Source organism: Pseudophryne corroboree, unplaced genomic scaffold (assembly GCF_028390025.1).
Source record: "Pseudophryne corroboree isolate aPseCor3 unplaced genomic scaffold, aPseCor3.hap2 scaffold_542, whole genome shotgun sequence".
Lineage (NCBI taxonomy): Eukaryota > Metazoa > Chordata > Amphibia > Anura > Myobatrachidae > Pseudophryne > Pseudophryne corroboree.
Genome location: NW_026970143.1, coordinates 293455 through 363801, shown reverse-complemented (window position 1 = coordinate 363801; position 70347 = coordinate 293455). Strand labels below are relative to the sequence as shown.

General features: G+C 38.1%; 29 non-coding genes and 2 pseudogenes across 29 annotated transcripts; all 31 read right to left on the bottom strand.

Annotated features, from left to right (window-relative positions):
- Positions 1–28829: 28829 nt before the first annotated feature.
- Positions 28830–28992, bottom strand: LOC135032382 (U1 spliceosomal RNA). Its single transcript, XR_010227922.1, has one exon. It is a non-coding gene; the product is annotated as a U1 spliceosomal RNA (small nuclear RNA).
- Positions 28993–29144: 152 nt separating this feature from the next.
- Positions 29145–29308, bottom strand: LOC135032355 (U1 spliceosomal RNA). The gene has a single exon (XR_010227896.1). It is a non-coding gene; the product is annotated as a U1 spliceosomal RNA (small nuclear RNA).
- A 671-nt stretch (positions 29309–29979) lies between these two features.
- On the bottom strand, positions 29980–30142 carry LOC135032371 (U1 spliceosomal RNA). Its single transcript, XR_010227912.1, has one exon. It is a non-coding gene; the product is annotated as a U1 spliceosomal RNA (small nuclear RNA).
- A 152-nt stretch (positions 30143–30294) lies between these two features.
- On the bottom strand, positions 30295–30458 carry LOC135032364 (U1 spliceosomal RNA). The gene has a single exon (XR_010227905.1). It is a non-coding gene; the product is annotated as a U1 spliceosomal RNA (small nuclear RNA).
- Positions 30459–31129: 671 nt separating this feature from the next.
- LOC135032375 (U1 spliceosomal RNA) lies at positions 31130–31292 on the bottom strand. The gene has a single exon (XR_010227916.1). It is a non-coding gene; the product is annotated as a U1 spliceosomal RNA (small nuclear RNA).
- A 152-nt stretch (positions 31293–31444) lies between these two features.
- On the bottom strand, positions 31445–31608 carry LOC135032359 (U1 spliceosomal RNA). The gene has a single exon (XR_010227900.1). It is a non-coding gene; the product is annotated as a U1 spliceosomal RNA (small nuclear RNA).
- Positions 31609–32279: 671 nt separating this feature from the next.
- LOC135032374 (U1 spliceosomal RNA) lies at positions 32280–32442 on the bottom strand. The gene has a single exon (XR_010227915.1). It is a non-coding gene; the product is annotated as a U1 spliceosomal RNA (small nuclear RNA).
- A 152-nt stretch (positions 32443–32594) lies between these two features.
- On the bottom strand, positions 32595–32758 carry LOC135032353 (U1 spliceosomal RNA). Its single transcript, XR_010227894.1, has one exon. It is a non-coding gene; the product is annotated as a U1 spliceosomal RNA (small nuclear RNA).
- Positions 32759–33429: 671 nt separating this feature from the next.
- LOC135032378 (U1 spliceosomal RNA) lies at positions 33430–33592 on the bottom strand. Its single transcript, XR_010227919.1, has one exon. It is a non-coding gene; the product is annotated as a U1 spliceosomal RNA (small nuclear RNA).
- A 152-nt stretch (positions 33593–33744) lies between these two features.
- Positions 33745–33908, bottom strand: LOC135032365 (U1 spliceosomal RNA). The gene has a single exon (XR_010227906.1). It is a non-coding gene; the product is annotated as a U1 spliceosomal RNA (small nuclear RNA).
- A 671-nt stretch (positions 33909–34579) lies between these two features.
- On the bottom strand, positions 34580–34742 carry LOC135032370 (U1 spliceosomal RNA). The gene has a single exon (XR_010227911.1). It is a non-coding gene; the product is annotated as a U1 spliceosomal RNA (small nuclear RNA).
- Positions 34743–34894: 152 nt separating this feature from the next.
- LOC135032358 (U1 spliceosomal RNA) lies at positions 34895–35058 on the bottom strand. Its single transcript, XR_010227899.1, has one exon. It is a non-coding gene; the product is annotated as a U1 spliceosomal RNA (small nuclear RNA).
- Positions 35059–35729: 671 nt separating this feature from the next.
- On the bottom strand, positions 35730–35892 carry LOC135032372 (U1 spliceosomal RNA). Its single transcript, XR_010227913.1, has one exon. It is a non-coding gene; the product is annotated as a U1 spliceosomal RNA (small nuclear RNA).
- Positions 35893–36044: 152 nt separating this feature from the next.
- Positions 36045–36208, bottom strand: LOC135032360 (U1 spliceosomal RNA). The gene has a single exon (XR_010227901.1). It is a non-coding gene; the product is annotated as a U1 spliceosomal RNA (small nuclear RNA).
- Positions 36209–36879: 671 nt separating this feature from the next.
- Positions 36880–37042, bottom strand: LOC135032367 (U1 spliceosomal RNA). The gene has a single exon (XR_010227908.1). It is a non-coding gene; the product is annotated as a U1 spliceosomal RNA (small nuclear RNA).
- A 152-nt stretch (positions 37043–37194) lies between these two features.
- On the bottom strand, positions 37195–37358 carry LOC135032361 (U1 spliceosomal RNA). The gene has a single exon (XR_010227902.1). It is a non-coding gene; the product is annotated as a U1 spliceosomal RNA (small nuclear RNA).
- A 692-nt stretch (positions 37359–38050) lies between these two features.
- LOC135032347 (U1 spliceosomal RNA) lies at positions 38051–38192 on the bottom strand (annotated as a pseudogene).
- Positions 38193–38344: 152 nt separating this feature from the next.
- LOC135032363 (U1 spliceosomal RNA) lies at positions 38345–38508 on the bottom strand. Its single transcript, XR_010227904.1, has one exon. It is a non-coding gene; the product is annotated as a U1 spliceosomal RNA (small nuclear RNA).
- A 672-nt stretch (positions 38509–39180) lies between these two features.
- LOC135032377 (U1 spliceosomal RNA) lies at positions 39181–39343 on the bottom strand. The gene has a single exon (XR_010227918.1). It is a non-coding gene; the product is annotated as a U1 spliceosomal RNA (small nuclear RNA).
- A 152-nt stretch (positions 39344–39495) lies between these two features.
- LOC135032352 (U1 spliceosomal RNA) lies at positions 39496–39659 on the bottom strand. Its single transcript, XR_010227893.1, has one exon. It is a non-coding gene; the product is annotated as a U1 spliceosomal RNA (small nuclear RNA).
- A 671-nt stretch (positions 39660–40330) lies between these two features.
- LOC135032369 (U1 spliceosomal RNA) lies at positions 40331–40493 on the bottom strand. The gene has a single exon (XR_010227910.1). It is a non-coding gene; the product is annotated as a U1 spliceosomal RNA (small nuclear RNA).
- Positions 40494–40645: 152 nt separating this feature from the next.
- Positions 40646–40809, bottom strand: LOC135032351 (U1 spliceosomal RNA). Its single transcript, XR_010227892.1, has one exon. It is a non-coding gene; the product is annotated as a U1 spliceosomal RNA (small nuclear RNA).
- A 665-nt stretch (positions 40810–41474) lies between these two features.
- LOC135032376 (U1 spliceosomal RNA) lies at positions 41475–41637 on the bottom strand. Its single transcript, XR_010227917.1, has one exon. It is a non-coding gene; the product is annotated as a U1 spliceosomal RNA (small nuclear RNA).
- Positions 41638–41789: 152 nt separating this feature from the next.
- Positions 41790–41953, bottom strand: LOC135032350 (U1 spliceosomal RNA). The gene has a single exon (XR_010227891.1). It is a non-coding gene; the product is annotated as a U1 spliceosomal RNA (small nuclear RNA).
- Positions 41954–42645: 692 nt separating this feature from the next.
- Positions 42646–42787, bottom strand: LOC135032379 (U1 spliceosomal RNA; annotated as a pseudogene).
- A 152-nt stretch (positions 42788–42939) lies between these two features.
- On the bottom strand, positions 42940–43103 carry LOC135032366 (U1 spliceosomal RNA). Its single transcript, XR_010227907.1, has one exon. It is a non-coding gene; the product is annotated as a U1 spliceosomal RNA (small nuclear RNA).
- Positions 43104–47730: 4627 nt separating this feature from the next.
- Positions 47731–47804, bottom strand: TRNAN-AUU (transfer RNA asparagine (anticodon AUU)). The gene has a single exon. It is a non-coding gene; the product is annotated as a tRNA-Asn (tRNA).
- Positions 47805–57077: 9273 nt separating this feature from the next.
- TRNAN-AUU (transfer RNA asparagine (anticodon AUU)) lies at positions 57078–57151 on the bottom strand. The gene has a single exon. It is a non-coding gene; the product is annotated as a tRNA-Asn (tRNA).
- Positions 57152–58246: 1095 nt separating this feature from the next.
- Positions 58247–58320, bottom strand: TRNAN-AUU (transfer RNA asparagine (anticodon AUU)). Its single transcript has one exon. It is a non-coding gene; the product is annotated as a tRNA-Asn (tRNA).
- Positions 58321–60584: 2264 nt separating this feature from the next.
- On the bottom strand, positions 60585–60658 carry TRNAY-AUA (transfer RNA tyrosine (anticodon AUA)). The gene has a single exon. It is a non-coding gene; the product is annotated as a tRNA-Tyr (tRNA).
- Positions 60659–62919: 2261 nt separating this feature from the next.
- TRNAN-GUU (transfer RNA asparagine (anticodon GUU)) lies at positions 62920–62993 on the bottom strand. The gene has a single exon. It is a non-coding gene; the product is annotated as a tRNA-Asn (tRNA).
- Between the last annotated feature and the right edge of the window lie 7354 nt (positions 62994–70347).

Here is a 70347-nt window from a genome sequence, read left to right as displayed (position 1 = left end):
GATTAGAATAAATGCCGTGCAGCTGCCTTGCTGCACGGCCAGAGAGCAGGTGAATATCTTAATTTCCTAAAGCCTAGCAACGGGGAACGCGGTCCGCCAGTGGCGTCCCCGTTGCTAGGGTCCGTGCGGCTCAGCGCGCCCGGCGTCTAGCGTTGCTAGGGAGCCGGCGGCTGTACGTGCACGGCGTCTCTAGTTGCTAGGCGCCGGGCCGCGCAGACCATCAAGCGGACCCCGGCGCCTAACAGTATGACTCCCAAAAACAACAACCGCGTCATTGGGACCAACTGCGATTTTGGCAAGTTTAGGAGCCAACCATGTTGTTGAAGAACTGTCAGGGAGAGTGCAATGTTTTGCACCAACTGGTCCCTGGATCTCACCTTTATCAGGAAATCATCCAAGTACGGGATAATTGTGACTCCTTGCTTGCGAAGGAGAACCATAATTTCCGCCATCACCCTGGTGAAAATCCTCGGAGCCGTGGACAGACCAAACGGCAATGTCTGAAATTGGTAATGACAATCCTGAATTGCAAACCTTAGGTAGCTTGAGGCAGTGGCTAAATGGGAACATGTAAGTAGGCATCCTTTATGTCTACCAAAACCATGAAATCTCCGTCCTCCGGACTGGAGATCACTGCCCTGAGAAATTCCATCTTGAAATTTAATTTCTTTAGGAAGAAATTGAGGGATTTCAGATTTAAGATTGGTCTGACTGAGCCGTCCGGCTTCGGGACCACGAAGAGGCTTGAATAAAAACCTTCTCCCTGCTGACTAAGGCCAATTTGAACAATCGGTGAGGGGGAACGTCTTGAAACCCCAGTTTGTACCCTTGGGACACTATTTGTAAAACCCACGAGTCCAGGTCCGAATGAATCCAGAACTGACTGAAGAGTTTTAGACGTGCCCCCACTGGTGTGGGCTCCTGCAAGAAAGCCCCAGTGTCATGCAGTGGATTTGGCAGAAGCAGAGGACAATCTCTGGTCCTGCGATCTTGAAGAGGCTACAGACCTCTTCCTTTTCCTTCCTCTACCTGCAAAGAAAGGGGAATCTAAACTTCTTGCATATCTATTGGGCCAAAATGACTGCGGTAGATAATGATGCGTCTTCATCCGTTGACAGGGAACATAGGGCAAGAAGGTTGACTTACCATTGAAATGAGGATGCATCTTGCTGCCTTTCCAATGAAGCAAGTTTAATTTAGTAATAGGTGAAAAACCATCCTTACAAAGGTGTTAATCAGAGACTTGGCTTTGTGGACACTTTTCAGAGAACAAATTTGTTAGCATAAAAATAAAGCCAGAAAATGAAGAGCTGTTTAATCACTCAATTGGATTTTTCTGCCAGCATATTTTTTTTCTCTGCAACCCACTGCTAAATTGTGCTTCCTAGCTGTTTTTATAAAATCACTGAATCAAATCTAACTCTGATTACATCAGAGAAGGCCAGGTACCCTACACCATAACAGGGGGTTTGAAATTTTGACTTGTCTACTTAAAGATCACCAAAATCTGATAACAAGGTCAATTAGGTCCCTGGGTGGGATTGAACCACCAACCTTATGGTTAATAGCCGTACATACTAACTGATTGCGCCACAGAGACACTTTGCGAAAGACCATACTGACAAAGGCTAATAAGCATTCATCTAAAACGTTTCCTAGAAAAACTTTAAAAAGTCAATAATCTGGAGAGTTTTTGTAAGATGTTTCTTCCATCAACCAACGAAGAAACACATTGGTACTTTCCCATGATGAGTGAGTGCTTCAGGATCTCTTGCACTTACATGTGCAGCAGAGTACTGCAATGGAAGCATGCTGGGCCCATAACCCAGAGGTAGGCAGATTGAAACTATCCTCTGCTATTTGCATTTTTTTTTGTTAATTAAAGTAATCCAAAACTGGGATTGATATTTTGGCTCTTTTATTTTTACTTAAAGTACAATAACTTTTACCATTTTAATTTGTTTTAATAGTATATTGACAGTATTGTTTTCTTTCAAAAATCCACTTCATTTTCTTTACCCTATTATTAAAATGGTAATTGACAAAAACAAACTACATTGTCACCAGAAGAGCAATACAAAATGTACAAGTGATATATTAAAATCATCTTTCCAGCTTGAATTTCAATGATGCATTGGGGCAACGATTTTGTGAGAAACATCTTCACCCTTAAATAAAGATTTTCTTAATTCCTTACCTGTGTGCTAATTAGATATCACCTTGTTTTCACATTAAACAGACTTCCACATGAGAAAGCAGCAAGGATGCAGTGGCGTTAATGTTTCCTGGTGTCAACCTGTATTATTTCAGTAGACATTGAAATGAGGATGCATCTTGCTGCCTTTCCAATGAAGCAAGTTTAATTTAGTAATAGGTGAAAAACCATCCTTACAAAGGTGTTAATCAGAGACTTGGCTTTGTGGACACTTTTCAGAGAACAAATTTGTTAGCATAAAAATAAAGCCAGAAAATAAAGAGCTGTTTAATCACTCAATTGGATTTTTCTGCCAGCATATTTTTTTTCTCTGCAAACCACTGCTAAATTGTGCTTCCTAGCTGTTTTTATAAAATCACTGAATCAAATCTAACTCTGATTACATCAGAGAAGGCCAGGTACCCTACACCATAACAGGGGGTTTAAAATTTTGACTTGTCTACTTAAAGATCACCAAAATCTGATAACAAGGTCAATTAGGTCCCTGGGTGGGATTGAACCACCAACCTTTTGGTTAATAGCCGTACATACTAACTGATTGCGCCACAGAGACACTTTGCAAAAGTACATACTGACAAAGGCTAATAAGCATTCATCTAAAACGTTTCCTAGAAAAACTTTAAAAAGTCAATAATCTGGAGAGTTTTTGTAAGATGTTTCTTCCATCAACCAACGAAGAAACACATTGGTACTTTCCCATGATGAGTGAGTGCTTCAGGATCTCTTGCACTTACATGTGCAGCAGAGTACAGCAATGGAAGCATGCTGGGCCCATAACCCAGAGGTAGGCAGATTGAAACTATCCTCTGCTATATGCATTTTTTTGTTTGTTAATTAAAGTAATCCAAAACTGGGATTGATATTTTGGCTCTTTTATTTTTACTTAAAGTACAACAACTTTTACCATTTTAATTTATTTTAATAGTATATTGACAGTATTGTTTTCTTTCAAAAATCCACTTCATTTTCTTTACCCTATTATTAAAATGGTAATTGACAAAAACAAACTACATTGTCACCAGAAGAGCAATACAAAATGTACAAGTGATATATTAAAATCATATTTCCAGCTTGAATTTCAATGATGCATTGGGGCAACGATTTTGTGAGAAACATCTTCACCCTTAAATAAAGATTTTCTTAATTCCTTACCCGTGTGCTAATTAGATATCACCTTGTTTTCATATTAAACAGACTTCCACATGAGAAAGCAGCAAGGATGCAGTGGCGTTAATGTTTCCTGGTGTCAACTTGTATTATTTCAGTAGACATTGAAATGAGGATGCATCTTGCTGCCTTTCCAATGAAGCAAGTTTAATTTAGTAATAGGTGAAAAACCATCCTTACAAAGGTGTTAATCAGAGACTTGGCTTTGTGGACACTTTTCAGAGAACAAATTTGTTAGCATAAAAATAAAGCCAGAAAATGAAGAGCTGTTTAATCACTCAATTGGATTTTTCTGCCAGCATATTTTTTTTCTCTGCAACCCACTGCTAAATTGTGCTTCCTAGCTGTTTTTATAAAATCACTGAATCAAATCTAACTCTGATTACATCAGAGAAGGCCAGGTACCCTACACCGTAACAGGGGGTTTGAAATTTTGACTTGTCTACTTAAAGATCACCAAAATCTGATAACAAGGGAAATTAGGTCCCTGGGTGGGATTGAACCACCAACCTTATGGTAAATAGCCGTACATACTAACTGATTGCGCCACAGAGACACTTTGCAAAAGTCCTTACTGACAAAGGCTAATAAGCATTCATCTAAAACGTTTCCTAGAAAAACTTTAAAAAGTCAATAATCTGGAGAGTTTTTGTAAGATGTTTCTTCCATCAACCAATGAAGAAACACATTGGTACTTTCCCATGATGAGTGAGTGCTTCAGGATCTCTTGCACTTACATGTGCAGCAGAGTACTGCAATGGAAGCATGCTGGGCCCATAACCCAGAGGTAGGCAGATTGAAACTATCCTCTGCTATATGCATTTTTTTTTGTTAATTAAAGTAATCCAAAACTGGGACTGATATTTTGTCTTTTATTTTTACTTAAAGTACAATAACTTTTACCATTTTAATTTGTTTTAATAGTATATTGACAGTATTGTTTTCTTTCAAAAATCCACTTCATTTTCTTTACCCTATTATTAAAATGGTAATTGACAAAAACAAACTACATTGTCACCAGAAGAGCAATACAAAATGTACAAGTGATATTTTAAAATCATCTTTCCAGCTTGAATTTCAATGATGCATTGGGGCAACGATTTTGTGAGAAAACATCTTCACCCTTAAATAAAGATTTTCTTAATTCCTTACCTGTGTGCTAATTAGATATCACCTTGTTTTCACATTAAACAGACTTCCACATGAGAAAGCAGCAAGGATGCAGTGGCGTTAATGTTTCCTGGTGTCAACCTGTATTATTTCAGTAGACATTGAAATGAGGATACATCTTGCTGCCTTTCCAATGAAGCAAGTTTAATTTAGTAATAGGTGAAAAACCATCCCTACAAAGGTGTTAATCAGAGACTTGGCTTTGTGGACACTTTTCAGAGAACAAATTTGTTAGCATAAAAATAAAGCCAGAAAATGAAGAGCTGTTGAATCACGCAATTTGATTTTTTTGCCAGCATATTTCTTTTTCTCTGCAACCCACTGCTAAATTGTGCTTCCTAGCTGTTTTTATAAAATCACTGAATCAAATCTAACTCTGATTACATCAGAGAAGGCCAGGTACCCTACACCATAACAGGGGGTATGAAATTTGACTTGTCTACTTAAAGATCACCAAAATCTGATAACAAGGTCAATTACGTCCCTGGGTGGGATTGAACCACCAACCTTTTGGTTAATAGCCGTACACACTAACTGATTGCGCCACAGAGACACTTTTCAAAAGTACATACTGACAAATGCTAATAAGCATTCATCTAAAACGTTTCCTAGAAAAACTTAAAAAAGTCAATAATCTGGAGCGTTTTTGTAAGATGTTTCTTCTATCAACCAACGAAGAAACACATTGGTACTTTCCCATGATGAATGAGTGATTCAGGATCTCTTGCACTTACATGTGCAGCAGAGTACAGCAATGGAAGCATGCTGGGCCCATAACCCAGAGGTAGGCAGATTGAAACTATCCTCTGCTATATGCATTTTTTTTTTGTTAATTAAAGTAATCCAAAACTGGGATTGATATTTTGGCTCTTTTATTTTTACTTAAAGTACAATAACTTTTACCATTTTAATTTGTTTTAATAGTATATTGACAGTATTGTTTTCTTTCAAAAATCCACTTCATTTTCTTTACCCTATTATTAAAATGGTAATTGACAAAAACAAACTACATTGTCACCAGAAGAGCAATACAAAATGTACAAGTGATATATTAAAATCATCTTTCCAGCTTGAATTTCAATGATGCATTGGGTCAACAAATTTGTGAGAAACATCTTCACCCTTAAATAAAGATTTTCTTAATTCCTTACCTGTGTGCTAATTAGATATCACCTTGTTTTCACATTAAACAGACTTCCACATGAGAAAGCAGCAAGGAAGCAGTGGCGTTAATGTTTCCTGGTATCAACTTGTATTATTTCAGTAGACATTGAAATGAGGATGCATCTTGCTGCCTTTCCAATGAAGCAAGTTTAATTTAGTAATAGGTGAAAAACCATCCTTACAAAGGTGTTAATCAGAGACTTGGCTTTGTGGACACTTTTCAGAGAACAAATTTGTTAGCATAAAAATAAAGCCAGAAAATGAAGAGCTGTTTAATCACTGGATTGGATTTTTCTGCCAGCATATTTTTTTTCTCTGCAACCCACTGCTAAATTGTGCTTCCTAGCTGTTTTTTTATAAAATCACTGAATAAAATCTAACTCTGATTACATCAGAGAAGGCCATGTACCCTACACCATAAGAGGGGGTTTGAAATTTTGACTTGTCTACTTAAATATCACCAAAATCTGATCACAAGTTTAATTACGTCCCTAGGTGGGATTGAACCACCAACCTTTCGGTTAATAGCCAAACACACTAACCGATTGCGCCACAGAGACACTTTGCAAAAAGTGCATACTGACAAAGGCTAATAAGCATACATCTAGAACGTTTCCTAGAAAAACATTAAAAAATCAATAATCTGGAGAGTTTTTGTAAGATGTTTCTTCTATCAACCAACGAAGAAACACATTGGTACTTTCCCATGATGAGTGAGTGCTTCAGGATCTCTTGCACTTACATGTGCAGCAGAGTACAGCAATGGAAGCATGCTGGGCCCATAACCCAGAGGTAGGCAGATTGAAACTATCCTCTGCTATATGCATTTTTTTTGTTAATTAAAGTAATCCAAAACTGGGATTGATATTTTGGCTCTTTTATTTTTACTTAAAGTACAATAACTTTTACCATTTTAATTTGTTTTAATAGTATATTGACAGTATTGTTTTCTTTCAAAAATCCACTTCATTTTCTTTACCCTATTATTAAAATGGTAATTGACAAAAACAAACTACATTGTCACCAGAAGAGCAATACAAAATGTACAAGTGATATATTAAAATCATCTTTCCAGCTTGAATTTCAATGATGCATTGGGGCAACGATTTTGTGAGAAACATCTTCACCCTTAAATAAAGATTTTCTTAATTCCTTACCTGTGTGCTAATTAGATATCACCTTGTTTTCACATTAAACAGACTTCCACATGAGAAAGCAGCAAGGATGCAGTGGCGTTAATGTTTCCTGGTGTCAACCTGTATTATTTCAGTAGACATTGAAATGAGGATGCATCTTGCTGCCTTTCCAATGAAGCAAGTTTAATTTAGTAATAGGTGAAAAACCATCCTTACAAAGGTGTTAATCAGAGACTTGGCTTTGTGGACACTTTTCAGAGAACAAATTTGTTAGCATAAAAATAAAGCCAGAAAATAAAGAGCTGTTTAATCACTCAATTGGATTTTTCTGCCAGCATATTTTTTTTCTCTGCAAACCACTGCTAAATTGTGCTTCCTAGCTGTTTTTATAAAATCACTGAATCAAATCTAACTCTGATTACATCAGAGAAGGCCAGGTACCCTACACCATAACAGGGGGTTTGAAATTTTGACTTGTCTACTTAAAGATCACCAAAATCTGATAACAAGGTCAATTAGGTCCCTGGGTGGGATTGAACCACCAACCTTTTGGTTAATAGCCGTACATACTAACTGATTGCGCCACAGAGACACTTTGCAAAAGTATATACTGACAAAGGCTAATAAGCATTCATCTAAAACGTTTCCTAGAAAAACTTTAAAAAGTCAATAATCTGGAGAGTTTTTGTAAGATGTTTCTTCCATCAACCAACGAAGAAACACATTGGTACTTTCCCATGATGAGTGAGTGCTTCAGGATCTCTTGCACTTACATGTGCAGCAGAGTACAGCAATGGAAGCATGCTGGGCCCATAACCCAGAGGTAGGCAGATTGAAACTATCCTCTGCTATATGCATTTTTTTGTTTGTTAATTAAAGTAATCCAAAACTGGGATTGATATTTTGGCTCTTTTATTTTTACTTAAAGTACAACAACTTTTACCATTTTAATTTATTTTAATAGTATATTGACAGTATTGTTTTCTTTCAAAAATCCACTTCATTTTCTTTACCCTATTATTAAAATGGTAATTGACAAAAACAAACTACATTGTCACCAGAAGAGCAATACAAAATGTACAAGTGATATATTAAAATCATATTTCCAGCTTGAATTTCAATGATGCATTGGGGCAACGATTTTGTGAGAAACATCTTCACCCTTAAATAAAGATTTTCTTAATTCCTTACCCGTGTGCTAATTAGATATCACCTTGTTTTCATATTAAACAGACTTCCACATGAGAAAGCAGCAAGGATGCAGTGGCGTTAATGTTTCCTGGTGTCAACTTGTATTATTTCAGTAGACATTGAAATGAGGATGCATCTTGCTGCCTTTCCAATGAAGCAAGTTTAATTTAGTAATAGGTGAAAAACCATCCTTACAAAGGTGTTAATCAGAGACTTGGCTTTGTGGACACTTTTCAGAGAACAAATTTGTTAGCATAAAAATAAAGCCAGAAAATGAAGAGCTGTTTAATCACTCAATTGGATTTTTCTGCCAGCATATTTTTTTTCTCTGCAACCCACTGCTAAATTGTGCTTCCTAGCTGTTTTTATAAAATCACTGAATCAAATCTAACTCTGATTACATCAGAGAAGGCCAGGTACCCTACACCGTAACAGGGGGTTTGAAATTTTGACTTGTCTACTTAAAGATCACCAAAATCTGATAACAAGGGAAATTAGGTCCCTGGGTGGGATTGAACCACCAACCTTATGGTAAATAGCCGTACATACTAACTGATTGCGCCACAGAGACACTTTGCAAAAGTCCTTACTGACAAAGGCTAATAAGCATTCATCTAAAACGTTTCCTAGAAAAACTTTAAAAAGTCAATAATCTGGAGAGTTTTTGTAAGATGTTTCTTCCATCAACCAATGAAGAAACACATTGGTACTTTCCCATGATGAGTGAGTGCTTCAGGATCTCTTGCACTTACATGTGCAGCAGAGTACTGCAATGGAAGCATGCTGGGCCCATAACCCAGAGGTAGGCAGATTGAAACTATCCTCTGCTATATGCATTTTTTTTGTTAATTAAAGTAATCCAAAACTGGGACTGATATTTTGTCTTTTATTTTTACTTAAAGTACAATAACTTTTACCATTTTAATTTGTTTTAATAGTATATTGACAGTATTGTTTTCTTTCAAAAATCCACTTCATTTTCTTTACCCTATTATTAAAATGGTAATTGACAAAAACAAACTACATTGTCACCAGAAGAGCAATACAAAATGTACAAGTGATATATTAAAATCATATTTCCAGCTTGAATTTCAATGATGCATTGGGGCAACGATTTTGTGAGAAACATCTTCACCCTTAAATAAAGATTTTCTTAATTCCTTACCCGTGTGCTAATTAGATATCACCTTGTTTTCATATTAAACAGACTTCCACATGAGAAAGCAGCAAGGATGCAGTGGCGTTAATGTTTCCTGGTGTCAACTTGTATTATTTCAGTAGACATTGAAATGAGGATGCATCTTGCTGCCTTTCCAATGAAGCAAGTTTAATTTAGTAATAGGTGAAAAACCATCCTTACAAAGGTGTTAATCAGAGACTTGGCTTTGTGGACACTTTTCAGAGAACAAATTTGTTAGCATAAAAATAAAGCCAGAAAATGAAGAGCTGTTTAATCACTCAATTGGATTTTTCTGCCAGCATATTTTTTTTCTCTGCAACCCACTGCTAAATTGTGCTTCCTAGCTGTTTTTATAAAATCACTGAATCAAATCTAACTCTGATTACATCAGAGAAGGCCAGGTACCCTACACTGTAACAGGGGGTTTGAAATTTTGACTTGTCTACTTAAAGATCACCAAAATCTGATAACAAGGGAAATTAGGTCCCTGGGTGGGATTGAACCACCAACCTTATGGTAAATAGCCGTACATACTAACTGATTGCGCCACAGAGACACTTTGCAAAAGTCCTTACTGACAAAGGCTAATAAGCATTCATCTAAAACGTTTCCTAGAAAAACTTTAAAAAGTCAATAATCTGGAGAGTTTTTGTAAGATGTTTCTTCCATCAACCAATGAAGAAACACATTGGTACTTTCCCATGATGAGTGAGTGCTTCAGGATCTCTTGCACTTACATGTGCAGCAGAGTACTGCAATGGAAGCATGCTGGGCCCATAACCCAGAGGTAGGCAGATTGAAACTATCCTCTGCTATATGCATTTTTTTTGTTAATTAAAGTAATCCAAAACTGGGACTGATATTTTGTCTTTTATTTTTACTTAAAGTACAATAACTTTTACCATTTTAATTTGTTTTAATAGTATATTGACAGTATTGTTTTCTTTCAAAAATCCACTTCATTTTCTTTACCCTATTATTAAAATGGTAATTGACAAAAACAAACTACATTGTCACCAGAAGAGCAATACAAAATGTACAAGTGATATTTTAAAATCATCTTTCCAGCTTGAATTTCAATGATGCATTGGGGCAACGATTTTGTGAGAAAACATCTTCACCCTTAAATAAAGATTTTCTTAATTCCTTACCTGTGTGCTAATTAGATATCACCTTGTTTTCACATTAAACAGACTTCCACATGAGAAAGCAGCAAGGATGCAGTGGCGTTAATGTTTCCTGGTGTCAACCTGTATTATTTCAGTAGACATTGAAATGAGGATACATCTTGCTGCCTTTCCAATGAAGCAAGTTTAATTTAGTAATAGGTGAAAAACCATCCCTACAAAGGTGTTAATCAGAGACTTGGCTTTGTGGACACTTTTCAGAGAACAAATTTGTTAGCATAAAAATAAAGCCAGAAAATGAAGAGCTTTTGAATCACGCAATTTGATTTTTTTGCCAGCATATTTCTTTTTCTCTGCAACCCACTGCTAAATTGTGCTTCCTAGCTGTTTTTATAAAATCACTGAATCAAATCTAACTCTGATTACATCAGAGAAGGCCAGGTACCCTACACCATAACAGGGGGTATGAAATTTGACTTGTCTACTTAAAGATCACCAAAATCTGATCACAAGTTTAATTACGTCCCTAGGTGGGATTGAACCACCAACCTTTCGGTTAATAGCCAAACACACTAACCGATTGCGCCACAGAGACACTTTGCAAAAAGTGCATACTGACAAAGGCTAATAAGCATACATCTAGAACGTTTCCTAGAAAAACATTAAAAAATCAATAATCTGGAGAGTTTTTGTAAGATGTTTCTTCTATCAACCAACGAAGAAACACATTGGTACTTTCCCATGATGAGTGAGTGCTTCAGGATCTCTTGCACTTACATGTGCAGCAGAGTACAGCAATGGAAGCATGCTGGGCCCATAACCCAGAGGTAGGCAGATTGAAACTATCCTCTGCTATATGCATTTTTTTTGTTAATTAAAGTAATCCAAAACTGGGATTGATATTTTGGCTCTTTTATTTTTACTTAAAGTACAATAACTTTTACCATTTTAATTTGTTTTAATAGTATATTGACAGTATTGTTTTCTTTCAAAAATCCACTTAATTTTCTTTACCCTATTATTAAAATGGTAATTGACAAAAACAAACTACATTGTCACCAGAAGAGCAATACAAAATGTACAAGTGATATATTAAAATCATCTTTCCAGCTTGAATTTCAATGATGCATTGGGGAAACGATTTTGTGAGAAACATCTTCACCCTTAAATAAAGATTTCTTAATTCCTTACCTGTGTGATAATTAGATATCACCTTGTTTTCGCATTAAACAGACTTCCACATGAGAAAGCAGCAAGGATGCAGTGGCGTTAATGTTTCCTGGTGTCAACTTGTATTATTTCAGTAGACATTGAAATGAGGATGCATCTTGCTGCCTTTCCAATGAAGCAAGTTTAATTTAGTAATAGGTGAAAAACCATCCTTACAAAGGTGTTAATCAGAGACTTGGCTTTGTGGACACTTTTCAGAGAACAAATTTGTTAGCATAAAAATAAAGCCAGAAAATGAAGAGCTGTTTAATCACTCAATTGAATTTTTCTGCCAGCATATTTTTTTTCTCTGCAAACCACTGCTAAATTGTGCTTCCTAGCTGTTTTTATAAAATCAATGAATCAAATCTAACTCTGATTACATCAGAGAAGGCCAGGTACCCTACACCATAAGAGGGGGTTTGAAATTTTGACTTGTCAATTTAAAGATCACCAAAATCTGATAACAAGATCAATTACATCCCTGGGTGGGATTTAACCACCAACCTTTTAGTTAATAGCCGTACACACTAACTGATTGTGCCACAGAGACACTTTGCGAAAGTGCATACTGACAAAGGCTAATAAGCATTCATCTAAAACGTTTCCTAGAAAAACTTTAAAAAGTCAATAATCTGGAGAGTTTTTGTAAGATGTTTCTTCCATCAACCAACGAAGAAACACATTGGTACTTTCCCATGATGAGTGAGTGCTTCAGGATCTCTTGCACTTACATGTGCAGCAGAGTACAGCAATGGAAGCATGCTGGGCTCATAACCCAGAGGTAGGCAGATTGAAACTATCCTCTGCTGTATGCTTTTTTTTTTAATTAAAGTAATCCAAAACTGGGATTGATATTTTGGCTCTTTTATTTTTACTTAAAGTACAATAACTTTTACCATTTTAATTTGTTTTAATAGTATATTGACAGTATTGTTTTCTTTCAAAAATACACTTAATTTTCTTTACCCTATTATTAAAATGGTAATTGACAAAAACAAACTACATTGTCACCAGAAGAGCAATACAAAATGTACAAGTGATATATTAAAATCATCTTTCCAGCTTGAATTTCAATGATGCATTGGGGCAACGATTTTGTGAGAAACATCTTCACCCTTAAATAAAGATTTTCTTAATTCCTTACCTGTGTGCTAATTAGATATCACCTTGTTTTCGCATTAAACAGACTTCCACATGAGAAAGCAGCAAGGATGCAGTGGCGTTAATGTTTCCTGGTGTCAACTTGTATTATTTCAGTAGACATTGAAATGAGGATGCATCTTGCTGCCTTTCCAATGAAGCAAGTTTAATTTAGTAATAGGTGAAAAACCATCCCTACAAAGGTGTTAATCAGAGACTTGGCTTTGTGGACACTTTTCAGAGAACAAATTTGTTAGCATAAAAATAAAGCCAGAAAATGAAGAGCTGTTTAATCACTCAATTGGATTTGTTTTGCCAGCATATTTTTTTTCTCTGCAACCCACTGCTAAATTGTGCTTCCTAGCTGTTTTTTATAAAATCACTGAATCAAATCTAACTCTGATTACATCAAAGAAGGCCAGGTACCCTACACAATAAGAGGGGGTTTGAAATTTTGACTTGTCTACTTAAATATCACCAAAATCTGATCACAAGGTCAATTACGTTCCTGGGTGGGATTGAACCACCAACCTTTTGGTTATTAGCCTTACACACTAACCAATTGCACCACAGAGACACATTGCAAGAAGTACATACTGACAAAGGCTAATAAGCATTCATCAAGAACGTTTCCTAGAAAAACTTTAAAAAGTCAATAATCTGGAGAGTTTTTGTAAGATGTTTCTTCCATCAACCAACAAAGAAACACATTGGTACTTTCCCATGATAAGTGAGTGCTTCAGGATCTCTTGCACTTACATGTGCAGCAGAGTACTGCAATGGAAGCATGCTGGGCCCATAACCCAGAGATAGGCAGATTGAAACTATCCTCTGCTATATGCATTTTTTTTTGTTAATTAAAGTAATCCAAAACTGGGATTGATATTTTGTCTCTTTTATTTTTACTTAAAGTACAATAACTTTTACCATTTTAATTTGTTTTAATAGTATATTGACAGTATTGTTTTCTTTCAAAAATCCACTTCATTTTCTTTACCCTATTATTAAAATGGTAATTGACAAAAACAAACTACATTGTCACCAGAAGAGCAATACAAAATGTACAAGTGATATATTAAATTCATCTTTCCAGCATGAATTTCAATGATGCATTGGGTCAACAATTTTGTGAGAAACATCTTCACCCTTAAATAAAGATTTTCTTAATTCCTTACCTGTGTGCTAATTAGATATCACCTTGTTTTCACATTAAACAGACTTCCACATGAGAAAGCAGCAAGGATGCAGTGGCGTTAATGTTTCCTGGTGTCAACTTGTATTATTTCAGTAGACATTGAAATGAGGATGCATCTTGCTGCCTTTCCAATGAAGCAAGTTTAATTTAGTAATAGGTGAAAAACCATCCTTACAAAGGTGTTAATCAGAGACTTGGCTTTGTGGACACTTTTCAGAGAACAAATTTGTTAGCATAAAAATAAAGCCAGAAAATGAAGAGCTGTTTAATCACTCAATTGGATTTTTCTGCCAGCATATTTTTTTTCTCTGCAACCCACTGCTAAATTGTGCTTCCTAGCTGTTTTTATAAAATCACTGAATCAAATCAAACTCTGATTACATCAGAGAAGGCCAGGTACCCTACACAATAAGAGGGGGTTTGAAATTTTGACTTGTCTACTTAAATATCACCAAAATCTGACCACAAGGTCAATTACGTCCCTGGGTGGGATTGAACCACCAACCTTTTGGTTAATAGCCGAACACACTAACCGATTGCGCCACAGAGACACTTTGTGAAAAGTTCATACTGACAAAGGCTAATAAGCATACATCTAGAACGTTTCCTAGAAAAACATTAAAAAATCAATAATCTGGAGAGTTTTTGTAAGATGTTTCTTCCATCAACCAACAAATAAACACATTGGTACTTTCCCATGATGAGTGAGTGCTTCAGGATCTCTTGCACTTACATGTGCAGCAGAGTACTGCAATGGAAGCATGCTGGACCCATAACCCAGAGGTAGGCAGATTGAAACTATTCTTTGCTATATGCATTTTTTTTTGTTAATTTAAGTAATCAAAACTGGGATTGATATTTTTGCTCTTTTATTTTTACTTAAAGTACAATAACTTTTACCATTTTAATTTGTTTTAATAGTATATTGACAGTATAGTTTTCTTTCAAAAATCCACTTAATTTTCTTTACCCTATTATTAAAATGGTAATTGACAAAAAAAACTACATTGTCACCAGAAGAGCAATACAAAATGTACAAGTGATATATTAAAATCATCTTTCCAGCTTGAATTTCAATGATGCATTGGGGCAACAATTTTGTGAGAAACATCTTCACCCTTAAATAAAGATTTTCGTAATTCCTTACCTGTGTGCTAATTAGATATCACCTTGTTTTCACATTAAACAGACTTCCACATGAGAAAGCAGCAAGGATGCAGTGGCGTTAATGTTTCCTGGTTTCAACCTGTATTATTTCAGTAGACATTGAAATGAGGATGCATCTTGCTGCCTTTCCAATGAAGCAAGTTTAATTTAGTAATAGGTGAAAAACCATCCCTACAAAGGTGTTAATCAGAGACTTGGCTTTGTGGACATTTTTCAGAGAACAAATTTGTTAGCATAAAAATAAAGCCAGAAAATGAAGAGCTGTTTAATCACGCAATTTGATTTTTTTGCCAGCATATTTCTTTTTCTCTGCAACCCACTGCTAAATTGTGCTTCCTAGATGTTTTTATAAAATCACTGAATTAAATCTAACTCTGATTACATCTGAGAAGGCCAGGTACCCTACACAATAACAGGGGGTATGAAATTTGACTTGTCTACTTAAAGATCACCAAAATCTGATAACAAGGTCAATTACGTCCCTGGGTGGGATTGAACCACCAACCTTTTGGTTAATAGCCGTACACACTAACTGATTGCGCCACAGATACACTTTGCAAAAGTACATACTGACAAATGCTAATAAGCATTCATCTAAAACGTTTCCTAGAAAAACTTAAAAAAGTCAATAATCTGGAGAGTTTTTGTAAGATGTTTCTTCTATCAACCAACGAAGAAACACATTGGTACTTTCCCATGATGAGTGAGTGCTTCAGGATCTCTTGCACTTACATGTGCAGCAGAGTACAGCAATGGAAGCATGCTGGGCCCATAACCCAGAGGTAGGCAGATTGAAACTATCCTCTGCTATATGCATTTTTTTTTGTTAATTAAAGTAATCCAAAACTGGGATTGATATTTTGGCTCTTTTATTTTTACTTAAAGTACAATAACTTTTACCATTTTAATTTGTTTTAATAGTATATTGACAGTATTGTTTTCTTTCAAAAATCCACTTCATTTTCTTTACCCTATTATTAAAATGGTAATTGACAAAAACAAACTACATTGTCACCAGAAGAGCAATACAAAATGTACAAGTGATATATTAAATTCATCTTTCCAGCATGAATTTCAATGATGCATTGGGTCAACAATTTTGTGAGAAACATCTTCACCCTTAAATAAAGATTTTCTTAATTCCTTACCCGTGTGCTAATTAGATATCACCTTGTTTTCACATTAAACAGACTTCCACATGAGAAAGCAGCAAGGATGCAGTGGCGTTAATGTTTCCTGGTGTCAACTTGTATTATTTCAGTAGACATTGAAATGAGGATGCATCTTGCTGCCTTTCCAATGAAGCAAGTTTAATTTAGTAATAGGTGAAAAACCATCCTTACAAAGGTGTTAATCAGAGACTTGGCTTTGTGCACACTTTTCAGAGAACAAATTTGTTAGCATAAAAATAAAGCCAGAAAATGAAGAGCTGTTTAATCACTCAATTGGATTTTTCTGCCAGCATATTTTTTTTCTCTGCAACCCACTGCTAAATTGTGCTTCCTAGCTGTTTTTTATAAAATCACTGAATCAAATCTAACTCTGATTACATCAGAGAAGGCCAGGTACCCTACACAATAAGAGGGGGTTTGAAATTTGACTTGTCTACTTAAATATCACCAAAATCTGACCACAAGGTCAATTACGTCCCTGGGTGGGATTGAACCACCAACCTTTTGGTTAATAGCCGAACACACTAACCGATTGCGCCACAGAGACACTTTGCGAAAAGTACATACTGACAAAGGCTAATAAGCATACATCTAGAACGTTTCCTAGAAAAACATTAAAAAATCAATAATCTGGAGAGTTTTTGTAAGATGTTTCTTCCATCAACCAACAAATAAACACATTGGTACTTTCCCATGATGAGTGAGTGCTTCAGGATCTCTTGCACTTACATGTGCAGCAGAGTACTGCAATGGAAGCATGCTGGACCCATAACCCAGAGGTAGGCAGATTGAAACTATTCTTTGCTATATGCATTTTTTTTTGTTAATTTAAGTAATCAAAACTGGGATTGATATTTTTGCTCTTTTATTTTTACTTAAAGTACAATAACTTTTACCATTTTAATTTGTTTTAATAGTATATTGACAGTATTGTTTTCTTTCAAAAATCCACTTAATTTTCTTTACCCTATTATTAAAATGGTAATTGACAAAAACAAACTACATTGTCACCAGAAGAGCAATACAAAATGTACAAGTGATATATTAAAATCATCTTTCCAGCTTGAATTTCAATGATGCATTGGGGCAACGATTTTGTGAGAAACATCTTCACCCTTAAATAAAGATTTTCTTAATTCCTTACCTGTGTGCTAATTAGATATCACCTTGTTTTCGCATTAAACAGACTTCCACATGAGAAAGCAGTAAGGATGCAGTGGCGTTAATGTTTCCTGGTGTCAACCTGTATTATTTCAGTAGACATTGAAATGAGGATGCATCTTGCTGCCTTTCCAATGAAGCAAGTTTAATTTAGTAATAGGTGAAAAACCATCCCTACAAAGGTGTTAATCAGAGACTTGGCTTTGTGGACACTTTTCAGAGAACAAATTTGTTAGCAAAAAAATAAACCAGAAAATGAAGAGCTGTTTAATCACTCAATTGGATTTTTTTGCCAGCATATTTTTTTCTCTGCAACCCACTGCTAAATTGTGCTTCCTAGCTGTTTTTTATAAAATCACTGAATCAAATCTAACTCTGATAACATCAGAGAAGGCCAGGTACCCTACACAATAAGAGGGGGTTTGAAATTTTGACTTGTCTACTTAAAGATCACCAAAATCTGAACACAAGGTCAATTACGTCCCTGGGTGGGATTGAACCACCAACCTTTTGGTTAATAGCCTTACACACTAACCAATTGCGCCACAGAGACACTTTGCAAAAGTACATACTGACAAAATCTAATAAGCATTCCTCTAGAACGTTTCCTAGAAAAACTTTAAAAAGTCAATAATCTGGAGAGTTTTTGTAAGATGTTTCTTCCATCAACCAATGAAGAAACACATTGGTACTTTCCCATGATGAGTGAGTGCTTCAGGATCTTTTGCACTTACATGTGCAGCAGAGTACTGCAATGGAAGCATGCTGGGCCCATAACCCAGAGGTAGGCAGATTGAAACTATCCTTTGCTTAATGCATTTTTTTTGTTAATTAAAGTAATCCAAAACTGGGATTGATATTTTGGCTCTTTTATTTTTACTTAAAGTACAATAACTTTTACCATTTTAATTTGTTTTGATAGTATATTGACAGTATTGTTTTCTTTCAAAAATCCACTTAATTTTCTTTACCCTATTATTAAAATGGTAATTGACAAAAACAAACTACATTGTCACCAGAAGAGCAATACAAAATGTACAAGTGATATATTAAAATCATCTTTCCAGCTTGAATTTCAATGATGCATTAGGGCAACGATTTTGTGAGAAACATCTTCACCCTTAAATAAAGATTTTCTTAATTCCTTACCTGTGTGATAATTAGATATCACCTTGTTTTCGCATTAAACAGACTTCCACATGAGAAAGCAGCAAGGATGCAGTGGCGTTAATGTTTCCTGGTGTCAACTTGTATTATTTCAGTAGACATTGAAATGAGGATGCATCTTGCTGCCTTTCCAATGAAGCAAGTTTAATTTAGTAATAGGTGAAAAACCATCCTTACAAAGGTGTTAATCAGAGACTTGGCTTTGTGGACACTTTTCAGAGAACAAATTTGTTAGCATAAAAATAAAGCCAGAAAATGAAGAGCTGTTTAATCACTCAATTGGATTTTTCTGCCAGCATATTTTTTTTCTCTGCAAACCACTGCTAAATTGTGCTTCCTAGCTGTTTTTATAAAATCAATGAATCAAATCTAACTCTGATTACATCAGAGAAGGCCAGGTACCCTACACAATAAGATGGGGTTTGAAATTTTGACTTGTCTACTTAAATATCACCAAAATCTGATCACAAGGTCAATTACGTCCCTGGGTGGGATTGAACCACCAACCTTTTGGTTAATAGCCTTACACACTAACCAATTGCGCCACAGAGACACTTTGCAAAAGTACATACTGACAAAGGCTAATAAGCAATCATCTAGAACGTTTCCTAGAAAAACTTTAAAAAGTCAATAATCTGGAGAGTTTTTGTAAGATGTTTCTTCCATCAATCAATGAAGAAACACATTGGTACTTTCCCATGATGAGTGAGTGCTTCAGGATCTCTTGCACTTACATGTGCAGCAGAGTACTGCAATGGAAGCATGCTGGGCTCATAACCCAGAGGTAGGCAGATTGAAATTATCCTTTGCTATATGCATTTTTTTTGTTAATTAAAGTAATCCAAAACTGGGATTGATATTTTTGCTCTTTTATTTTTACTTAAAGTACAATAACTTTTACCATTTTAATTTGTTTTAATAGTATATTGACAGTATTGTTTTCTTTCAAAAATCCACTTAATTTTCTTTACCCTATTATTAAAATGGTAATTGACAAAAACAAACTACATTGTCACCAGAAGAGCAATACAAAATGTACAAGTGATATATTAAAATCATCTTTCCAGCTTGAATTTCAATGATGCATTGGGGCAACGATTTTGTGAGAAACATCTTCACCCTTAAATAAAGATTTTCTTAATTCCTTACCTGTGTGCTAATTAGATATCACCTTGTTTTCACATTAAACAGACTTCCACATGAGAAAGCAGCAAGGATGCAGTGGCGTTAATGTTTCCTGGTGTCAACCTGTATTATTTCAGTAGACATTGAAATGAGGATGCATCTTGCTGCCTTTCCAATGAAGCAAGTTTAATTTAGTAATAGGTGAAAAACCATCCTTACAAAGGTGTTAATCAGAGACTTGGCTTTGTGGACACTTTTCAGAGAACAAATTTGTTAGCATAAAAATAAAGCCAGAAAATGAAGATCTGTTTAATCACTCAATTGGATTTTTCTGCCAGCATATTTTTTTTCTCTGCAAACCACTGCTAAATTGTGCTTCCTAGCTGTTTTTATAAAATCAATGAATCAAATCTAACTCTGATTACATCAGAGAAGGCCAGGTACCCTACACAATAAGATGGGGTTTGAAATTTTGACTTGTCTACTTAAATATCACCAAAATCTGATCACAAGGTCAATTACGTCCCTGGGTGGGATTGAACCACCAACCTTTTGGTTAATAGCCTTACACACTAACCAATTGCGCCACAGAGACACTTTGCAAAAGTACATACTGACAAAGGCTAATAAGCATTCATCTAGAACGTTTCCTAGAAAAACTTTAAAAAGTCAATAATCTGGAGAGTTTTTGTAAGATGTTTCTTCCATCAACCAATGAAGAAACACATTGGTACTTTCCCATGATGAGTGAGTGCTTCAGGATCTCTTGCACTTACATGTGCAGCAGAGTACTGCAATAGAAGCATGCTGGGCCCATAACCCAGAGGTAGGCAGATTGAAACTATCCTTTGCTATATGCATTTTTTTTGTTAATTAAAGTAATCCAAAACTGGGATTGATATTTTGGCTCTTTTATTTTTACTTAAAGTACAATAACTTTTACCATTTTAATTTGTTTTGATAGTATATTGACAGTATTGTTTTCTTTCAAAAATCCACTTAATTTTCTTTACCCTATTATTAAAATGGTAATTGACAAAAACAAACTACATTGTCACCAGAAGAGCAATACAAAATGTACAAGTGATATATTAAAATCATCTTTCCAGCTTGAATTTCAATGATGCATTGGGGCAACGATTTTGTGAGAAACATCTTCACCCTTAAATAAAGATTTTCTTAATTCCTTACCTGTGTGCTAATTAGATATCACCTTGTTTTCACATTAAACAGACTTCCACATGAGAAAGCAGCAAGGATGCAGTGGCGTTAATGTTTCCTGGTGTCAACCTGTATTATATCAGTAGACATTGAAATGAGGATGCATCTTGCTGCCTTTCCAATGAAGCAAGTTTAATTTAGTAATAGGTGAAAAACCATCCCTACAAAGGTGTTAATCAGAGACTTGGCTTTGTGGACACTTTTCAGAGAACAAATTTGTTAGCATAAAAATAAAGCCAGAAAATGAAGAGCTGTTTAATCACTCAATTGTATTTTTATGCCAGCATATTTTTTTTATCTGCAACCCACTGCTAAATTGTGCTTCCTAGCTGTTTTTTATAAAATCACTGAATCAAATCTAACTCTGATTACATCAGAGAAGGCCAGGTACCCTACACAATAAGAGGGGGTTTGAAATTTTGACTTGTCTACTTAAATATCACCAAAATCTGATCACAAGGTCAATTACATTCCTGGGTGGGATTGAACCACCAACCTTTTGTTAATAGCCTTACACACTAACCAATTGCGCCACAGAGACACTTTGCAAAAGTACATACTGACAAAGGCTAATAAGCATTCATCTAGAACGTTTCCTAGAAAAACTTTAAAAAGTCAATAATCTGGAGAGTTTTTTAAGATGTTTCTTCCATCAACCAACGAAGAAACACATTGGTACTTTCCCATGATGAGTGAGTGCTTCAGGATCTCTTGCACTTACATGTGCAGCAGAGTACTGCAATGGAAGCATGCTGGGCTCATAACCCAGAGGTAGGCAGATTGAAATTATCCTTTGCTATATGCATTTTTTTTTGTTAATTAAAGTAATCCAAAACTGGGATTGATATTTTTGCTCTTTTATTTTTACTTAAAGTACAATAACTTTTACCATTTTAATTTGTTTTAATAGTATATTGACAGTATTGTTTTCTTTCAAAAATCCACTTAATTTTCTTTACCCTATTATTAAAATGGTAATTGACAAAAACAAACTACATTGTCACCAGAAGAGCAATACAAAATGTACAAGTGATATATTAAAATCATCTTTCCAGCTTGAATTTCAATGATGCATTGGGGCAACGATTTTGTGAGAAACATCTTCACCCTTAAATAAAGATTTTCTTAATTCCTTACCTGTGTGCTAATTAGATATCACCTTGTTTTCACATTAAACAGACTTCCACATGAGAAAGCAGCAAGGATGCAGTGGCGTTAATGTTTCCTGGTGTCAACCTGTATTATTTCAGTAGACATTGAAATGAGGATGCATCTTGCTGCCTTTCCAATGAAGCAAGTTTAATTTAGTAATAGGTGAAAAACCATCCCTACAAAGGTGTTAATCAGAGACTTGGCTTTGTGGACACTTTTCAGAGAACAAATTTGTTAGCATAAAAATAAACCAGAAAATGAAGAGCTGTTTAATCACTCAATTGGATTTTTTTGCCAGCATATTTTTTTTCTCTGCAACCCACTGCTAAATTGTGCTTCCTAGCTGTTTTTTATAAAACCACTGAATCAAATCTAACTCTGATAACATCAGAGAAGGCCAGGTACCCTACACAATAAGATGGGGTTTGAAATTTTGACTTGTCTACTTAAATATCACCAAAATCTGATCACAAGGTCAATTACGTCCCTGGGTGGGATTGAACCACCAACCTTTTGGTTAATAGCCTTACACACTAACCAATTGCGCCACAGAGACACTTTGCAAAAGTCCATACTGACAAAGGCTAATAAGCATTCATCTAGAACGTTTCCTAGAAAAACTTTAAAAAGTCAATAATCTGGAGAGTTTTTGTAAGATGTTTCTTCCATCAACCAATGAAGAAACACATTGGTACTTTCCCATGATGAGTGAGTGCTTCAGGATCTCTTGCACTTACATGTGCAGCAGAGTACTGCAATGGAAGCATGCTGGGCCCATAACCCAGAGGTAGGCAGATTGAAACTATCCTTTGCTATATGCATTTTTTTTTGTTAATTAAAGTAATCCAAAACTGGGATTGATATTTTTGCTCTTTTATTTTTACTTAAAGTACAATAACTTTTACCATTTTAATTTGTTTTAATAGTATATTGACAGTATTGTTTTCTTTCAAAAATCCACTTAATTTTCTTTACCCTATTATTAAAATGGTAATTGACAAAAACAAACTACATTGTCACCAGAAGAGCAATACAAAATGTACAAGTGATATATTAAAATCATCTTTCCAGCTTGAATTTCAATGATGCATTGGGGCAACGATTTTGTGAGAAACATCTTCACCCTTAAATAAAGATTTTCTTAATTCCTTACCTGTGTGCTAATTAGATATCACATTGTTTTCACATTAAACAAACTTCCACATGAGAAAGCAGCAAGGATGCAGTGGCGTTAATGTTTCCTGGTGTCAACCTGTATTATTTCAGTAGACATTGAAATGAGGATGCATCTTGCTGCCTTTCCAATGAAGCAAGTTTAATTTAGTAATAGGTGAAAAACCATCCCTACAAAGGTGTTAATCAGAGACATGGCTTTGTGGACACTTTTCAGAGAACAAATTTGTTAGCATAAAAATAAAGCCAGAAAATGAAGAGCTGTTTAATCACTCAATTGGATTTTTCTGCCAGCATATTTTTTTTATCTGCAACCCACTGCTAAATTGTGCTTCCTAGCTGTTTTTTATAAAATCACTGAATCAAATCTAACTCTGATTACATCAGAGAAGGCCAGGTACCCTACACAATAAGAGGGGGTTTGAAATTTTGACTTGTCTACTTAAATATCACCAAAATCTGATCACAAGGTCAATTACATTCCTGGGTGAGATTGAACCACCAACCTTTTGATTAATAGCCTTACACACTAACTAATTGCGCCACAGAGACACTTTGCAAAAGTACATACTGACAAAGGCTAATAAGCATTCATCTAGAACGTTTCCTAGAAAAACTTTAAAAAGTCAATAATCTGGAGAGTTTTTGTAAGATGTTTCTTCCATCAACCAACGAAGAAACACATTGGTACTTTCCCATGATGAGTGAGTGCTTCAGGATCTCTTGCACTTACATGTGCAGCAGAGTACTGCAATGGAAGCATGCTGGGCCCATAACCCAGAGGTAGGCAGATTGAAACTATCCTTTGCTATATGCATTTTTTTTTGTTAATTAAAGTAATCCAAAACTGGGATTGATATTTTTGCTCTTTTATTTTTACTTAAAGTACAATAACTTTTACCATTTTAATTTGTTTTAATAGTATATTGACAGTATTGTTTTCTTTCAAAAATCCACTTAATTTTCTTTACCCTATTATTAAAATGGTAATTGACAAAAACAAACTACATTGTCACCAGAAGAGCAATACAAAATGTACAAGTGATATATTAAAATCATCTTTCCAGCTTGAATTTCAATGATGCATTGGGGCAACGATTTTGTGAGAAACATCTTCACCCTTAAATAAAGATTTTCTTAATTCCTTACCTGTGTGCTAATTAGATATCACCTTGTTTTCACATTAAACAGACTTCCACATGAGAAAGCAGCAAGGATGCAGTGGCGTTAATGTTTCCTGGTGTCAACCTGTATTATTTCAGTAGACATTGAAATGAGGATGCATCTTGCTGCCTTTCCAATGAAGCAAGTTTAATTTAGTAATAGGTGAAAAACCATCCCTACAAAGGTGTTAATCAGAGACTTGGCTTTGTGGACACTTTTCAGAGAACAAATTTGTTAGCATAAAAATAAACCAGAAAATGAAGAGCTGTTTAATCACTCAATTGGATTTTTTTGCCAGCATATTTTTTTTCTCTGCAACCCACTGCTAAATTGTGCTTCCTAGCTGTTTTTTATAAAACCACTGAATCAAATCTAACTCTGATAACATCAGAGAAGGCCAGGTACCCTACACAATAAGATGGGGTTTGAAATTTTGACTTGTCTACTTAAATATCACCAAAATCTGATCACAAGGTCAATTACGTCCCTGGGTGGGATTGAACCACCAACCTTTTGGTTAATAGCCTTACACACTAACCAATTGCGCCACAGAGACACTTTGCAAAAGTCCATACTGACAAAGGCTAATAAGCATTCATCTAGAACGTTTCCTAGAAAAACTTTAAAAAGTCAATAATCTGGAGAGTTTTTGTAAGATGTTTCTTCCATCAACCAATGAAGAAACACATTGGTACTTTCCCATGATGAGTGAGTGCTTCAGGATCTCTTGCACTTACATGTGCAGCAGAGTACTGCAATGGAAGCATGCTGGGCCCATAACCCAGAGGTAGGCAGATTGAAACTATCCTTTGCTATATGCATTTTTTTTTGTTAATTAAAGTAATCCAAAACTGGGATTGATATTTTTGCTCTTTTATTTTTACTTAAAGTACAATAACTTTTACCATTTTAATTTGTTTTAATAGTATATTGACAGTATTGTTTTCTTTCAAAAATCCACTTAATTTTCTTTACCCTATTATTAAAATGGTAATTGACAAAAACAAACTACATTGTCACCAGAAGAGCAATACAAAATGTACAAGTGATATATTAAAATCATCTTTCCAGCTTGAATTTCAATGATGCATTGGGGCAACGATTTTGTGAGAAACATCTTCACCCTTAAATAAAGATTTTCTTAATTCCTTACCTGTGTGCTAATTAGATATCACATTGTTTTCACATTAAACAAACTTCCACATGAGAAAGCAGCAAGGATGCAGTGGCGTTAATGTTTCCTGGTGTCAACCTGTATTATTTCAGTAGACATTGAAATGAGGATGCATCTTGCTGCCTTTCCAATGAAGCAAGTTTAATTTAGTAATAGGTGAAAAACCATCCCTACAAAGGTGTTAATCAGAGACATGGCTTTGTGGACACTTTTCAGAGAACAAATTTGTTAGCATAAAAATAAAGCCAGAAAATGAAGAGCTGTTTAATCACTCAATTGGATTTTTCTGCCAGCATATTTTTTTTATCTGCAACCCACTGCTAAATTGTGCTTCCTAGCTGTTTTTTATAAAATCACTGAATCAAATCTAACTCTGATTACATCAGAGAAGGCCAGGTACCCTACACAATAAGAGGGGGTTTGAAATTTTGACTTGTCTACTTAAATATCACCAAAATCTGATCACAAGGTCAATTACATTCCTGGGTGAGATTGAACCACCAACCTTTTGATTAATAGCCTTACACACTAACTAATTGCGCCACAGAGACACTTTGCAAAAGTACATACTGACAAAGGCTAATAAGCATTCATCTAGAACGTTTCCTAGAAAAACTTTAAAAAGTCAATAATCTGGAGAGTTTTTGTAAGATGTTTCTTCCATCAACCAACGAAGAAACACATTGGTACTTTCCCATGATGAGTGAGTGCTTCAGGATCTCTTGCACTTACATGTGCAGCAGAGTACTGCAATGGAAGCATGCTGGGCCCATAACCCAGAGGTAGGCAGATTGAAACTATCCTTTGCTATATGCATTTTTTTTTGTTAATTAAAGTAATCCAAAACTGGGATTGATATTTTTGCTCTTTTATTTTTACTTAAAGTACAATAACTTTTACCATTTTAATTTGTTTTAATAGTATATTGACAGTATTGTTTTCTTTCAAAAATCCACTTAATTTTCTTTACCCTATTATTAAAATGGTAATTGACAAAAACAAACTACATTGTCACCAGAAGAGCAATACAAAATGTACAAGTGATATATTAAAATCATCTTTCCAGCTTGAATTTCAATGATGCATTGGGGCAACGATTTTGTGAGAAACATCTTCACCCTTAAATAAAGATTTTCTTAATTCCTTACCTGTGTGCTAATTAGATATCACCTTGTTTTCACATTAAACAGACTTCCACATGAGAAAGCAGCAAGGATGCAGTGGCGTTAATGTTTCCTGGTGTCAACTTGTATTATTTCAGTAGACATTGAAATGAGGATGCATCTTGCTGCCTTTCCAATGAAGCAAGTTTAATTTAGTAATACGTGAAAAACCATCCCTACAAAGGTGTTAATCAGAGACTTGGCTTTGTGGACACTTTTCAGAGAACAAATTTGTTAGCATAAAAATAAAGCCAGAAATGAAGAGCTGTTTAATCACTCAATTGGATTTTTTTGCCAGCATATTTCTTTTTCTCTGCAACCCACTGCTAAATTGTGCTTCCTAGCTGTTTTTATAAAATCACTGAATCAAATCTAACTCTGATTACATCAGAGAAGGCTAGGTACCCTACACAATAAGAGGGGGTTTGAAATTTTGACTTGTCTACTTAAATATTACCAAAATCTGATCACAAGGTCAATTACGTCCCTGGGTAGGATTTAACCACCAACCTTTTGGTTAATAGCCGTACACACTAACCAATTGCGCCACAGAGACACTTTGCAAAAAGTACATACTGACAAAGGCTAATAAGCATTCATCTAGAACGTTTCCTAGAAAAACTTTAAAAAGTCAATAATCTGGAGAGTTTTTGTAAGATGTTTCTTCCATCAACCAACAAAGAAACACATTGGTACTTTCCCATGATGAGTGAGTGCTTCAGGATCTCTTGCACTTACATGTGCAGCAGAGTACTGCAATGGAAGCATGCTGGGCCCATAACCCAGAGGTAGGCAGATTGAAACTATCCTTTGCTATATGCATTTTTTTGGTAATTAAAGTAATCCAAAACTGGGATGGATATTTTTGCTCTTTTATTTTTACTTAAAGTACAATAACTTTTACCATTTTAATTTGTTTTAATAGTATATTGACAGTATTGTTTTCTTTCAAAAATCCACTTAATTTTCTTTACCCTATTATTAAAATGGTAATTGACAAAAACAAACTACATTGTCACCAGAAGAGCAATACAAAATGTACAAGTGATATATTAAAATCATCTTTCCAGGTTGAATTTCAATGATGCATTGGGGCAACGATTTTGTGAGAAACATCTTCACCCTTAAATAAAGATTTTCTTAATTGCTTACCTGTGTGCTAATTAGATATCACCTTGTTTTCACATTAAACAGACTTCCACATGAGAAAGCAGCAAGGATGCAGTGCCGTTAATGTTTCCTGGTGTCAACCTGTATTATTTCAGTAGACATTGAAATGAGGATGCATCTTGCTGCCTTTCCAATGAAGCAAGTTTAATTTAGTAATAGGTGAAAAACCATCCTTACAAAGGTGTTAATCAGAGACTTGGCTTTGTGGACACTTTTCAGAGAACAAATTTGTTAGCATAAAAATAAAGCCAGAAAATGAAGAGCTGTTTATTCACTCAATTGGATTTTTCTGCCAGCATATTTTTTTTTTCTCTGCAACCTACTGCTAAATTGTGCTTCCTAGCTGTTTTTATAAAATCACTGAATCAAATCTAACTCTGATTACATCAGGGAAGGCCAGGTACCCACACCATAACAGGGGGTTTGAAATTTTGACTTGTCTACTTTAAGATCACCAAAATCTGATCACAAGGTAAATTACGTCCCTGGGTGGGATTGAACCACCAACCTTTTAGATAATAACCGAACACGCTAACTGATTGCGCCACAGAGACACTTTGCAAACTTACATTCTGACAAACGCTAATAAGCATTCATCTAGAACGTTTCCTAGAAAAACTTTAAAAAGTCAATAATCTGGAGAGTTTTTGTAAGATGTTTCTTCCATCAATCAACGAAGAACATTCATGCTGATTTCTTGCAGCAGCTGGGCACTGTAACAGCTCCAGAGCTGCTCTGTAAGGCAACTAAAAGGGTGTGGGCCCTGCAGCACTACCTGTAGTTCGCATTGTGCGCTGGAAGGCACAAAGTAAGCAGACGGGAGAAGTCAGGATAGTGCGCAAGGGCATAGAAGGGAGCGGCTCAAGAAAAGAGAAGTGGAAACTGACAGCAAACTAGGCTGGAGAGAGACCTGAGACAAAGAGATCTGAATTATACGAGAGCCGACCAGGGGAAACACAAATTATGCAGTCGAGTTTCCCACATTTGGGGAAATAGCTGGAGCAGCACACACAGAGTGCAATGGGTGAGCCTTGCCCTGGGAGAAGCACCTTCATGATCATAGTATCTCACCTGGCAGGTAAGTAGGAGTTGGGCAAGAGCTGAGGAGGGTCGCTGCTCGGGCACCCCCCTGTCAAGTGAAGGAGATCCAACTGAGGCAGCACAAGAGAACTCTCGAAAGAAGAACAAGGCTAGAGGAAGATCTGAGACACAGAAATCTGGCTTTTACCAGAGCTGACCAGAGGAAAGCACAAACACAGTCCCCCACTACCACAAATAATGCAGTCGAGTTTCCCACATTTGGGGAAATCACAGGGGTCAGCATACCCAGAATGCAATGAATGAACCTCACCCTGGGAGAACAATCTTCATGACCATGGTATCTCCTATGCAAAATAAGTATGATTTGGGATAGGGCTGGGGAGGGCCGCTGCTCAGGCACATCTCTGTCAAGTAAAGGAGATTCAACTGAGGCAGCACAAGGGAACTCTCATCTGGGGACAACAACTGCAGGGAGAACACATATTTTCAGATGAACATGGGAGGGCAGAAGGCTGCCTAATACTGAAGCACCCCCAAACAACAAACCAAATGCAACAACTAGTGCAAGCATTCCTGGGGGAAGGCCTGCAGCAGATGGATTTGCATATGGTGATGTCATCCAAGCAGTGGGTCAAAGTTGGCTTCAACCCTCGTCTGCATATGAAAAGAAAAAAGGGATGTGCAGGGCATGGCGGCCTTTTGCGGCGCTTGCATGACCCCTAATTCGCATTAAACACCTCCACCCTCCTTAGGTGTGGGGCTCATGTTGGCTATGCCCCAGCACCTGAAGCATTCAAGCTGATTTCTTGCAGCAGCTGGGCACTGTAACAGCTCCAGAGCTGCTCTGTAAGGCAAGTAAAAGGGTGTGGGCCCTGCAGCACTACCTGTAGTTCGCATTGTGCGTTGGAAGGCACAAAGTAAGCAGACGGGAGAAGTCAGGATAGTGCGCAAGGGCATAGAAGGGAGCGGCTCAAGAAAAGAGAAGTGGAAACAGACAGCAAACTAGGCTGGAGAGAGACCTGAGACAAAGAGATCTGAATTATACGAGAGCCGACCAGAGGAAACACAAATTATGCAGTCAAGTGTCCCACATTTGGGGAAATCGCAGGAGCAGCACACCCAGAGTGCAATGGGTGAGCCTTGCCCTGGGAGAAGCACCTTCCTGATCATAGTATCTCACCTGGCAGGTAAGTAGGAGTTGGGCTAGAGCTGGGGAGGGTCGCTGCTCGGGCACCCCCCTGTCAAGTGAAGGAGATCCAACTGAGGCAGCACAAGGGAACTCTCGAAAGAAGAACAAGGCTAGAGGAAGATCTGAGACAAAGAAATCTGACTTTTACCAGAGCTGACCAGAGGAAAGCACAAACACAGTCCCCCTCTACCACAAATAATGCAGTCGAGTTTCCCACATTTGGGGAAATCACAGGGGTCATCATACCCAGAATGCAATGAATGAACCTCACCCTGGGAGAACAATCTTCATGACCATGATATCTCCTATGCAAAATAAGTATGATTTGGGATAGGGCTGGGGAGGGCCGCTGCTCAGGCACATCTCTGTCAAGTAAAGGCGATTCAACTGAGGCAGCACAAGGGAACTCTCATCTGGGGACAACAACTGCAGGGAGAACACATATTTTCAGATGAACATGGGAGGGCAGAAGGCTGCCTAATACTGAAGCACCCCCAAACAACAAACCAAATGCAACAACTAGTGCAAGCATTCCTGGGGGAAGGCCTGCAGCAGATGGATTTGCATATGGTGATGTCATCCAAGCAGTGGGTCAAAGTTGGCTTCAACCCTCGTCTGCATATGAAAAGAAAAAAGGGATGTGCAGGGCATGGCGGCCTTTTGCGGCGCTTGCATGACCCCTAATTCGCATTAAACACCTCCACCCTCCTTAGGTGTGGGGCTCATGTTGGCTATGCCCCAGCACCTGAAGCATTCAAGCTGATTTCTTGCAGCAGCTGGGCACTGTAACAGCTCCAGAGCTGCTCTGTAAGGCAACTAAAAGGGAGTGGGCCCTGCAGCACTACCTGTAGTTCGCATTGTGCGTTGGAAGGCACAAAGTAAGCAGACAGGAGAAGTCAGGATAGTGCGCAAGGGCATAGAAGGGAGCGGCTCAAGAAAAGAGAAGTGGAAACAGACAGCAAACTAGGCTGGAGAGAGACCTGAGACAAAGAGATCTGAATTATACGAGAGCCGACCAGAGGAAACACAAATTATGCAGTCAAGTGTCCCACATTTGGGGAAATCGCAGGAGCAGCACACCCAGAGTGCAATGGGTGAGCCTTGCCCTGGGAGAAGCACCTTCCTGATCATAGTATCTCACCTGGCAGATAAGTAGGAGTTGGGCTAGAGCTGGGGAGGGTCGCTGCTCGGGCACCCCCCTGTCAAGTGAAGGAGATCCAACTGAGGCAGCACAAGGGAACTCTCGAAAGAAGAACAAGGCTAGAGGAAGATCTGAGACAAAGAAATCTGACTTTTACCAGAGTTGACCAGAAGAAAGCACAAACACAGTCCCCCACTACCACAAATAATGCAGTCGAGTTTCCCACATTTGGGGAAATCACAGGGGTCAGCATACCCAGAATGCAATGAATGAACCTCACCCTGGGAGAACAATCTTCATGACCATGGTATCTCCTATGCAAAATAAGTATGATTTGGGATAGGGCTGGGGAGGGCCGCTGCTCAGGCACATCTCTGTCAAGTAAAGGAGATTCAACTGAGGCAGCACAAGGGAACTCTCATCTGGGGACAACAACTGCAGGGAGAACACATATTTTCAGATGAACATGGGAGGGCAGAAGGCTGCCTAATACTGAAGCACCCCCAAACAACAAACCAAATGCAACAACTAGTGTAAGCATTCCTGGGGGAAGGCCTGCAGCAGATGGATTTGCATATGGTGATGTCATCCAAGCAATGGGTCAAAGTTGGCTTCAACCCTCGTCTGCATATGAAAAGAAAAAAGGGATGTGCAGGGCATGGCGTCCTTTTGTGGCGCTTGGATGACCCTTAATTCGCATTAAACATCTCCACCCTCCTTCGGTGTGGGGCTCATGTTGGCTATGCCCCAGCCCCTGAAGCATTCAAGATGATTTCTTGCAGCAGCTGGGCACTGTAACAGCTCCAGAGCTGTTCTTTAAAGCATGTAAAAGGGTGTGGGCCCTGCAGCACTACCTGTAGTATGCATTGTGCGTTGGAAGGCACAAAGTAAGCAGACGGGAGAGGTCAGGATAGTGCGCAAGGGCATAGAAGGGAGCGGCTCAAGAAAAGAGAAGTGGAAACAGACAGCAAACTAGGCTGGAGAAAGACCTGAGACAAAGAGATCTGAATTATACGAGAGCCGACCAGAGGAAACACAAATTATGCAGTCAAGTTTCCCACATTTGGGGAAATCGCAGTAGCAGCACACCCAGAGTGCAATGGGTGAGCCTTGCCCTGGGAGAAGCACCTTCCTGATCATAGTATCTCACCTGGCAGGTAAGTAGGAGTTGGGCTAGAGCTGGGGAGGGTCGCTGCTCGGGCACCCCCCTGTCAAGTGAAGGAGATCCAACTGAGGCAGCACAAGGGAACTCTCGAAAGAAGAACAAGGCTAGAGGAAGATCTGAGACAAAGAAATCTGACTTTTACCAGAGCTGAGCAGAGGAAAGCACAAACACAGTCCCCCACTACCACAAATAATGCAGTCGAGTTTCCCACATTTGGGGAAATCACAGGGGTCAGCATACCCAGAATGCAATGAATGAACCTCACCCTGGGAGAACAATCTTCATGACCATGGTATCTCCTATGCAAAATAAGTATGATTTGGGATAGGGCTGGGGAGGGCCGCTGCTCAGGCACATCTCTGTCAAGTAAAGGAGATTCAACTGAGGCAGCACAAGGGAACTCTCATCTGGGGACAACAACTGCAGGGAGAACACATATTTTCAGATGAACATGGGAGGGCAGAAGGCTGCCTAATACCGAAGCACCCCCAAACAACAAACCAAATGCAACAACTAGTGCAAGCATTCCTGGGGGAAGGCCTGCAGCAGATTGATTTGCATATGGTAATGCCATCCAAGCAGTGGGTCAAAGTTGGCTTCAACCCTCGTCTGCATATGAAAAGAGAAAAGGGGCGTGCAGGGCATGGCGGCCTTTTGCGGCGCTTAGGTGACCCTTAGTTCGCATTAAACACCTCCACCCTCCTTCGGTGTGGGGCTCATGTTGGCAATGCCCCAGCCCCTGAAGCATTCAAGCTGATTTCTTGCAGCAGCTGGGTACTGTAACAGCTCCAGAGTTGCTCTGTGAGGCAAGTAAAAGGGTGTGGGCCCTGCAGCACTACCTGTAGTTTGCATTGTGTGTTGGAAGGCACAAAGTAAGCAGACGGGAGAAGTCAGGATAGTGCGCAAGGGCATAGAAGGGAGCGGCTCAAGAAAAGAGAAGTGGAAACAGACAGCAAACTAGGCTGGAGAGAGACCTGAGACAAAGAGATCTGAATTATACGAGAGACGACCAGGGGAAACACAAATTATGCAGTCAAGTTTCCCACATTTGGGGAAATCACAGGGGCAGCACACCCAGAGTGCAATGGGTGAGCCTTGCCCTGGGAGAAGCACCTACATGATCATAGTATCTCACCTGGCAGGTAAGTAGGAGTTGGGCTAGAGCTGGGGAGGGTCGCTGCTCGGGTACCCCCCTGTCAAGTGAAGGAGATCCAACTGAGGCAGCACAAGGGAACTCTCGAAAGAGGAACAAGGCTAGAGGAAGATCTGAGACAAAGAAATCTGATTTTTACCAGAGTTGACCAGAAGAAAGCACAAACACAGTCCCCCACTACCACAAATAATGCAGTCGAGTTTCCCACATTTGGGGAAATCACAGGGGTCATCATACCCAGAATGCAATGAATGAACCTCACCCTGGGAGAACAATCTTCATGACCATGGTATCTCCTATGCAAAATAAGTATGATTTGGGATAGGGCTGGGGAGGGCCGCTGCTCAGGCACATCTCTGTCAAGTAAAGGAGATTCAACTGAGGCAGCACAAGGGAACTCTCATCTGGGGACAACAACTGCAGGGAGAACACATATTTTCAGATGAACATGGGAGGGCAGAAGGCTGCCTAATACTGAAGCACCCCCAAACAACAAACCAAATGCAACAACTAGTGCAAGCATTCCTGGGGGAAGGCCTGCAGCAGATGGATTTGCATATGGTGATGTCATCCAAGCAGTGGGTCAAAGTTGGCTTCAACCCTCGTCTGCATATGAAAAGAAAAAAGGGATGTGCAGGGCATGGCGGCCTTTTTCGGCGCTTGCATGACCCCTAATTCGCATTAAACACCTCCACCCTCCTTAGGTGTGGGGCTCATGTTGGCTATGCCCCAGCACCTGAAGCATTCAAGCTGATTTCTTGCAGCAGCTGGGCACTGTAACAGCTCCAGAGCTGCTCTGTAAGGCAACTAAAAGGGTGTGGGCCCTGCAGCACTACCTGTAGTTCGCATTGTGCGTTGGAAGGCACAAAGTAAGCAGACGGGAGAAGTCAGGATAGTGCGCAAGGGCATAGAAGGGAGCGGCTCAAGAAAAGAGAAGTGGAAACAGACAGCAAACTAGGCTGGAGAGAGACCTGAGACAAAGAGATCTGAATTATACGAGAGCCGACCAGAGGAAACACAAATTATGCAGTCAAGTGTCCCACATTTGGGGAAATCGCAGGAGCAGCACACCCAGAGTGCAATGGGTGAGCCTTGCCCTGGGAGAAGCACCTTCCTGATCATAGTATCTCACCTGGCAGGTAAGTAGGAGTTGGGCTAGAGCTGGGGAGGGTCGCTGCTCGGGCACCCCCCTGTCAAGTGAAGGAGATCCAACTGAGGCAGCACAAGGGAACTCTCGAAAGAAGAACAAGGCTAGAGGAAGATCTGAGACAAAGAAATCTGACTTTTACCAGAGTTGACCAGAAGAAAGCACAAACACAGTCCCCCACTACCACAAATAATGCAGTCGAGTTTCCCACATTTGGGGAAATCACAGGGGTCAGCATACCCAGAATGCAATGAATGAACCTCACCCTGGGAGAACAATCTTCATGACCATGGTATCTCCTATGCAAAATAAGTATGATTTGGGATAGGGCTGGGGAGGGCCGCTGCTCAGGCACAGCTCTGTCAAGTAAAGGAGATTCAACTGAGGAAGCACAAGGGAACTCTCATCTGGGGACAACAACTGCAGGGAGAACACATATTTTCAGATGAACATGGGAGGGCAGAAGGCTGCCTAATACTGAAGCACCCCCAAACAACAAACCAAATGCAACAACTAGTGTAAGCATTCCTGGGGGAAGGCCTGCAGCAGATGGATTTGCATATGGTGATGTCATCCAAGCAGTGGGTCAAAGTTGGCTTCAACCCTCGTCTGCATATGAAAACAAAAAAGGGATGTGCAGGGCATGGCGTCCTTTTGTGGCGCTTGGATGACCCTTAATTCGCATTAAACATCTCCACCCTCCTTCGGTGTGGGGCTCATGTTGGCTTTGCCCCAGCCCCTGAAGCATTCAAGATGATTTCTTGCAGCAGCTGGGCACTGTAACAGCTCCAGAGCTGTTCTGTAAAGCATGTAAAAGGGTGTGGGCCCTGCAGCACTACCTGTAGTATGCATTGTGCGTTGGAAGGCACAAAGTAAGCAGACGGGAGAGGTCAGGATAGTGCGCAAGGGCATAGAAGGGAGCGGCTCAAGAAAAGAGAAGTGGAAACAGACAGCAAACTAGGCTGGAGAAAGACCTGAGACAAAGAGATCTGAATTATACGAGAGCCGACCAGAGGAAACACAAATTATGCAGTCAAGTTTCCCACATTTGGGGAAATCACAGGAGCAGCACACCCAGAGTGCAATGGGTGAGCCTTGCCCTGGGAGAAGCACCTTCCTGATCATAGTATCTCACCTGGCAGGTAAGTAGGAGTTGGGCTAGAGCTGGGGTGGGTCGCTGCTCGGGCACCCCCCTGTCAAGTGAAGGAGATCCAACTGAGGCAGCACAAGGGAACTCTCGAAAGAAGAACAAGGCTAGAGGAAGATCTGAGACAAAGAAATCTGACTTTTACCAGAGCTGAGCAGAGGAAAGCCCAAACACAGTCCCCCACTACCACAAATAATGCAGTCGAGTTTCCCACATTTGGGGAAATCACAGGGGTCAGCATACCCAGAATGCAATGAATGAACCTCACCCTGGGAGAACAATCTTCATGACCATGGTATCTCCTATGCAAAATAAGTATGATTTGGGATAGGGCTGGGGAGGGCCGCTGCTCAGGCACATCTCTGTCAAGTAAAGGAGATTCAACTGAGGCAGCACAAGGGAACTCTCATCTGGGGACAACAACTGCAGGGAGAACACATATTTTCAGATGAACATGGGAGGGCAGAAGGCTGCCTAATACTGAAGCACCCCCAAACAACAAACCAAATGCAACAACTAGTGTAAGCATTCCTGGGGGAAGGCCTGCAGCAGATGGATTTGCATATGGTGATGTCATCCAAGCAGTGGGTCAAAGTTGGCTTCAACCCTCGTCTGCATATGAAAAGAAAAAAGGGATGTGCAGGGCATGGCGTCCTTTTGTGGCGCTTGGATGACCCTTAATTCGCATTAAACATCTCCACCCTCCTTCGGTGTGGGGCTCATGTTGGCTATGCCCCAGCCCCTGAAGCATTCAAGATGATTTCTTGCAGCAGCTGGGCACTGTAACAGCTCCAGAGCTGTTCTGTAAAGCATGTAAAAGGGTGTGGGCCCTGCAGCACTACCTGTAGTATGCATTGTGCGTTGGAAGGCACAAAGTAAGCAGATGGGAGAAGTCAGGATAGTGCGCAAGGGCATAGAAGGGAGCGGCTCAAGAAAAGAGAAGTGGAAACAGACAGCAAACTAGGCTGGAGAGAGACCTGAGACAAAGAGATCTGAATTATACGAGAGCCGACCAGAGGAATCACAAATTATGCAGTCAAGTGTCCCACATTTGGGGAAATTGCAGGAGCAGCACACCCAGAGTGCAATGGGTGAGCCTTGCCCTGGGAGAAGCACCTTCATGATCATAGTATCTCACCTGGCAGGTAAGTAGGAGTTGGGCTAGAGCTGGGGAGGGTCGCTGCTCGGGAACCCCCCTGTCAAGTGAAGGAGATCCAACTGAGGCAGCACAAGGGAACTCTCGAAAGAGGAACAAGGCTAGAGGAAGATCTGAGACAAAGAAATCTGACTTTTAACAGAGCTGACCAGAGGAAAGCACAAACATAGTCCCCCTCTACCACAAATAATGCAGTCGAGTTTCCCACATTTGGGGAAATCACAGGGGTCAGCATACTCAGAATGCAATGAATGAACCTCACCCTGGGAGAACAATCTTCATGACCATGGTATCTCCTATGCAAAATAAGTATGATTTGGGATAGGGCTGGGGAGGGCCGCTGCTCAGGCACATCTCTGTCAAGTAAAGGAGATTCAACTGAGGCAGCACAAGGGAACTCTCATCTGGGGACAACAACTGCAGGGAGAACACATATTTTCAGATGAACATGGGAGGGCAGAAGGCTGCCTAATACTGAAGCACCCCCAAACAACAAACCAAATGCAACTACTAGTACAAGCATTCCTGGGGGAAGGCCTGCAGCAGATGGATTTGCATATGGTGATGTCATCCAAGCAGTGGGTCAAAGTTGGCTTCAACCCTCATCTGCATATGAAAAGAGAAAAGGGGCGTGCAGGGCATGGCGGCCTTTTGCGGCGCTTGTATGACCCCTAGTTCGCATTAAACACCTCCACCCTCCTTCGGTGTGGGGCTCATGTTGGCTATGCCCCAGCCCCTGAAGCATTCAAGCTGATTTCTTGCAGCAGCTGGGCACTGTAACAGCTCCAGAGCTGCTCTGTAAGGCAAGTAAAAGGGTGTGGGCCCTGCAGCACTACCTGTAGTTCGCATTGTGCGTTGGAAGGCACAAAGTAAGCAGATGGGAGAAGTCAGGATAGTGCGCAAGGGCATAGAAGGGAGCGGCTCAAGAAAAGAGAAGTGGAAACAGACAGCAAACTAGGCTGAAGAGAGACCTGAGACAAAGAGATCTGAATTATATGAGAGCCGACCAGGGGAAACACAAATTATGCAGTCAAGTTTCCCACATTTGGGGAAATCAAAGGGGCAGCACACCCAGAGTGCAATGGGTGAGCCTTGCCCTGGGAGAAGCACCGACATCATCATAGTATCTCACCTGGCAGGTAAGTAGGAGTTGGGCTAGAGCTGGGGAGGGTCGCTGCTCGGGCACCCCCCTGTCAAGTGAAGGAGATCCAACTGAGGCAGCACAAGGGAACTCTCGAAAGAAGAACAAGGCTAGAGGAAGATCTGAGACAAAGAAATCTGACTTTTACCAGAGCTGACCAGAGGAAAGCACAAACACAGTCCCCCACTACCACAAATAATGCAGTCGAGTTTCCCACATTTGGGGAAATCACAGGGGTCATCATACCCAGAATGCAATGAATGAACCTCACCCTGGGAGAACAATCTTCATGACCATGATATCTCCTATGCAAAATAAGTATGATTTGGTATAGGGCTGGGGAGGGCCGCTGCTCAGGCACATCTCTGTCAAGTAAAGGCGATTCAACTGAGGCAGCACAAGGGAACTCTCATCTGGGGACAACAACTGCAGGGAGAACACATATTTTCAGATGAACATGGGAGGGCAGAAGGCTGCCTAATACTGAAGCACCCAAAAAACAACAAACCAAATGCAACAACTAGTGCAAGCATTCCTGGGGGAAGGCCTGCAGCAGATGGATTTGCATATGGTGATGTCATCCAAGCAGTGGGTCAAAGTTGGCTTCAACCCTCGTCTGCATATGAAAAGAAAAAAGGGATGTGCAGGGCATGGCGGCCTTTTGCGGCGCTTGCATGACCCCTAATTCGCATTAAACACCTCCACCCTCCTTCGGTGTGGGGCTCATGTTGGCTATGCCCCAGCACCTGAAGCATTCAAGCTGATTTCTTGCAGCAGCTGGGCACTGTAACAGCTCCAGAGCTGCTCTGTAAGGCAAGTAAAAGGGTGTGGGCCCTGCAGCACTACCTGTAGTTCGCATTGTGCGTTGGAAGGCACAAAGTAAGCAGACGGGAGAAGTCAGGATAGTGCGCAAGGGCATAGAAGGGAGCGGCTCAAGAAAAGAGAAGTGGAAACAGACAGCAAACTAGGCTGGAGAGAGACCTGAGACAAAGAGATCTGAATTATACGAGAGCCGACCAGAGGAAACACAAATTATGCAGTCAAGTGCCCCACATTTGGGGAAATCGCAGGAGCAGCACACCCAGAGTGCAATGGGTGAGCCTTGCCCTGGGAGAAGCACCTTCCTGATCATAATATCTCACCAGGCAGGTAAGTAGGAGTTGGGCTAGAGCTGGGGAGGGTCGCTGCTAGGGCACCCCCCTGTCAAGTGAAGGAGATCCAACTGAGGCAGCACAAGGGAACTCTCGAAAGAAGAACAAGGCTAGAGGAAGATCTGAGACAAAGAAATCTGACTTTTACCAGAGCTGAGCAGAGGAAAGCACAAACACAGTCCCCCACTACCACAAATAATGCAGTCGAGTTTCCCACATTTGGGGAAATCACAGGGGTCAGCATACCCAGAATGCAATGAATGAACCTCACCCTGGGAGAACAATCTTCATGACCATGGTATCTCCTATGCAAAATAAGTATGATTTGGGATAGGGCTGGGGAGGGCCGCTGCTCAGGCATATATCTGTCAAGTAAAGGAGATTCATCTGAGGCAGCACAAGGGAACTCTCATCTGGGGACAACAACTGCAGGGAGAACACATATTTTCAAATGAACATGGGAGGGCAGAAGGCTGCCTAATACTGAAGCACCCCCAAACAACAAACCAAATGCAACAACTAGTACAAGCATTCCTGGGGGAAGGTCTGCAGAAGACGGATTTGCATACAGTGATGTCATCCAAGCAGTGGGCCAAAGTTGGCTGGAACCCTCATCTGCATATGAAAAGAGAAAAGGGGTATGCAGGGCATGGCGGCCTTTTGCGGCGCTTGGATGACCCTCAGTTCGCATTAAACACCCCCACCCTCCTTCGGTGTGGGGCTCATGTTGGCAATGCCCCAGCCCCTGAAGCATTCCAGCTGATTTCTTGCAGCAGCTGGGCACTGTAACAGCTCCAGAGCTGCTCTGTAAGGCAACTAAAAGGGTGTGGGCCCTGCAGCACTACCTGTAGTTCGCATTGTGCGTTGGAAGGCACAAAGTAAGCAGACGGGAGAAGTCAGGATAGTGCGCAAGGGCATAGAAGGGAGCGGCTCAAGAAAAGAGAAGTGGAAACAGACAGCAAACTAGGCTGGAGAGAGACCTGAGACAAAGAGATCTGAATTATACGAGAGCCGACCAGAGGAAACACAAATTATGCAGTCAAGTGTCCCACATTTGGGGAAATCGCAGGAGCAGCACACCCAGAGTGCAATGGGTGAGCCTTGCCCTGGGAGAAGCACCTTCCTGATCATAGTATCTCACCTGGCAGGTAAGTAGGAGTTGGGCTAGAGCTGGGGAGGGTCGCTGCTCGGGCACCCCCCTGTCAAGTGAAGGAGATCCAACTGAGGCAGCACAAGGGAACTCTCGAAAGAAGAACAAGGCTAGAGGAAGATCTGAGACAAAGAAATCTGACTTTTACCAGAGCTGACCAGAGGAAAGCACAAACACAGTCCCCCACTACCACAAATAATGCAGTCGAGTTTCCCACATTTGGGGAAATCACAGGGGTCAGCATACCCAGAATGCAATGAATGAACCTCACCCTGGGAGAACAATCTTCATGACCATGGTATCTCCTATGCAAAATAAGTATGATTTGGGATAGGGCTGGGGAGGGCCGCTGCTCAGGCATAACTCTGTCAAGTAAAGGAGATTCAACTGAGGCAGCACAAGGGAACTCTCATCTGGGGACAACAACTGCAGGGAGAACACATATTTTCAAATGAACATGGGAGGGCAGAAGGCTGCCTAATACTGAAGCACCCCCAAACAACAAACCAAATGCAACAACTAGTACAAGCATTCCTGGGGGAAGGTCTGCAGAAGACGGATTTGCATACAGTGATGTCATCCAAGCAGTGGGCCAAAGTTGGCTGGAACCCTCATCTGCATATGAAAAGAGAAAAGGGGTATGCAGGGCATGGCGGCCTTTTGCGGCGCTTGGATGACCCTTAGTTCGCATTAAACACCCCCACCATCCTTCGGTGTGGGGCTCATATTGGCAATGCCCCAGCATTCAAGCTGATTTCTTGCAGCAGCTTGGCACTGTAACAGCTCCAGAGCTGCTCTGTAAGGCAAGTAAAAGGTTGTGGGCCCTGCAGCACTACCTGTAGTTTGCATTGTGCATTGGAAGGCACAAAGTAAGCAGACAGGAGTAGAAGTCAGGATAGTGCACAAGGGTATAGAAGGGAGGGGCTCAAAAAAAAAGAAGTGGAAACAGACAGCAAACTAGGCTGGAGAGAGACCTGAGACAAAGAGATCTGAATTATATGAAAGCCGACCAGTGGAAACACAAATTATGCAGTCAAGTTTCCCACATTTGGGGAAATCACAGGAGCAGCACACCCAGAGTGCAATGGATGAGCCTTGCCCTGGGAGAAGCACCTTCATGATCATAGTATCTCACCTGGCAGGTAAGTAGGAGTTGGGCTAGAGCTGGGGAGGGTCGCTGCTCGGGCACCCCCCTGTCAAGTGAAGGAGATCCAACTGAGGCAGCACAAGGGAACTCTCGAAAGAAGAACAAGGCTAGAGGAAGATCTGAGACAAAGAAATCTGACTTTTACCAGAGCTGACCAGAGGAAAGCACAAACACAGTCCCCCACTACCACAAATAATGCAGTCGAGTTTCCCACATTTGGGGAAATCACAGGGGTCAGCATACCCAGAATGCAATGAATGAACCTCACCCTGGGAGAACAATCTTCATGACCATGGTATCTCCTATGCAAAATAAGTATGATTTGGGATAGGGCTGGGGAGGGCCGCTGCTCAGGCACATCTCTGTCAAGTAAAGGAGATTCAACTGAGGCAGCACAAGGGAACTCTCATCTGGGGACAACAACTGCAGGGAGAACACATATTTTCAGATGAACATGGGAGGGCAGAAGGCTGCCTAATACTGAAGCACCCCCAAACAACAAACCAAATGCAACAACTAGTGCAAGCATTCCTGGGGGAAGGCCTGCAGCAGATGGATTTGCATATGGTGATGTCATCCAAGCAGTGGGTCAAAGTTGGCTTCAACCCTCGTCTGCATATGAAAAGAGAAAAGGGGCATGCAGGGCATGGCGGCCTTTTGCGGCGCTTGGATGACCCCTAGTTCGCATTAAACACCTCCACCCTCCTTCGGTGTGGGGCTCATGTTGGCTATGCCCCAGCCCCTGAAGCATTCAAGCTGATTTCTTGCAGCAGCTGGGCACTGTAACAGCTCCAGAGCTGCTCTGTAAGGCAAGTAAAAGGGTGTGGGCCCTGCAGCACTACCTGTAGTTCGCATTGTGCGTTGGAAGGCACAAAGTAAGCAGATGGGAGAAGTCAGGCTAGTGTGCAAGGGCATAGAAGGGAGCGGCTCAAGAAAAGAGAAGTGGAAACAGACAGCAAACTAGGCTGAAGAGAGACCTGAGACAAAGAGATCTGAATTATATGAGAGCCGACCAGGGGAAACACAAATTATGCAGTCAAGTGTCCCACATTTGGGGAAATCAAAGGGGCAGCACACCCAGAGTGCAATGGGTGAGCCTTGCCCTGGGAGAAGCACCTTCCTGATCATAGTATCTCACCTGGCAGGTAAGTAGGAGTTGGGCTAGAGCTGGGGAGGGTCGCTGCTCGGGCACCCCCCTGTCAAGTGAAGGAGATCCAACTGAGGCAGCACAAGGGAACTCTCGAAAGAAGAACAAGGCTAGAGGAAGATCTGAGACAAAGAAATCTGACTTTTACCAGAGCTGACCAGAGGAAAGCACAAACACAGTCCCCCACTACCACAAATAATGCAGTCGAGTTTCCCATATTTGGGGAAATCACAGGGGTCATCATACCCAGAATGCAATGAATGAACCTCACCCTGGGAGAACAATCTTCATGACCATGATATCTCCTATGCAAAATAAGTATGATTTGGGATAGGGCTGGGGAGGGCCGCTGCTCAGGCACATCTCTGTCAAGTAAAGGCGATTCAACTGAGGCAGCACAAGGGAACTCTCATCTGGGGACAACAACTGCAGGGAGAACACATATTTTCAAATGAACATGGGAGGGCAGAAGGCTGCCTAATACTGAAGCACCCCCAAACAACAAACCAAATGCAACAACTAGTACAAGCATTCCTGGGGGAAGGTCTGCAGAAGACGGATTTGCATACAGTGATGCTGGGCCCATAACCCAGAGGTAGGCAGATTGAAACTATCCTCTGCTATATGCATTTTTTTTGTGTTAATTAAAGTAATCCAAAACTGGGATTGATATTTTGTCTCTTTTATTTTTACTTAAAGTACAATAACTTTTACCATTTTAATTTGTTTTAATAGTATATTGACAGTATTGTTTTCTTTCAAAAATCCACTTCATTTTCTTTACCCTATTATTAAAATGGTAATTGACAAAAACAAACTACATTGTCACCAGAAGAGCAATACAAAATGTACAAGTGATATATTAAAATCATCTTTCCAGCTTGAATTTCAATGATGCATTGGGGCAACGATTTTGTGAGAAACATCTTCACCCTTAAATAAAGATTTTCTTAATTCCTTACCTGTGTGCTAATTAGATATCACCTTGTTTTCACATTAAACAGACTTCCACATGAGAAAGCAGCAAGGATGCAGTGGCGTTAATGTTTCCTGGTGTCAACCTGTATTATTTCAGTAGACATTGAAATGAGGATGCATCTTGCTGCCTTTCCAATGAAGCAAGTTTAATTTAGTAATAGGTGAAAAACCATCCTTACAAAGGTGTTAATCAGAGACTTGGCTTTGTGGACACTTTTCAGAGAACAAATTTGTTAGCATAAAAATAAAGCCAGAAAATAAAGAGCTGTTTAATCACTCAATTGGATTTTTCTGCCAGCATATTTTTTTTCTCTGCAACCCACTGCTAAATTGTGCTTCCTAGCTGTTTTTATAAAATCACTGAATCAAATCTAACTCTGATTACATCAGAGAAGGCCAGGTACCCTACACCATAAAAGGGGGTATGAAATTTTGACTGTCTACTTAAAGATCACCAAAATCTGATAACAAGGTCAATTAGGTCCCTGGGTGGGATTGAACCACCAACCTTTTGGTTAATAGCCGTACATACTAACTGATTGCGCCACAGAGACACTTTGCAAAAGTCCATACTGACAAAGGCTAATAAGCATTCATCTAAAACGTTTCCTAGAAAAACTTTAAAAAGTCAATAATCTGGAAAGTTTTTGTAAGATGTTTCTTCCATCAACCAACGAAGAAACACATTGGTACTTTCCCATGATGAGTGAGTGCTTCAGGATCTCTTGAACTTACATGTGCAGCAGAGTACTGCAATGGAAGCATGCTGGGCCCATAACCCAGAGGTAGGCAGATTGAAACTATCCTCTGCTATATGCATTTTTTTGTTTGTTAATTAAAGTAATCCAAAACTGGGATTGATATTTTGTCTGTTTTATTTTTACTTAAAGTACAATAACTTTTACCATTTTAATTTGTTTTAATAGTATATTGACAGTATTGTTTTCTTTCAAAAATCCACTTCATTTTCTTTACCCTATTATTAAAATGGTAATTGACAAAAACAAACTACATTGTCACCAGAAGAGCAATACAAAATGTACAAGTGATATATTAAAATCATCTTTCCAGCTTGAATTTCAATGATGCATTGGGTCAACAATTTTGTGAGAAACATCTTCACCCTTAAATAAAGATTTTCTTAATTCCTTACCTGTGTGCTAATTAGATATCACCTTGTTTTCACATTAAACAGACTTCCACATGAGAAAGCAGCAAGGATGCAGTGGCGTTAATGTTTCCTGGTGTCAACCTGTATTATTTCAGTAGACATTGAAATGAGGATACATCTTGCTGCCTTTCCAATGAAGCAAGTTTAATTTAGTAATAGGTGAAAAACCATCCCTACAAAGGTGTTAATCAGAGACTTGGCTTTGTGGACACTTTTCAGAGAACAAATTTGTTAGCATAAAAATAAAGCCAGAAAATGAAGAGCTGTTTAATCACGCAATTTGATTTTTTTGCCAGCATATTTTTTTTTCTCTGCAACCCACTGCTAAATTGTGCTTCCTAGATGTTTTTATAAAATCACTGAATCAAATCTAACTCTGATTACATCAGAGAAGGCCAGGTACCCTACACCATAACAGGGGGTATGAAATTTGACTTGTCTACTTAAAGATCACCAAAATCTGATAACAAGGTCAATTACGTCCCTGGGTGGGATTGAACCACCAACCTTTTGGTTAATAGCCGTACACACTAACTGATTGCGCCACAGAGACACTTTGCAAAAGTACATACTGACAAATGCTAATAAGCATTCATCTAAAACGTTTCCTAGAAAAACTTAAAAAAGTCAATAATCTGGAGAGTTTTTGTAAGATGTTTCTTCTATCAACCAACGAAGAAACACATTGGTACTTTCCCATGATGAGTGAGTGCTTCAGGATCTCTTGCACTTACATGTGCAGCAGAGTACAGCAATGGAAGCATGCTGGGCCCATAACCCAGAGGTAGGCAGATTGAAACTATCCTCTGCTATATGCATTTTTTTGTTTGTTAATTAAAGTAATCCAAAACTGGGATTGATATTTTGGCTCTTTTATTTTTACTTAAAGTACAATAACTTTTACCATTTTAATTTGTTTTAATAGTATATTGACAGTATTGTTTTCTTTCAAAAATCCACTTAATTTTCTTTACCCTATTATTAAAATGGTAATTGACAAAAACAAACTACATTGTCACCAGAAGAGCAATACAAAATGTACAAGTGATATATTAAAATCATCTTTCCAGCTTGAATTTCAATGATGCATTGGGGCAACGATTTTGTGAGAAACATCTTCACCCTTAAATAAAGATTTTCTTAATTCCTTACCTGTGTGCTAATTAGATATCACCTTGTTTTCACATTAAACAGACTTACACAAGAGAAAGCAGCAAGGATGCAGTGGCGTTAATGTTTCCTGGTGTCAACCTGTATTAATTCAGTAGACATTGAAATGAGGATGCATCTTGCTGCCTTTCCAATGAAGCAAGTTTAATTTAGTAATAGGTGAAAAACCATCCTTACAAAGGTGTTAATCAGAGACTTGGCTTTGTGGACACTTTTCAGAGAACAAATTTGTTAGCATAAAAATAAAGCCAGAAAATAAAGAGCTGTTTAATCACTCAATTGGATTTTTCTGCCAGCATATTTTTTTTCTCTGCAACCCACTGCTAAATTGTGCTTCCTAGCTGTTTTTATAAAATCACTGAATCAAATCTAACTCTGATTACATCAGAGAAGGCCAGGTACCCTACACCATAACAGGGGGTTTGAAATTTTGACTTGTCTACTTAAAGATCACAAAAATCTGATAACAAGGTCAATTAGGTCCCTGGGTGGGATTGAACCACCAACCTTATGGTTAATAGCCGTACATACTAACTGATTGCGCCACAGAGACACTTTGCAAAAGTCCATACTGACAAAGGCTAATAAGCATTCATCTAAAACGTTTCCTAGAAAAATTTTCAAAAGTCAATAATCTGGAGAGTTTTTGTAAGATGTTTCTTCCATCAACCAACGAAGAAACACATTGGTACTTTCCCATGATGAGTGAGTGCTTCAGGATCTCTTGAACTTACATGTGCAGCAGAGTACTGCAATGGAAGCATGCTGGGCCCATAACCCAGAGGTAGGCAGATTGAAACTATCCTCTGCTATATGCATTTTTTTTTTGTTAATTAAAGTAATCCAAAACTGGGATTGATATTTTGTCTCTTTTATTTTTACTTAAAGTACAATAACTTTTACCATTTTAATTTGTTTTAATAGTATATTGACAGTATTGCTTTCTTTCAAAAATCCACTTCATTTTCTTTACCCTATTATTACAAACTACATTGTCACCAGAAGAGCAATACAAAATGTACAAGTGATATATTAAAATCATCTTTCCAGCTTGAATTTCAATGTTGCATTGGGTCAACAATTTTGTGAGAAACATCTTCACCCTTAAATAAAGATTTTCTTAATTCCTTACCTGTGTGCTAATTAGATATCACCTTGTTTTCACATTAAACAGACTTCCACATGAGAAAGCAGCAAGGATGCAGTGGCATTAATGTTTCCTGGTGTCAACTTGTATTATTTCAGTAGACATTGAAATGAGGATGCATCTTGCTGCCTTTCCAATGAAGCAAGTTTAATTTAGTAATAGGTGAAAAACCATCCTTACAAAGGTGTTAATCAGAGACTTGGCTTTGTGGACACTTTTCAGAGAACAAATTTGTTAGCATAAAAATAAAGCCAGAAAATGAAGAGCTGTTTAATCACTCGATTGGATTTTTCTGCCAGCATATTTTTTTTCTCTGCAACCCACTGCTAAATTGTGCTTCCTAGCTGTTTTTTATAAAATCACTGAATCAAATCTAACTCTGATTACATCAGAGAAGGCCATGTACCCTACACCATAAGAGGAGGTTTGAAATTTTGACTTGTCTACTTAAATATCACCAAAATCTGATCACAAGGTTAATTACGTCCCTGGGTGGGATTGAACCACCAACCTTTTGGTTAATAGCCAAACACACTAACCGATTGCGCCACAGAGACACTTTGCAAAAGTCCATACTGACAAAGGCTAATAAGCATTCATCTAAAACGTTTCCTAGAAAAACTTTAAAAAGTCAATAATCTGGAGAGTTTTTGTAAGATGTTTCTTCCATCAACCAACGAAGAAACACATTGGTACTTTCCCATGATAAGTGAGTGCTTCAGGATCTCTTGCACTTACATGTGCAGCAGAGTACTGCAATGGAAGCATGCTGGGCCCATAACCCAGAGGTAGGCAGATTGAAACTATCCTCTGCTATATGCATTTTTTTGTTTGTTAATTAAAGTAATCCAAAACTGGGATTGATATTTTGGCTCTTTTATTTTTACTTAAAGTACAATAACTTTTACCATTTTAATTTGTTTTAATAGTATATTGACAGTATTGTTTTCTTTCAAAAATCCACTTAATTTTCTTTACCCTATAATAAAATGGTAATTGACAAAAACAAACTACATTGTCACCAGAAGAGCAATACAAAATGTACAAGTGATATATTAAAATCATCTTTCCAGCTTGAATTTCAATGATGCATGGGGGCAACGATTTTGTGAGAAACATCTTCACCCTTAAATAAAGATTTTCTTAATTCCTTACCTGTGTGCTAATTAGATATCACCTTGTTTTCACATTAAACAGACTTCCACATGAGAAAGCAGCAAGGATGCAGTGGCGTTAATGTTTCCTGGTGTCAACCTGTATTATTTCAGTAGACATTGAAATGAGGATGCATCTTGCTGCCTTTCCAATGAAGCAAGTTTTATTTAGTAATAGGTGAAAAACCATCCTTACAAAGGTGTTAATCAGAGACTTGGCTTTGTGGACACTTTTCAGAGAACAAATTTGTTAGCATAAAAATAAAGCCAGAAAATAAAGAGCTGTTTAATCACTCAATTGGATTTTTCTGCCAGCATATTTTTTTTCTCTGCAACCCACTGCTAAATTGTGCTTCCTAGCTGTTTTTATAAAATCACTGAATCAAATCTAACTCTGATTACATCAGAGAAGGCCAGGTACCCTACACCATAACAGGGGGTTTGAAATTTTGACTTGTCTACTTAAAGATCACCAAAATCTGATAACAAGGTCAATTAGGTCCCTGGGTGGGATTGAACCACCAACCTTTTGGTTAATAGCCGTACATACTAACTGATTGCGCCACAGAGACACTTTGCAAAAGTCCATACTGACAAAGGCTAATAAGCATTCATCTAAAACGTTTCCTAGAAAAACTTTAAAAAGTCAATAATCTGGAGAGTTTTTGTAAGATGTTTCTTCCATCAACCAACGAAGAAACACATTGGTACTTTCCCATGATGAGTGAGTGCTTCAGGATCTCTTGAACTTACATGTGCAGCAGAGTACTGCAATGGAAGCATGCTGGGCCCATAACCCAGAGGTAGGCAGATTGAAACTATCCTCTGCTATATGCATTTTTTTTTGTTAATTAAAGTAATCCAAAACTGGGATTGATATTTTGTCTCTTTTATTTTTACTTAAAGTACAATAACTTTTACCATTTTAATTTGTTTTAATAGTATATTGACAGTATTGTTTTCTTTCAAAAATCCACTTCATTTTCTTTACCCTATTATTAAAATGGTAATTGACAAAAACAAACTACATTGTCACCAGAAGAGCAATACAAAATGTACAAGTGATATATTAAAATCACATTTCCAGCTTGAATTTCAATGATGCATTGGGGCAACGATTTTGTGAGAAACATCTTCACCCTTAAATAAAGATTTTCTTAATTCCTTACCTGTGTGCTAATTAGATATCACCTTGTTTTCATATTAAACAGACTTCCACATGAGAAAGCAGCAAGGATGCAGTGGCGTTAATGTTTCCTGGTGTCAACTTGTATTATTTTAGTAGACATTGAAATGAGGATGCATCTTGCTGCCTTTCCAATGAAGCAAGTTTAATTTAGTAATAGGTGAAAAACCATCCTTACAAAGGTGTTAATCAGAGACTTGGCTTTGTGGACACTTTTCAGAGAACAAATTTGTTAGCATAAAAATAAAGCCAGAAAATGAAGAGCTGTTTAATCACTCAATTGGATTTTTCTGCCAGCATATTTTTTTTCTCTGCAACCCACTGCTAAATTGTGCTTCCTAGCTGTTTTTATAAAATCACTGAATCAAATCTAACTCTGATTACATCAGAGAAGGCCAGGTACCCTACACCATAACAGGGGGTATGAAATTTGACTTGTCTACTTAAAGATCACCAAAATCTGATAACAAGGTCAATTAGGTCCCTGGGTGGGATTGAACCACCAACCTTTTGGTTAATAGCCGTACACACTAACTGATTGCGCCACAGAGACACTTTTTCAAAAGCACATACTGACAAAGGCTAATAAGCATTCATCTAAAACGTTTCCTAGAAAAACTTTCAAAAGTTAATAATCTGGAGAGTTTTTGTAAGATGTTTCTTCCATCAACCAACGAAGAAACACATTGGTACTTTCCCATGATGAGTGAGTGCTTCAGGATCTCTTGCACTTACATGTGCAGCAGAGTACAGCAATGGAAGCATGCTGGGCCCATAACCCAGAGGTAGGCAGATTGAAACTATCCTCTGCTATATGCATTTTTTTGTTTGTTAATTAAAGTAATCCAAAACTGGGATTGATATTTTGGCTCTTTTATTTTTACTTAAAGTACAATAACTTTTACCATTTTAATTTGTTTTAATAGTATATTGACAGTATTGTTTTCTTTCAAAAATCCACTTAATTTTCTTTACCCTATTATTAAAATGGTAATTGACAAAAACAAACTACATTGTCACCAGAAGAGCAATACAAAATGTACAAGTGATATATTAAAATCATCTTTCCAGCTTGAATTTCAATGATGCATTGGGGCAACGATTTTGTGAGAAACATCTTCACCCTTAAATAAAGATTTTCTTAATTCCTTACCTGTGTGCTAATTAGATATCACCTTGTTTTCACATTAAACAGACTTCCACAAGAGAAAGCAGCAAGGATGCAGTGGCGTTAATGTTTCCTGGTGTCAACCTGTATTAATTCAGTAGACATTGAAATGAGGATGCATCTTGCTGCCTTTCCAATGAAGCAAGTTTAATTTAGTAATAGGTGAAAAACCATCCTTACAAAGGTGTTAATCAGAGACTTGGCTTTGTGGACACTTTTCAGAGAACAAATTTGTTAGCATAAAAATAAAGCCAGAAAATAAAGAGCTGTTTAATCACTCAATTGGATTTTTCTGCCAGCATATTTTTTTTCTCTGCAACCCACTGCTAAATTGTGCTTCCTAGCTGTTTTTATAAAATCACTGAATCAAATCTAACTCTGATTACATCAGAGAAGGCCAGGTACCCTACACCATAACAGGGGGTTTGAAATTTTGACTTGTCTACTTAAAGATCACAAAAATCTGATAACAAGGTCAATTAGGTCCCTGGGTGGGATTGAACCACCAACCTTATGGTTAATAGCCGTACATACTAACTGATTGCGCCACAGAGACACTTTGCAAAAGTCCATACTGACAAAGGCTAATAAGCATTCATCTAAAACGTTTCCTAGAAAAACTTTCAAAAGTCAATAATCTGGAGAGTTTTTGTAAGATGTTTCTTCCATCAACCAACGAAGAAACACATTGGTACTTTCCCATGATGAGTGAGTGCTTCAGGATCTCTTGAACTTACATGTGCAGCAGAGTACTGCAATGGAAGCATGCTGGGCCCATAACCCAGAGGTAGGCAGATTGAAACTATCCTCTGCTATATGCATTTTTTTTTTTGTTAATTAAAGTAATCCAAAACTGGGATTGATATTTTGTCTCTTTTATTTTTACTTAAAGTACAATAACTTTTACCATTTTAATTTGTTTTAATAGTATATTGACAGTATTGCTTTCTTTCAAAAATCCACTTCATTTTCTTTACCCTATTATTAAAATGGTAATTGACAAAAACAAACTACATTGTCACCAGAAGAGCAATACAAAATGTACAAGTGATATATTAAAATCATCTTTCCAGCTTGAATTTCAATGTTGCATTGGGTCAACAATTTTGTGAGAAACATCTTCACCCTTAAATAAAGATTTTCTTAATTCCTTACCTGTGTGCTAATTAGATATCACCTTGTTTTCACATTAAACAGACTTCCACATGAGAAAGCAGCAAGGATGCAGTGGCGTTAATGTTTCCTGGTGTCAACTTGTATTATTTCAGTAGACATTGAAATGAGGATGCATCTTGCTGCCTTTCCAATGAAGCAAGTTTAATTTAGTAATAGGTGAAAAACCATCCTTACAAAGGTGTTAATCAGAGACTTGGCTTTGTGGACACTTTTCAGAGAACAAATTTGTTAGCATAAAAATAAAGCCAGAAAATGAAGAGCTGTTTAATCACTCGATTGGATTTTTCTGCCAGCATATTTTTTTTCTCTGCAACCCACTGCTAAATTGTGCTTCCTAGCTGTTTTTTATAAAATCACTGAATAAAATCTAACTCTGATTACATCAGAGAAGGCCATGTACCCTACACCATAAGAGGAGGTTTGAAATTTTGACTTGTCTACTTAAATATCACCAAAATCTGATCACAAGGTTAACTACGTCCCTGGGTGGGATTGAACCACCAACCTTTTGGTTAATAGCCAAACACACTAACTGATTGCGCCACAGAGACACTTTGCAAAAGTCCATACTGACAAAGGCTAATAAGCATTCATCTAAAACGTTTCCTAGAAAAACTTTAAAAAGTCAATAATCTGGAGAGTTTTTGTAAGATGTTTCTTCCATCAACCAACGAAGAAACACATTGGTACTTTCCCATGATAAGTGAGTGCTTCAGGATCTCTTGCACTTACATGTGCAGCAGAGTACTGCAATGGAAGCATGCTGGGCCCATAACCCAGAGGTAGACAGATTGAAACTATCCTCTGCTATATGCATTTTTTTGTTTGTTAATTAAAGTAATCCAAAACTGGGATTGATATTTTGGCTCTTTTATTTTTACTTAAAGTACAATAACTTTTACCATTTTAATTTGTTTTAATAGTATATTGACAGTATAGTTTTCTTTCAAAAATCCACTTAATTTTCTTTACCCTGTTATTAAAATGGTAATTGACAAAAAAACTACATTGTCACCAGAAGAGCAATACAAAATGTACAAGTGATATATTAAAATCATCTTTCCAGCTTGAATTTCAATGATGCATTGGGGCAACAATTTTGTGAGAAACATCTTCACCCTTAAATAAAGATTTTCGTAATTCCTTACCTGTGTGCTAATTAGATATCACCTTGTTTTCACATTAAACAGACTTCCACATGAGAAAGCAGCAAGGATGCAGTGGCTTTAATGTTTCCTGGTGTCAACCTGTATTATTTCAGTAGACATTGAAATGAGGATGCATCTTGCTGCCTTTCCAATGAAGCAAGTTTAATTTAGTAATAGGTGAAAAACCATCCTTACAAAGGTGTTAATCAGAGACTTGGCTTTGTGGACACTTTTCAGAGAACAAATTTGTTAGCATAAAAATAAATTCCAGAAAATGAAGAGCTGTTTAATCACTCAATTGGATTTTTCTGCCAGCATATTTTTTTTCTCTGCAACCCACTGCTAAATTGTGCTTCCTAGCTGTTTTTTTATAAAATCACTGAATCAAATCTAACTCTGATTACATCAGAGAAGGCCAGGTACCCTACACAATAAGAGGGGGTTTGAAATTTTGACTTGTCTACTTAAATATCACCAAAATCTGATCACAAGGTCAATTACGTCCCTGGGTGGGATTGAACCACCAACCTTTTGGTTAATAGCCAAACACACTAACCGATTGCGCCACCGAGACACTTTGCAAAAAGTACATACTGACAAAGGCTAATAAGCATACATCTAGAACGTTTCCTAGAAAAATATTAAAAAATCAATAATCTGGAGAGTTTTTGTAAGATGTTTCTTCCATCAACCAATGAATAAACACATTGGTACTTTCCCATGATGAGTGAGTGCTTCAGGATCTCTTGCACTTACATGTGCAGCAGAGTACTGCAATGGAAGCATGCTGGACCCATAACCCAGAGGTAGGCAGATTGAAACTATCCTTTGCTATATGCATTTTTTTTTTGTTAATTTAAGTAATCAAAACTGGGATTGATATTTTTGCTCTTTTATTTTTACTTAAAGTACAATAACTTTTACCATTTTAATTTGTTTTAATAGTATATTGACAGTATAGTTTTCATTCAAAAATCCACTTAATTTTCTTTACCCTATTATTAAAATGGTAATTGACAAAAAAAACTACATTGTCACCAGAAGAGCAATACAAAATGTACAAGTCATCTTTCCAGCTTGAATTTCAATGATGCATTGGGGCAACAATTTTGTGAGAAACATCTTCACCCTTAAATAAAGATTTTCGTAATTTCTTACCTGTGTGCTAATTAGATATCACCTTGTTTTCACATTAAACAGACTTCCACATGAGAAAGCAGCAAGGATGCAGTGGCTTTAATGTTTCCTGGTGTCAACCTGTATTATTTCAGTAGACATTGAAATGAGGATGCATCTTGCTGCCTTTCCAATGAAGCAAGTTTAATTTAGTAATAGGTGAAAAACCATCCTTACAAAGGTGTTAATCAGAGACTTGGCTTTGTGGACACTTTTCAGAGAACAAATTTGTTAGCATAAAAATAAATTCCAGAAAATGAAGAGCTGTTTAATCACTCAATTGGATTTTTCTGCCAGCATATTTTTTTTCTCTGCAACCCACTGCTAAATTGTGCTTCCTAGCTGTTTTTTTATAAAATCACTGAATCAAATCTAACTCTGATTACATCAGAGAAGGCCAGGTACCCTACACAATAAGAGGGGGTTTGAAATTTTGACTTGTCTACTTAAATATCACCAAAATCTGATCACAAGGTCAATTACGTCCCTGGGTGGGATTGAACCACCAACCTTTTGGTTAATAGCCAAACACACTAACCGATTGCGCCACCGAGACACTTTGCAAACAGTACATACTGACAAAGGCTAATAAGCATACATCTAGAACGTTTCCTAGAAAAATATTAAAAAATCAATAATCTGGAGAGTTTTTGTAAGATGTTTCTTCCATCAACCAATGAATAAACACATTGGTACTTTCCCATGATGAGTGAGTGCTTCAGGATCTCTTGCACTTACATGTGCAGCAGAGTACTGCAATGGAAGCATGCTGGACCCATAACCCAGAGGTAGGCAGATTGAAACTATCCTTTGCTATATGCATTTTTTTTTGTTAATTTAAGTAATCAAAACTGGGATTGATATTTTTGCTCTTTTATTTTTACTTAAAGTACAATAACTTTTACCATTTTAATTTGTTTTAATAGTATATTGACAGTATAGTTTTCTTTCAAAAATCCACTTAATTTTCTTTACCCTATTATTAAAATGGTAATTGACAAAAAAAACTACATTGTCACCAGAAGAGCAATACAAAATGTACAAGTGATATATTAAAATCATCTTTCCAGCTTGAATTTCAATGATGCATTGGGGCAACAATTTTGTGAGAAACATCTTCACCCTTAAATAAAGATTTTCGTAATTTCTTACCTGTGTGCTAATTAGATATCACCTTGTTTTCACATTAAACAGACTTCCACATGAGAAAGCAGCAAGGATGCAGTGGCGTTAATGTTTCCTGGTGTCAACCTGTATTATTTCAGTAGACATTGAAATGAGGATGCATCTTGCTGCCTTTCCAATGAAGCAAGTTTAATTTAGTAATAGGTGAAAAACCATCCCTACAAAGGTGTTAATCAGAGACTTGGCTTTGTGGACACTTTTCAGAGAACAAATTTGTTAGCATAAAAATAAAGCCAGAAAATGAAGAGCTGTTTAATCACGCAATTTGATTTTTTTGCCAGCATATTTCTTTTTCTCTGCAACCCACTGCTAAATTGTGCTTCCTAGATGTTTTTATAAAATCACTGAATCAAATCTAACTCTGATTACATCAGAGAAGGCCAGGTACCCTACACCATAACAGGGGGATATGAAATTTGACTTGTCTACTTAAAGATCACCAAAATCTGATAACAAGGTCAATTAGGTCCCTGGGTGGGATTGAACCACCAACCTTTTGGTTAATAGCTGTACATACTAACTGATTGCGCCACAGAGACACTTTGCAAAAGTCCATACTGACAAAGGCTAATAAGCATTCATCTAAAACGTTTCCTAGAAAAACTTTAAAAAGTCAATAATCTGGAGAGTTTTTGTAAGATGTTTCTTCCATCAACCAACGAAGAAACACATTGGTACTTTCCCATGATGAGTGAGTGCTTCAGGATCTCTTGAACTTACATGTGCAGCAGAGTACTGCAATGGAAGCATGCTGGGCCCATAACCCAGAGGTAGGCAGATTGAAACTATCCTCTGCTATATGCATTTTTTTTTTTTGTTAATTAAAGTAATCCAAAACTGGGATTGATATTTTGTCTCTTTTATTTTTACTTAAAGTACAATAACTTTTACCATTTTAATTTGTTTTAATAGTATATTGACAGTATTGTTTTCTTTCAAAAATCCACTTCATTTTCTTTACCCTATTATTAAAATGGTAATTGACAAAAACAAACTACATTGTCACCAGAAGAGCAATACAAAATGTACAAGTGATATATTAAAATCATCTTTCCAGCTTGAATTTCAATGTTGCATTGGGTCAACAATTTTGTGAGAAACATCTTCACCCTTAAATAAAGATTTTCTTAATTCCTTACCTGTGTGCTAATTAGATATCACCTTGTTTTCACATTAAACAGACTTCCACATGAGAAAGCAGCAAGGATGCAGTGGCGTTAATGTTTCCTGGTGTCAACTTGTATTATTTCAGTAGACATTGAAATGAGGATGCATCTTGCTGCCTTTCCAATGAAGCAAGTTTAATTTAGTAATAGGTGAAAAACCATCCTTACAAAGGTGTTAATCAGAGACTTGGCTTTGTGGACACTTTTCAGAGAACAAATTTGTTAGCATAAAAATAAAGCCAGAAAATGAAGAGCTGTTTAATCACTCGATTGGATTTTTCTGCCAGCATATTTTTTTTCTCTGCAACCCACTGCTAAATTGTGCTTCCTAGCTGTTTTTTATAAAATCACTGAATCAAATCTAACTCTGATTACATCAGAGAAGGCCATGTACCCTACACCATAAGATGAGGTTTGAAATTTTGACTTGTCTACTTAAATATCACCAAAATCTGATCACAAGGTTAATTATGTCCCTGGGTGGGATTGAACCACCAACCTTTTGGTTAATAGCCAAACACACTAACCGATTGCACCACAGAGACACTTTGCAAAAGTCCATACTGACAAAGGCTAATAAGCATTCATCTAAAACGTTTCCTAGAAAAACTTTAAAAAGTCAATAATCTGGAGAGTTTTTGTAAGATGTTTCTTCCATCAACCAACGAAGAAACACATTGGTACTTTCCCATGATGAGTGAGTGCTTCAGGATCTCTTGCACTTACATGTGCAGCAGAGTACTGCAATGGAAGTATGCTGGGCCCATAACCCAGAGGTAGGCAGATTGAAACTATCCTCTGCTATATGCATTTTTTTGTTTGTTAATTAAAGTAATCCAAAACTGGGATTGATATTTTGGCTCTTTTATTTTTACTTAAAGTACAATAACTTTTACCATTTTAATTTGTTTTAATAGTATATTGACAGTATAGTTTTCTATCAAAAATCCACTTAATTTTCTTTACCCTGTTATTAAAATGGTAATTGACAAAAAAACTACATTGTCACCAGAAGAGCAATACAAAATGTACAAGTGATATATTAAAATCATCTTTCCAGCTTGAATTTCAATGATGCATTGGGGCAACAATTTTGTGAGAAACATCTTCACCCTTAAATAAAGATTTTCTTAATTCCTTACCTGTGTGCTAATTAGATATCACCTTGTTTTCACATTAAACAGACTTCCACATGAGAAAGCAGCAAGGATGCAGTGGCGTTAATGTTTCCTGGTGTCAACTTGTATTATTTCAGTAGACATTGAAATGAGGATGCATCTTGCTGCCTTTCCAATGAAGCAAGTTTAATTTAGTAATAGGTGAAAAACCATCCTTACAAAGGTGTTAATCAGAGACTTGGCTTTGTGGACACTTTTCAGAGAACAAATTTGTTAGCATAAAAATAAAGCCAGAAAATGAAGAGCTGTTTAATCACTCGATTGGATTTTTCTGCCAGCATATTTTTTTTCTCTGCAACCCACTGCTAAATTGTGCTTCCTAGCTGTTTTTTATAAAATCACTGAATCAAATCTAACTCTGATTACATCAGAGAAGGCCATGTACCCTACACCATAAGATGAGGTTTGAAATTTTGACTTGTCTACTTAAATATCACCAAAATCTGATCACAAGGTTAATTATGTCCCTGGGTGGGATTGAACCACCAACCTTTTGGTTAATAGCCAAACACACTAACCGATTGCACCACAGAGACACTTTGCAAAAGTCCATACTGACAAAGGCTAATAAGCATTCATCTAAAACGTTTCCTAGAAAAACTTTAAAAAGTCAATAATCTGGAGAGTTTTTGTAAGATGTTTCTTCCATCAACCAACGAAGAAACACATTGGTACTTTCCCATGATGAGTGAGTGCTTCAGGATCTCTTGCACTTACATGTGCAGCAGAGTACTGCAATGGAAGTATGCTGGGCCCATAACCCAGAGGTAGGCAGATTGAAACTATCCTCTGCTATATGCATTTTTTTGTTTGTTAATTAAAGTAATCCAAAACTGGGATTGATATTTTGGCTCTTTTATTTTTACTTAAAGTACAATAACTTTTACCATTTTAATTTGTTTTAATAGTATATTGACAGTATAGTTTTCTATCAAAAATCCACTTAATTTTCTTTACCCTGTTATTAAAATGGTAATTGACAAAAAAACTACATTGTCACCAGAAGAGCAATACAAAATGTACAAGTGATATATTAAAATCATCTTTCCAGCTTGAATTTCAATGATGCATTGGGGCAACAATTTTGTGAGAAACATCTTCACCCTTAAATAAAGATTTTCGTAATTCCTTACCTGTGTGCTAATTAGATACCACCTTGTTTTCACATTAAACAGACTTCCACATGAGAAAGCAGCAAGGATGCAGTGGCGTTAATGTTTCCTGGTGTCAACCTGTATTATTTCAGTAGACATTGAAATGAGGATACATCTTGCTGCCTTTCCAATGAAGCAAGTTTAATTTAGTAATAGGTGAAAAACCATCCCTACAAAGGTGTTAATCAGAGACTTGGCTTTGTGGACACTTTTCAGAGAACAAATTTGTTAGCATAAAAATAAAGCCAGAAAATAAAGAGCTGTTTAATCACTCAATTGGATTTTTCTGCCAGCATATTTTTTTTCTCTGCAACCCACTGCTAAATTGTGCTTCCTAGCTGTTTTTATAAAATCACTGAATCAAATCTAACTCTGATTACATCAGAGAAGGCCAGGTACCCTACACCATAACAGGGGGTTTGAAATTTTGACTTGTCTACTTAAAGATCACCAAAATCTGATAACAAGGTCAATTAGGTCCCTGGGTGGGATTGAACCACCAACCTTTTGGTTAATAGCCGTACATACTAACTGATTGCGCCACAGAGACACTTTGCAAAAGTCCATACTGACAAAGGCTAATAAGCATTCATCTAAAACGTTTCCTAGAAAAACTTTAAAAAGTCAATAATCTGGAGAGTTTTTGTAAGATGTTTCTTCCATCAACCAACGAAGAAACACATTGGTACTTTCCCATGATGAGTGAGTGCTTCAGGATCTCTTGAACTTACATGTGCAGCAGAGTACTGCAATGGAAGCATGCTGGGCCCATAACCCAGAGGTAGGCAGATTGAAACTATCCTCTGCTATATGCATTTTTTTTTTGTTAATTAAAGTAATCCAAAACTGGGATTGATATTTTGTCTCTTTTATTTTTACTTAAAGTACAATAACTTTTACCATTTTAATTTGTTTTAATAGTATATTGACAGTATTGTTTTCTTTCAAAAATCCACTTCATTTTCTTTACCCTATTATTAAAATGGTAATTGACAAAAACAAACTACATTGTCACCAGAAGAGCAATACAAAATGTACAAGTGATATATTAAAATCATCTTTCCAGCTTGAATTTCAATGTTGCATTGGGTCAACAATTTTGTGAGAAACATCTTCACCCTTAAATAAAGATTTTCTTAATTCCTTACCTGTGTGCTAATTAGATATCACCTTGTTTTCACATTAAACAGACTTCCACATGAGAAAGCAGCAAGGATGCAGTGGCGTTAATGTTTCCTGGTGTCAACTTGTATTATTTCAGTAGACATTGAAATGAGGATGCATCTTGCTGCCTTTCCAATGAAGCAAGTTTAATTTAGTAATAGGTGAAAAACCATCCTTACAAAGGTGTTAATCAGAGACTTGGCTTTGTGGACACTTTTCAGAGAACAAATTTGTTAGCATAAAAATAAAGCCAGAAAATGAAGAGCTGTTTAATCACTCGATTGGATTTTTCTGCCAGCATATTTTTTTTCTCTGCAACCCACTGCTAAATTGTGCTTCCTAGCTGTTTTTTATAAAATCACTGAATCAAATCTAACTCTGATTACATCAGAGAAGGCCAGGTACCCTACACAATAAGAGGGGGTTTGAAATTTTGACTTGTCTACTTAAATATCACCAAAATCTGATCACAAGGTCAATTACGTCCCTGGGTGGGATTGAACCACCAACCTTTTGGTTTATAGCCGAACACACTAACCGATTGCGCCACCGAGACACTTTGTAAACAGTACATACTGACAAAGGCTAATAAGCATACATCTAGAACGTTTCCTAGAAAAATATTAAAAAATCAATAATCTGGAGAGTTTTTGTAAGATGTTTCTTCCATCAACCAATGAATAAACACATTGGTACTTTCCCATGATGAGTGAGTGCTTCAGGATCTCTTGCACTTACATGTGCAGCAGAGTACTGCAATGGAAGCATGCTGGACCCATAACCCAGAGGTAGGCAGATTGAAACTATCCTTTGCTATATGCATTTTTTTTGTTAATTTAAGTAATCAAAACTGGGATTGATATTTTTGCTCTTTTATTTTTACTTAAAGTACAATAACTTTTACCATTTTAATTTGTTTTAATAGTATATTGACAGTATAGTTTTCTTTCAAAAATCCACTTAATTTTCTTTACCCTATTATTAAAATGGTAATTGACAAAAAAAACTACATTGTCACCAGAAGAGCAATACAAAATGTACAAGTGATATATTAAAATCATCTTTCCAGCTTGAATTTCAATGATGCATTGGGGCAACGATTTTGTGAGAAACATCTTCACCCTTAAATAAAGATTTTCTTAATTCCTTACCTGTGTGCTAATTAGATATCACCTTGTTTTCATATTAAACAGACTTTTACATGAGAAAGCAGCAAGGATGCAGTGGCGTTAATGTTTCCTGGTGTCAACCTGTATTATTTCAGTAGACATTGAAATGAGGATGCATCTTGCTGCCTTTCCAATGAAGCAAGTTTAATTTAGTAATAGGTGAAAAACCATCCTTACAAAGGTGTTAATCAGAGACTTGGCTTTGTGGACACTTTTCAGAGAACAAATTTGTTAGCATAAAAATAAAGCAAGAAAATAAAGAGCTGTTTAATCACTCAATTGGATTTTTCTGCCAGCATATTTTTTTTCTCTGCAACCCACTGCTAAATTGTGCTTCCTAGCTGTTTTTATAAAATCACTGAATCAAATCTAACTCTGATTACATCAGAGAAGGCCAAGTACCCTACACCATAACAGGGGGTTTGAAATTTTGACTTGTCTACTTAAAGATCACCAAAATCTGATAACAAGGTCAATTAGGTCCCTGGGTGGGATTAAACCACCAACCTTTTGGTTAAAAGCCATACATACTAACTGATTGCGCCACAGAGACACTTTGCAAATTTCCATACTGACAAAGGCTAATAAGCATTCATCTAAAACGTTTCCTAGAAAAACTTTAAAATGTCAATAATCTGGAGAGTTTTTGTAAGATGTTTCTTCCATCAACCAACGAAGAAACACATTGGTACTTTCCCATGATGAGTGAGTGCTTCAGGATCTCTTGCACTTACATGTGCAGCAGAGTACTGCAATGGAAGCATGCTGGGCCCATAACCCAGAGGTAGGCAGATTGAAACTATCCTCTGCTATATGCATTTTTTTTTGTTAATTAAAGTAATCCAAAACTGGGATTGATATTTTGTCTCTTTTATTTTTACTTAAAGTACAATAACTTTTACCATTTTAATTTGTTTTAATAGTATATTGACAGTATTGTTTTCTTTCAAAAATCCACTTCATTTTCTTTACCCTATTATTAAAATGGTAATTGACAAAAACAAACTACATTGTCACCAGAAGAGCAATACAAAATGTACAAGTGATATATTAAAATCATCTTTCCAGCTTGAATTTCAATGATGCATTGGGTCAACAATTTTGTGAGAAACATCTTCACCCTTAAATAAAGATTTTCTTAATTCCTTACCTGTGTGCTAATTAGATATCACCTTGTTTTCACATTAAACAGACTTCCACATGAGAAAGCAGCAAGGATGCAGTGGCGTTAATGTTTCCTGGTGTCAACTTGTATTATTTCAGTAGACATTGAAATGAGGATGCATCTTGCTGCCTTTCCAATGAAGCAAGTTTAATTTAGTAATAGGTGAAAAACCATCCTTACAAAGGTGTTAATCAGAGACTTGGCTTTGTGGACACTTTTCAGAGAACAAATTTGTTAGCATAAAAATAAAGCCAGAAAATGAAGAGCTGTTTAATCACTCGATTGGATTTTTCTGCCAGCATATTTTTTTTCTCTGCAACCCACTGCTAAATTGTGCTTCCTAGCTGTTTTTTATAAAATCACTGAATCAAATCTAACTCTGATTACATCAGAGAAGGCCATGTACCCTACACCATAAGAGGAGGTTTGAAATTTTGACTTGTCTACTTAAATATCACCAAAATCTGATCACAAGGTTAATTACGTCCCTGGGTGGGATTGAACCACCAACCTTTTGGTTAACAGCCAAACACACTAACCGATTGCGCCACAGAGACACTTTGCAAAAAGTACATACTGACAAAGGCTAATAAGCATACATCTAGAACGTTTCCTAGAAAAACATTAAAAAATCAATAATCTGGAGAGTTTTTGTAAGATGTTTCTTCCATCAACCAACGAATAAACACATTGGTACTTTCCCATGATGAGTGAGTGCTTCAGGATCTCTTGCACTTACATGGGCAGCAGAGTACTGCAATGGAAGCATGCTGGACCCATAACCCAGAGGTAGGCAGATTGAAACTATCCTTTGCTATATGCATTTTTTTTGTTAATTTAAGTAATCAAAACTGGGATTGATATTTTTGCTCTTTTATTTTTACTTAAAGTACAATAACTTTTACCATTTTAATTTGTTTTAATAGTATATTGACAGTATAGTTTTCTTTCAAAAATCCACTTAATTTTCTTTACCCTGTTATTAAAATGGTAATTGACAAAAAAACTACATTGTCACCAGAAGAGCAATACAAAATGTACAAGTGATATATTAAAATCATCTTTCCAGCTTGAATTTCAATGATGCATTGGGGCAACAATTTTGTGAGAAACATCTTCACCCTTAAATAAAGATTTTCGTAATTCCTTACCTGTGTGCTAATTAGATATCACCTTGTTTTCACATTAAACAGACTTCCATGTGAGAAAGCAGCAAAGATGCAGTGGCGTTAATGTTTCCTGGTGTCAACCTGTATTATTTCAGTAGACATTGAAATGAGGATGCATCTTGCTGCCTTTCCAATGAAGCAAGTTTAATTTAGTAATAGGTGAAAAACCATCCTTACAAAGGTGTTAATCAGAGACTTGGCTTTGTGGACACTTTTCAGAGAACAAATTTGCTAGCATAAAAATAAATTCCAGAAAATGAAGAGCTGTTTAATCACTCAATTGGATTTTTCTGCCAGCATATTTTTTTTCTCTGCAACCCACTGCTAAATTGTGCTTCCTAGCTGTTTTTTATAAAATCACTGAATCAAATCTAACTCTGATTACATCAGAGAAGGCCAGGTACCCTACACAATAAGAGGGGGTTTGAAATTTTGACTTGTCTACTTAAATATCACCAAAATCTGATCACAAGGTCAATTACGTCCCTGGGTGGGATTGAACCACCGACCTTTTGGTTAATAGCCGAACACACTAACCGATTGCGCCACCAAGACACTTTGCGAACAGTACATACTAACAAAGGCTAATAAGCATACATCTAGAACGTTTCCTAGAAAAATATTAAAAAATCAATAATCTGGAGAGTTTTTGTAAGATGTTTCTTCCATCAACCAATGAATAAACACATTGGTACTTTCCCATGATGAGGGAGTGCTTCAGGATCTCTTGCACTTACATGTGCAGCAGAGTACTGCAATGGAAGCATGCTGGACCCATAACCCAGAGGTAGGCAGATTGAAACTATCCTTTGCTATATGCATTTTTTTTTGTTAATTTAAGTAATCAAAACTGGGATTGATATTTTTGCTCTTTTATTTTTACTTAAAGTACAATAACTTTTACCATTTTAATTTGTTTTAATAGTATATTGACAGTATAGTTTTCTTTCAAAAATCCACTTAATTTTCTTTACCCTATTATTAAAATGGTAATTGACAAAAAAAACTACATTGTCACCAGAAGAGCAATACAAAATGTACAAGTGATATATTAAAATCATCTTTCCAGCTTGAATTTCAATGATGCATTGGGGCAACAATTTTGTGAGAAACATATTCACCCTTAAATAAAGATTTTCGTAATTTCTTACCTGTGTGCTAATTAGATATCACCTTGTTTTCACATTAAACAGACTTCCACATGAGAAAGCAGCAAGGATGCAGTGGCGTTAATGTTTCCTGGTGTCAACCTGTATTATTTCAGTAGACATTGAAATGAGGATGCATCTTGCTGCCTTTCCAATGAAGCAAGTTTAATTTAGTAATAGGTGAAAAACCATCCCTACAAAGGTGTTAATCAGAGACTTGGCTTTGTGGACACTTTTCAGAGAACAAATTTGTTAGCATAAAAATAAAGCCAGAAAATGAAGAGCTGTTTAATCACGCAATTAGATTTTTTTGCCAGCATATTTCTTTTTCTCTGCAACCCACTGCTAAATTGTGCTTCCTAGATGTTTTTATAAAATCACTGAATCAAATCTAACTCTGATTACATCAGAGAAGGCCAGGTACCCTACACCATAACAGGGGGTATGAAATTTGACTTGTCTACTTAAAGATCACCAAAATCTGATAACAAGGTCAATTAGGTCCCTGGGTGGGATTGAACCACCAACCTTTTGGTTAATAGCCGTACATACTAACTGATTGCGCCACAGAGACACTTTGCAAAAGTTCATACTGACAAAGGCTAATAAGCATTCATCTAAAACGTTTCCTAGAAAAACTTTAAAAAGTCAATAATCTGGAGAGTTTTTGTAAGATGTTTCTTCCATCAACCAACGAAGAAACACATTGGTACTTTCCCATGATGAGTGAGTGCTTCAGGATCTCTTGCACTTACATGTGCAGCAGAGTACTGCAATGGAAGCATGCTGGGCCCATAACCCAGAGGTAGGCAGATTGAAACTATCCTCTGCTATATGCATTTTTTTTTGTTAATTAAAGTAATCCAAAACTGGGATTGATATTTTGGCTCTTTTATTTTTACTTAAAGTACAATAACTTTTACCATTTTAATTTGTTTTAATAGTATATTGACAGTATTGTTTTCTTTCAAAAATCCACTTCATTTTCTTTACCCTATTATTAAAATGGTAATTGACAAAAACAAACTACATTGTCACCAGAAGAGCAATACAAAATGTACAAGTGATATATTAAAATCATCTTTCCAGCTTGAATTTCAATGATGCATTGGGGCAACGATTTTGTGAGAAACATCTTCACCCTTAAATAAAGATTTTCTTAATTCCTTACCTGTGTGCTAATTAGATATCACCTTGTTTTCATATTAAACAGACTTTTACATGAGAAAGCAGCAAGGATGCAGTGGCGTTAATGTTTCCTGGTGTCAACCTGTATTATTTCAGTAGACATTGAAATGAGGATGCATCTTGCTGCCTTTCCAATGAAGCAAGTTTAATTTAGTAATAGGTGAAAAACCATCCTTACAAAGGTGTTAATCAGAGACTTGGCTTTGTGGACACTTTTCAGAGAACAAATTTGTTAGCATAAAAATAAAGCCAGAAAATAAAGAGCTGTTTAATCACTCAATTGGATTTTTCTGCCAGCATATTTTTTTTCTCTGCAACCCACTGCTAAATTGTGCTTCCTAGCTGTTTTTATAAAATCACTGAATCAAATCTAACTCTGATTACATCAGAGAAGGCCAAGTACCCTACACCTTAACAGGGGGTTTGAAATTTTGACTTGTCTACTTAAAGATCACCAAAATCTGATAACAAGGTCAATTAGGTCCCTAGGTGGGATTAAACCACCAACCTTTTGGTTAAAAGCCGTACATACTAACTGATTGCGCCACAGAGACACTTTGCAAATTTCCATACTGACAAAGGCTAATAAGCATTCATCTAAAACGTTTCCTAGCAAAACTTTAAAAAGTCAATAATCTGGAGAGTTTTTGTAAGATGTTTCTTCCATCAACCAACGAAGAAACACATTGGTACTTTCCCATGATGAGTGAGTGCTTCAGGATCTCTTGAACTTACATGTGCAGCAGAGTACTGCAATGGAAGCATGCTGGGCCCATAACCCAGAGGTAGGCAGATTGAAACTATCCTCTGCTATATGCATTTTTTTTTTGTTAATTAAAGTAATCCAAAACTGGGATTGATATTTTGTCTCTTTTATTTTTACTTAAAGTACAATAACTTTTACCATTTTAATTTGTTTTAATAGTATATTGACAGTATTGTTTTCTTTCAAAAATCCACTTAATTTTCTTTACCCTATTATTAAAATGGTAATTGACAAAAACAAACTACATTGTCACCAGAAGAGCAATACAAAATGTACAAGTGATATATTAAAATCATCTTTCCAGCTTGAATTTCAATGATGCATTGGGTCAACAATTTTGTGAGAAACATCTTCACCCTTAAATAAAGATTTTCTTAATTCCTTACCTGTGTGCTAATTAGATATCACCTTGTTTTCACATTAAACAGACTTCCACATGAGAAAGCAGCAAGGATGCAGTGGCGTTAATGTTTCCTGGTGTCAACCTGTATTATTTCAGTAGACATTGAAATGAGGATGCATCTTGCTGCCTTTCCAATGAAGCAAGTTTAATTTAGTAATAGGTGAAAAACCATCCTTACAAAGGTGTTAATCAGAGACTTGGCTTTGTGGACACTTTTCAGAGAACAAATTTGTTAGCATAAAAATAAAGCCAGAAAATGAAGAGCTGTTTAATCACTCGATTGGATTTTTCTGCCAGCATATTTTTTTTCTCTGCAACCCACTGCTAAATTGTGCTTCCTAGCTGTTTTTTATAAAATCACTGAATCAAATCTAACTCTGATTACATCAGAGAAGGCCATGTACCCTACACCATAAGAGGAGGTTTGAAATTTTGACTTGTCTACTTAAATATCACCAAAATCTGATCACAAGGTTAATTACGTCCCTGGGTGGGATTGAACCACCAACCTTTTGGTTAATAGCCGAACACACTAACCGATTGCGCCACAGAGACACTTTGCAAACAGTACATACTGACAAAGGCTAATAAGCATACATCTAGAACGTTTCCTAGAAAAACATTAAAAAATCAATAATCTGGAGAGTTTTTGTAAGATGTTTCTTCCATCAACCAATGAATAAACACATTGGTACTTTCCCATGATGAGTGAGTGCTTCAGGATCTCTTGCACTTACATGTGCAGCAGAGTACTGCAATGGAAGCATGCTGGACCCATAACCCAGAGGTAGGCAGATTGAAACTATCCTTTGTTATATGCATTTTTTTTTGTTAATTTAAGTAATCAAAACTGGGATTGATATTTTTGCTCTTTTATTTTTACTTAAAGTACAATAACTTTTACCATTTTAATTTGTTTTAATAGTATATTGACAGTATAGTTTTCTTTCAAAAATCCGCTTAATTTTCTTTACCCTATTATTAAAATGGTAATTGACAAAAAAAACTACATTGTCACCAGAAGAGCAATACAAAATGTACAAGTGATATATTAAAATCATCTTTCCAGCTTGAATTTCAAAGATGCATTGGGGCAACAATTTTGTGAGAAACATCTTCACCCTTAAATAAAGATTTTCGGAATTTCTTACCTGTGTGCTAATTAGATATCACCTTGTTTTCACATTAAACAGACTTCCACATGAGAAAGCAGCAAGGATGCAGTGGCGTTAATGTTTCCTGTTGTCAACTTGTATTATTTCAGTAGACATTGAAATGAGGATGCATCTTGCTGCCTTTCCAATGAAGCAAGTTTAATTTAGTAATAGGTGAAAAACCATCCCTACAAAGGTGTTAATCAGAGACTTGGCTTTGTGGACACTTTTCAGAGAACAAATTTGTTAGCATAAAAATAAAGCCAGAAAATGAAGAGCTGTTTAATCACGCAATTTGATTTTTCTGCCAGCATATTTCTTTTTCTCTGCAACCCACTGCTAAATTGTGCTTCCTAGATGTTTTTATAAAATCACTGAATCAAATCTAACTCTGATTACATCAGAGAAGGCCAGGTACCCTACACCATAACAGGGGGTATGAAATTTGACTTGTCTACTTAAATATCACCAAAATCTGATAACAAGGACAATTGGTGGGATTGAACCACCAACCTTTTGGTTAATAGCCGTACATACTAACTGATTGCGCCACAGAGACACTTTGCAAAAGTTCATACTGACAAAGGCTAATAAGCATTCATCTAAAACGTTTCCTAGAAAAACTTTAAAATGTCAATTATCTGGAGAGTTTTTGTAAGATGTTTCTTCCATCAACCAACGAAGAAACACATTGGTACTTTCCCATGATGAGTGAGTGCTTCAGGATCTCTTGCACTTACATGTGCAGCAGAGTACTGCAATGGAAGCATGCTGGGCCCATAACCCAGAGGTAGGCAGATTGAAACTATCCTCTGCTATATGCATTTTTTTTTGTTAATTAAAGTAATCCAAAACTCGGATTGATATTTTGTCTCTTTTATTTTTACTTAAAGTACAATAACTTTTACCATTTTAATTTGTTTTAATAGTATATTGACAGTATTGTTTTCTTTCAAAAATCCACTTCATTTTCTTTACCCTATTATTAAAATGGTAATTGACAAAAACAAACTACATTGTCACCAGAAGAGCAATACAAAATGTACAAGTGATATATTAAAATCATCTTTCCAGCTTGAATTTCAATGATGCATTGGGTCAACAATTTTGTGAGAAACATCTTCACCCTTAAATAAAGATTTTCTTAATTCCTTACCTGTGTGCTAATTAGATATCACCTTGTTTTCACATTAAACAGACTTCCACATGAGAAAGCAGCAAGGATGCAGTGGCGTTAATGTTTCCTGGTGTCAACTTGTATTATTTCAGTAGACATTGAAATGAGGATGCATCTTGCTGCCTTTCCAATGAAGCAAGTTTAATTTAGTAATAGGTGAAAAACCATCCTTACAAAGGTGTTAATCAGAGACTTGGCTTTGTGGACACTTTTCAGAGAACAAATTTGTTAGCATAAAAATAAAGCCAGAAAATGAAGAGCTGTTTAATCACTCGATTGGATTTTTCTGCCAGCAAATTTTTTTTCTCTGCAACCCACTGCTAAATTGTGCTTCCTAGCTGTTTTTTATAAAATCACTGAATCAAATCTAACTCTGATTACATCAGAGAAGGCCATGTACCCTACACCATAAGAGGAGGTTTGAAATTTTGACTTGTCTACTTAAATATCACCAAAATCTGATCACAAGGTTAATTACATCCCTGGGTGGGATTGAACCACCAACCTTTTGGTTAACAGCCAAACACACTAACCGATTGCGCCACAGAGACACTTTGCAAAAAGTACATACTGACAAAGGCTAATAAGCATACATCTAGAACGTTTCCTAGAAAAACATTAAAAAATCAATAATCTGGAGAGTTTTTGTAAGATGTTTCTTCCATCAACCAACGAATAAACACATTGGTACTTTCCCATGATGAGTGAGTGCTTCAGGATCTCTTGCACTTACATGGGCAGCAGAGTACTGCAATGGAAGCATGCTGGACCCATAACCCAGAGGTAGGCAGATTGAAACTATCCTTTGCTATATGCATTTTTTTTGTTAATTTAAGTAATCAAAACTGGGATTGATATTTTTGCTCTTTTATTTTTACTTAAAGTACAATAACTTTTACCATTTTA